Source organism: Delphinus delphis, chromosome 12 (assembly GCF_949987515.2).
Source record: "Delphinus delphis chromosome 12, mDelDel1.2, whole genome shotgun sequence".
NCBI classification, from domain to species: Eukaryota; Metazoa; Chordata; class Mammalia; order Artiodactyla; family Delphinidae; genus Delphinus; species Delphinus delphis.
The window spans coordinates 14,342,560-14,413,726 of record NC_082694.2 but is presented as its reverse complement, the minus strand read 5'-3'; the positions used below and the strand labels follow the sequence as shown (position 1 = coordinate 14,413,726).

The 71,167-nt window shown below is 45.6% G+C and overlaps 3 protein-coding genes across 4 annotated transcripts in view; 1 reads left to right on the top strand and 2 right to left on the bottom strand.

Moving 5' to 3' along the window:
* Positions 1–6,084, bottom strand: part of KRCC1 (lysine rich coiled-coil 1) — a 19,447-nt gene extending 13,363 nt beyond the window's left edge. For both annotated transcript variants that reach the window (XM_060027393.1, XM_060027392.1), the window contains exon 1: positions 5,930–6,084. The gene's annotated coding sequence lies outside the window, so the exon portion shown is untranslated. The remainder of the gene's footprint in view (positions 1–5,929) is intronic.
* Positions 6,085–15,474: 9,390 nt separating this feature from the next.
* Positions 15,475–52,862, top strand: SMYD1 (SET and MYND domain containing 1). The gene is made up of 9 exons (XM_060027712.1): positions 15,475–15,615; positions 29,967–30,143; positions 32,668–32,881; positions 35,486–35,616; positions 40,692–40,881; positions 47,551–47,643; positions 49,684–49,847; positions 50,982–51,150; positions 52,378–52,862. Exons 1-9 carry the CDS (start codon positions 15,479–15,481, stop codon positions 52,534–52,536), a joined length of 1,434 nt encoding a protein of 477 aa, XP_059883695.1. The 5' UTR covers positions 15,475–15,478; the 3' UTR covers positions 52,537–52,862.
* Positions 52,863–65,023: 12,161 nt separating this feature from the next.
* Positions 65,024–71,023, bottom strand: FABP1 (fatty acid binding protein 1). The gene is made up of 4 exons (XM_060027391.1): positions 70,870–71,023; positions 68,755–68,927; positions 67,199–67,291; positions 65,024–65,146 (listed from the first exon to the last, which is right to left on the bottom strand). Exons 1-4 carry the CDS (start codon positions 70,934–70,936, stop codon positions 65,096–65,098), a joined length of 384 nt encoding a protein of 127 aa, XP_059883374.1. The 5' UTR covers positions 70,937–71,023; the 3' UTR covers positions 65,024–65,095.
* Between the last annotated feature and the right edge of the window lie 144 nt (positions 71,024–71,167).

The window sequence follows — 71,167 nt, the reverse complement described above, 5'->3', positions numbered from 1 at the left end:
AAGAAATAGTTTGTCTCTTCTGAAACTAACCTGGAGTATTTTTTCAGTTGTACCTTCTAAAATTTTTGCAAAAAATCTAGCAAAATTCTGAAAACTTGACATTCCTATTTGTACACCACAAGCCTAGTTATAGACCAACACTCACAATGCCATTTACTTCCAGGAAAGATATCATAGTGGAAAGAGAAAGAAAATGGAATCTTTTATTTTGGAGAAATGAAACTATGCACGTTGTTATTCAATTGCTGTACAAGGTTTGGTCTTTTTTATTTCAATATTAGTAGCTAAAGCCATTGCAAAAGCTAAAGTAATAAAAACACTGCACGTGAACTACTGAGTTAAATATGAAACACATGAAGAGTATGAATTACTCGTAATTCAAAACTGTCTAAAAAATGCTTCATATCTTAATAAAATACTAAGAACCACTCCACTTTTCCTAATTCTAGACCTGTCAGAGAGAATTTGTTACATTCCAACCACCCTTTTAGAAATAGCAAAACCTGAATTTAACTTTTACATTGTATGAAATGTTTTTAATATGCCTCAATAGGTTTAATAGGTTGAACGAGCAAATCAACTCAATTTGAGTGAAAAATTTACTAAAATTTTTCACGCCCACAGCACATTATTTGATTTGTGTTGTGACATGGTATTAAAACATAGTACAGCATAAAGGTTTTAAAAATATTTATTAAATATCTTTAATCACTTAAGAAAAAAATGTTTGAGCAAAATTAGGAATGTTAATTTGCTGAGTTTTAGGTGTAATTAGGTTCCCTTTAATAAATTCTTCCTCTTTAATAAATATACCAAATTAATGGCATGTTCCTATACTTTTAAACTTAGTTCACTAAGAAGCATTAAAAGACAATTTTCCCCACTATTTGCATCTTCTTTCTCTCAGCAATGTTATGTAGCATTCACTGTACTTTGTTAAAGTTATCCAAAAGTATTTTGGTTTTTGATGCAATAGTAAATAGTATTTTTTAAAAAATCTCAATGTCTAATTGCTTGTTGCTAACATTTAGAAATACTATTGGATTTGTATATTGACCTTGTATTTTGTGTCCTTTATGATAAACTCACTTCTTATTCTAGTAGCATTTCCCAGAATTCCTTGGGGTTTTCTACATAGATGATCATAGCATCTGCAAATAAAGACAGTGTGATTTCTTCCTCTCCTATCTGTAAACGTTTTTCTTTTTCTTGTCTGACTATACTGGTTAGGGCCGCTAGTACAATACTGAAAAGAAGTGGTAAGGATGGATATCCTTGCCTTGTTCCTGGCTCTTGAGATTTGCAATCTTTTAATACCATTATAATCTTAGGAAAGACTAAGTAGAACACAGCACTAAGTTTTAGGAGACTAGGTAACTGATTCTGTTATCTTAACCAAAGTATGCTGGGACTTCCCTGGTGGTCCAGTGGTTAGGACTCTGAGCTTCCACTGCAGGGGGCACAGGTTCGATCCCTGGTTGGGGAACTAATAAGATTCTGCATGTCGAGTGGTGCGGCCAAAAACAAAAAAAACCCCAAAGGAACCATTAACCAAAGTATGCTGTTTTATTTCTTTTTGTTTTGACTTTGAGGGTCAAATCCCATTTAAGAAGTTTTGAGAGATGCAGCGTGTACCTGTTAGCATCATGAATATTCTTAACTGTGTTAGTTATTAACCTTGCCTTTTCAGGAAATGAGATTAGTATGTGACCTACGAGTTTGCCAAGCTCTAGCTATTTTACACTAATACTACAACCATAAAAGTAACTGAGGATTTACTATGGCATATTTCCAATGACAAAATACAAAGAAATTAACAAAATCATTAATTACAGGCACTAGTTACATGCTTAACATAAAATATGTCTTAACTTAAACTAAACCTTTGAACATCAATAATTATATGTAATCTATGGCTAGCTAGCTCAAGGCTCTTGCTTGTGAAATTAGTTTTACTTGGACCCATGGCAGACATCCTATGTCAGAATGCCACCAAATACATGCCAGTCCTCCTAAATGAATGGGTCTGTGAATGCTCTTGTCCTAACACACAGTACCTGGTCCATAGTAGGAGCTCTAACTGTTTCCTGAATAACTGTAAGAAGGGCTGTTAGCTAGATTTTCTGTCAGTTGACTCGAATCTCTGCTTACTGTCAAGAAAACAAAGGAACATTTTTGGCAATTGCTATGTAAATGGATTTATGATTCAATAAGAATTCAGAAATGTTCTTCATTCTTAAAATGAGTCTAATTTTTTTTCCTAAAAAGCAGATAAGCAAGAACTGTTTGCTGTGGTTTTGTTTTTACTGATTTCTTAGGAATATTATTACTCAGTAGAACATTTTTTTTTTTTTTTTTTTGTGGTACGCGGGCCCCTCACTGTTGTGGCCTCTCTCGCTGCGGAGCACAGGCTCCGGACGCGCAGGCCCAGCGGCCATGGCTCACGGGCCCAGTCGCTCCGCGGCATGTGGGATCCTCCGGGACGGGGGCACGAAGCCGTGTCCCCTGCATCGGCAGGTGGACTCTCAACCACTGCGCCACCAGGGAAGCCCCTCAGTAACATTTTTAACTATCAAAAATATCTGAGAAACTTGACTGAATGAATTACAAAGTGTCCTGGAAAATCTTTCCCTTGACCATAAATGCAATGCATATTTCTTTTCATATAAGTCTGGTCATGTGGTATTTCTTTGGGTTTTTGTGATTGAGTTTAATTTCTCAATTTCCTATTTATAATCTTACACCGTCTATATATTCCCTGATCGCTAATTTTTAATCCTTACTGAGCTTTGTTTATTATCAAGCCCAATACAGAGGAGCTCCTTATAAGAGTGTTACAGCTATAGGTGAAAATGGATCTGCAGTTTTAATAGTATCAGGATCTTGAAAGTGAGAGTGGAATTTTAATAACTGGAAGCATGCCAATTCTTTGATACCTTTTGGAGGAATCTCCTAATATAGTCTTTTAAGAAAAAAGAAGATACTGGCCAAGTACTAAGCAAATTTTTTTTTCTCTTCTTGTTCATGTACTATTATATTGGCAATTACGTTAGGCTTTTATAAATATCTAAACTAAAAATACCTTGGGTCCTACTCCTACTAGTGTTTTAAACAGCATATCAAATATTTACGTGTTAAGTAGCAGTTAACTGAAAAGTTAATAGGATATTTACTCAAAGCGACAAGAGGTAATTTTTAGATAACAAGTTGTATTTTGTTTTTCAAATCCTAGTGGTCTCAAGCATAACTCAACAGACTTCATTAGTCTTTGAATGTCATTTGATGGCCATTAGAGGTCAAAGTTTCACGTTTTATGAATTGCTGTTCTAGTACACAGCCAGGCCATGGAAAGAATACCAGTATGGAGCAGCAAAATCAGTTCACAGTTTTAGAGCTGTCAAGGAGCTCAGTTTAGTTAGTGCAGACTTCCTCAACCTCGACACTACTGACGTTTTCAGTAGGATAATCCTTTGTTGTTTGTGTTGCTGGCCTGTGCATTTTAGGTTGTTTGCGGCATCTCTGGCCTATACCAAGTAGATGCCAGTAGCACCTGTAATCACCAGGCCCTTTCTTGTCCAGTGGCAAAAACCAAGGGGAAAAAAAAAAAGGCTCCAAACACTGTTAAATGTCCTCTGAGGAGGGGGTGGGGCAAAAGCACCCCTGATTTGAGAACCACTCAGTTGGGCTAGTCCAACTCCCCTCCCCACAGATGACAAAACTCAAGTCCAGGAAGTTTGGGACTTAGGGTCATACAGCTAGTTAAGAAATTAGCATTAGAACTTAACAGTCAAGACTCCTATTCCAGTATTCTCATACCACCTTGAAGCAGTATAGAAAAGTAACTGCTAGCGTCGTGTGAACTGATTTAAAGTGTTTAGTAATTGCACATATTCAAAGTCATTGCAAAAAACCAAGTCTGGCAGAAAGCTGTATTTTTTTTTTTTTTTTCGTAAGAAACTGTTTCCAAATCTTCCTGTGATGTGGCCATGGGAGCTAAGATGAATTGTAGTCTTGACACATATAAACTGCTCAGGCTTACTTGTTAGTGAAAGGCAGGAAATCTGGTACGAAAGCAGAAAATTCAAGAGATTTTATTTTTTAATATCCTAACAATCATACTAACCCAGGCTGATTGAAGACACTAAATCTAGTCTTCCAAAGGTTGTCTTCACTAAGGGACTTAATGGAACATCATTTGGTTGCAATGAAATTCTAACTTCCATTTTTAGTGAATGGAATTTATATAAAGTTCTTACAAAATGTTTTAAGAAATTTATAATACTTTACTGTTTGCCATTCCTCCAAGTGAAAGGTATAAGATTACCGAATACCACACAAAAATAGAGTATATTGTGGAAGAGGATGAAAATAAAAATTATTTTAATGAAGTTACTATATTTACTGTTGTCCCTCAGGAAAAAAGAAATTAAATTATCCAACAATGTTCTGGCTTCCACCATCTTTCTCTCTGGAGACAAAAAGCAACATAAGGCAACACTGCAAATACTAGAAATTAATTATGAAGATGGCGTAACGTTTTACTAGATCTTCTGCAGTGGGATCAAGCTCCACCGTCTAAAATCCTTTCCAAAACTTCCTTAAAGCCTAAACTCAGGGTTTGGAACCAGCAGTTTGTTTGCAGGTATACAATAATTGTAGAAACTCAAACATCTCTTAGATTGAGATGATCAAGAAATAGCTTTATGTGTTAGGGAAAATGTGCTGGTGAAAACTCTAGGCAGATATACTCCTTCCAAACTTCTGCACAAAGGCTTGACCAAACTTTAACTTGGCCTCCAGCAGCCTGTGGCTACGGCCCTCGGATGAACCAGCCCCATTTTGAGCTCAGATCTGGAAAAAGTTGGGGCTGTCAAAAGACATTTACTGTTTGTTCTAGCCAACACCTGATGACAGGTCCCTGGCCGCTCTTTAGTACTTAACTAAAAAGGGATTACGATTGTGAACCCTTGCTCTGTCCCTCTGAGATGTATGTGTGTACCTCCTACAACTTAGGAGTGTCTTTCTCAAGGATCTGGAAGCCATTCCTTTGCAGTGTAATCATCAGGAAGGACAGGGCCTCTGTCTCCCAGTCCCTGTGGGAAAACAGAATCCTCACTTCCGTAACTGCCAGCGAACTGACACAGCTCGCCTGATGCAAGGACACTACCCAACCCTTTGTAATTCTGCACGTCCCTGCCTCTACTTGAGCTCCACCTTGCCCCATTCCTACATTTTCTCTTTAAACCCCCCCGGACACCTCTGCGCAAATCGGAATGGAGCTCAGCTCTTTTCCTACTGTCAGTAGTTGCTGAATAAAAGCTGTTTTCGCCGCCCCGATGTCCTGCTTTATTAGCTTTGACGCGGGCAGGTACATATTAAAACTCAGACCACTGTCAAGATAGGGCTGTAAATCTTAGAGGCTTGTTTTACACGGCGTAATCCTCAAAAACCCGGGCAAACTCTACAAAGTGATCCCTCAAAAGCCTCACCCCCTTCTCTCCTCTAGGGCCCGGCACCTTCAAGCTCGCGTGTTTACTTCCTACTCTCCCCGAACTCCGAACTCCACTTCTCCCCACGTGTGAGTGAGGTCGCTACTTTCCAGGATGTTGATTTCACCCTGCGCAGGTCTACGCCCTTCCACGTCTGGAGCCTTTTCTCTCCTCGTCTCTGTCCCCTCGATCTCTGAGTGTCCTCATCACCCCCTTCCCTCTCCCTGACGCTTCAGATCCACGGCCTCGGCCTGGTCGCCTCTCTCCCGCTCCAACCTCAGCTTCCCCGGCAGCGATCCGTGTGGGGGCCCCGGCGCCCGTTTCCGGGCGTGGCGGGTGGAGAGGGGAGCGTACTCTCCGGGCCCGCCCGGCCTCTCCCGGGCCGTGGGGTCGAGGGGCTGAACGCCTGGGCCGCCCCCGCTGCCGGGGCGGGAACTCACCTTCTCTGAGGCAGGGGCGGCCGTCTACAACTACTGTCCCCCTCCCCGCCAACACCGCCGGCCGGTGGGTAGGCCGAGGTGCAGTAGGCGGAGAGGCAGGGACAACCGCTGCCTCCGCAGCCGAGCTAGCGGGGTGGGGGCAAGAGGCGGAGACCTGACTTCCGGAGGGGAAGTCGCCGCCACCACCAGCGGCTAACTGGACGGCACCGCCCCCATGGCGGCGAGGCGCGCTACTGCGCTTGCCCAGCAGCCCCGCTCCCAGAAAGCCCCGTTTAGCCCCGCCTTCCTGTTTACCCCGCCCCCTTCGTCCGCTACTTCCGGGGCTCGGTTCTAACCGGGCTCGGTTCTAACCTGGCTCGCGCCTGCTGTTCTTCGGCTGCTCCGGGTCTCTCCGTTGGAAGGAAGGAAGCGCTCGTGGGGCCGCTGACCTTGGGAGAGTGAATTTCAAACCACTAAGAAAAACAGTCAGGAAATCTACGGATTCTACCTCCAAAATATCTGAAAAATATATGCTTTCCTGTTTTATCTGTTTTTCTTTTCTTTGTTAGAACCTTTAATACACAGAGTAGACTGAGCAAAATCCTTGGTTATAATACGTTGTCATCATTGCTCCATAAGTGACGTTTTTCTCTCTCCTTCTGGCTCCCTCAGTATATGCGTATACACACACACACATTCATCCTTTCGTTCCCTGTCTCCCAAAGAAATCATTACCATGGTTTGTAGTCATCATTTCCTTTCATATGTATATACGTATCTTTAAAATATACATATTTATTTATTTTGGCTGCGCAGGGTCTTAGTTGCAGCACGCGAGATCTTTTCGTTGGGGCATGCATGCGGATCTAGTTCCTCCACCAGAAATCGAACCCGGGTCCCCTGCCTTGGGAGCATGGAGTCTTACCCACTGGACGACCAGGGGAATCCCCGTATGTATATACCTGTATCATATATATGTGTGATGAAAAAAAGTTTAGATTGTTTCTGAATCTCATAAGATTTATGTCTTTCTCTAGAAGTATTCAGGAACTTGTTTCACTGGACACTTTGAGGTTCATCCAGGCTGCTGCATATAGGTGTTATTTATTCATCTAATTGCTGTACCAAATTCCACCCATTTTCCTGTTGATGGGCGTGTCCCTGGGTGCACTGTGCAAAAGTTTCTCTTGGGTATGCTCTCCTTTCCTGTCACACTACTGTTGACCAATTTCAGGTTCTTATCATCTTTTGTTAGTGCCATGGCAACAGCTGCCTAACTTATCCTTCCTCTCATTTCCCCCCTCCAATCTACTCTCCATACTGCCGAAGGGTTCCATCTGGACGTCATCCTGGCTCCCCGTATTCTGGTGGAGAAAGTCAAACATGACTGCTATTCCTGGACCTCTGTGCGCCTGCCTGATATCATTATCTTCCTACTGCTCTCACCTCCCCACCCTGCATTCACTTGACGATTCAGCAACATTAAACCTTTATTGATTCCCCTAAATGCCAAGCTACTGCATAACTCAGTTTATTGTATCTTCTACTTCTTCCTGAAACACCCTCTCCCTACTTCCTAAAGAACTCTTCCTCCCCTTAGGAGTAAATACTATCATGAATTCAGTATTTCTCATTCTCATGCCTTTTAAAAAAATTTTATTTATTTTTATTTATTTATTATTTTTGGCTGTGTTGGGTCTTCGCTGCTGCGCGCAGGCTTTCTCTAGTTGTGGCGAGCGGGGCTACTCTTCATCGCGGTGCGCGGGCTTCTCTTGCTGCGGAGCACAGGCTCTAGAGCGCTTGGGCTTCAGTAGATGTGGCATGTGGGCTCAGTAGTTGTGGCTCATGGACTCTAGAGCGCAGGCTCAGTAGTTGTGCCGCACGGGCTTAGTTGCTCTGCGGCATGTGGGATCTTCCCTGAGCAGGGCTTGAACCCGTGTCCCCTGCATTGGCAGGTGGATTCTTAACCACTGTGCCACCAGGGAAGCCCATGCCTTTCTTTATATGTGTATTTTTACTACATACGTATTTATCCCTAACTAACATGAAGTATTGCTTTACATGATTTAAAACTTTATATAAATGTTATTATGCCTGCTGTTTATTCCCCTACAGTTTGCTTTTTTCACTCACCATTGTTTTTTGTTTTTTGTTTTTGTGTTTTTTTGCGGTACGCGGGCCTCTCACTGTGTGGCCTCTCCCGTTGCGGAGCACAGGCTCCGGACGCGCAGGCTCAGCGGCCATGGCTCACGGGCCTAGCCGCTCAGTGGCATGTGGGTTCTTCCCGGACCGGGGCACGAACCCATGTCCCCTGCATCGGCAGGTGGACTCTCAACCACCAGGGAAGCCCCTCACCATTGTTTTTTGATGTTAACCTCTGCTGAGATGTGAGGTTCTAATTCATTCCCTTTCACATCTCTATAACATCCATTGAATGAATGCACATGAGCTATCCGTTCTCCTTTCATAAGACTATGAGCTTATTTCCCATTTTTGCTTTTACAGACAGTGCTGCTTTAACCTTCTTGGGCAGTCTCCTTGTGTACACACCTGAGAGTTTCTCTGGCGTTTATACTTAGGAGATGCTGCTGCTTTTTAACTAGGAGGGCTCAATAATACCCACCTCAAAGGGTGCTGTGAAAACCTATGAGGTGGTGCAAATAAAGCACAATCTCAAGCATTCAAACATGAATTCTTGCTGTTAGACTATCTCTCAAATGTATATGAAAAGCTGGGACATAAAGGGTGATAGTCTGGTGCCAGAATGATAAAGAAGTGTAATACATGTGCTTCTGTAGCTCCCAGAATACCTAGCTGATTGTAATTTTCTGCCCGTGTCATGCTGTTTCTTCACCTCCACATCTCTGCTCCTGCTGCTGTGTCCTTGGGCTTGAAATGGTCTCCTCCAGTTCTGGTTCTCCCCCTCCGCACTTATCCCTGTCTGCTACTTCTCTGAAGCCTTCCCTGATTCCTCAGGCTGCCTTAAGTACCCTTTCCCCTTTGCCTCCTACGTCTCTCTCACCATCTTTATATGCTTTTCCATAATCCTCTCTAAATGGTCAATGTCTTAGATACAGGGCCTATGTTTTAATCATCTTTGTATCGGGGCACTGAGTATAGTACCTGGTACATGCTCTGATAAATGCATGTGGAATGAGTGAATTTAGGAATTCTTGGGAGGAAAGCAGTTAGGAGCTAAGGATTTCTAAGAGCAAAGGAAGAACGATGGAAGCAACTGTGCTGCTTGAGTAAGAACACAGGGACCAGAGAGACTGTAAAGTTTTGTCAATGATGTAATTATACAGGATATAATGGACTATTCAGGAGGGAGCCTGCTCCTGTCATTCTGGAATGTGAGTGCTAGGTGTGCACAAGAACTTCTTTGATCCTGTGATTATGCAATGAATGACTAAATCAGCCAGTGAATACACTTGAAAGCAATGAGCAACCCCTGGCTTATTTAACACTGCTAGGTCTAAAGCAGGATTGGCAAACATCTTCTGTAAAAGGCCAGACAGTAAATATTTTTGACTTTGTGGGCCTTATGGTCTTTGTTGCAGATATTCAACTCTGCTGTGGCAGCGTGAAAGCAGCCATAGAAAATATGTAAACAAGTGAGTATGGCTGTTTTCTTATACGATTTAATTTGCCATCATTGAAATTTGAACTTCATGTAATTTTCATGTGTCACAAAATATTCTTTTGACTTTTCCCCCCAACCATTAAAGAAGGTACAAACCATTCTTAGTTCACAGGCCCAAAGGAAACTTGTTGACCCCTGGCCTAAATGAATCTTAGCTCTGGGTACGAAGGAAGGTCGAATCCAATGACAAAGGGCTGTTCTTCTACTGAAAAAGGCCTTAGAAAAAGATTTAAAATCTTGCAGCTCCCTTGATTTGCCACCAGATGGTGGTCCCTGCAGATGTGTGACTCAGACAGTGAGCCTTTCAACAGAAGGATGATTGGAGTTTTTCCAGGTTGCGGTAGATCAACCAGTGCGGTATTAACACAGGCACACAGACTGTCTCAATGATTCAAAACGGTTACTCGAGGTTTCATTTCTCCACCTTCACACTTATTTGCACATATTCCCTGAACTGCAGCATATCCAACTGACGGGAACACAATCATTCTCTTAAGACCTCTGAGATTGTTTGCTTGAAGATCCAGGACAATACAAATACAGAATATGGTTAAAGAGTTGAGGGCTGCAATGTGAAATCCGGGAACAGATTCTACCCAAGATGAAAGTTAACCAGTGGAGCTTATAGTAAGGGCTACTTGAAACCCATGTCTAGTCTTGCGATGTTACGCTACTAACTCTCTCCAAAACGGCCCTCAGTCCTGTCCTCTTCACAGCACCTCTTTCTACCCTTTTTTTTGGCAGCACAGCGCAGCCTGTGGGATCTTAGTTCCCTGACCAGGGATCGAACCCGTGCCCCTACAGTGGAAGCACGGATTCTTAACCACTGGACTGCCAGGGAAGTCTAACCTTCTGCCCTTAAGGTGCACGACTGGGGATCCAGCATTACCCTTGCTGCCAACAGTTGCTGCCAACAGTTGCCCCACACCCCCTTTAGGGTATGGGAGTACTCAGTAGCCATAGTAATGTCCTTGGCATGTGTGTGTGTGGCCTGAGTCGGGAGGGAAGTTCAGCTAAAATAGAGGTAAATGGGACCGTAATGGTCATTCTCGTCACCCCTTGTCTGGAATCTCCCAGCTCAGACCACTCTCCTGGACCAGGGGTCCTTTGACTTGAACAGTCTCATTTTTCTTCTTTTCTCACCACCCTTCTTTATCCAGACATGCCAAAGAAAGAGACCGGATGGTTATTAAAATCATTAACAATGGAACAATTTTCCATCTTTTTGGAGCAGAAAAGGGCTCAACAGAAACATGATTGTGGGGGTCTGTGAATCTCAAGTTTACGATCTTAACAGCTAAACCACATTGCCATATGGTTATGTCCACTCTGCCCTCCTAATTTGCTCTCTCAGGAAATGCAGAATGAATCTACTGCTTCTTCCTTACTGTGATGAATGACGTTGAAGAAAGGTTTCATGTCCTTCCTGAATCTTTTCTTCTCTGGCTAAACAGCCCCAGTAGAGCAATAAGAAAACCTTTCAAAACTCTAGATGTGCTTTTCCTGAGGACGAAGACCAGCAATTCTCAATGGAGGCAGTTCCACTAGTTAGGGGGCATCTTAGAAACGTGGGGGTAACTTCTGGTTGTCACGATGACTGAGGGCTGCTACTCACGTATTGTGGGCAGGGCTAGGACCAGCAAGAAAGGTTTGGATCCCAGTGGGGAAAAGAAAAGAACTGGAGGGGGGCAGATGAGCAAAATACATTTACATAGGATTTGTGTTAATATGTGATATAGCAGGGCCCTGTGCTCCCTTCCCTCTCACCAGCCTGATAACTAGAGCCGATATCCCCTGTCTCACTGGTCCTGGCCAGAGAGGCTGGATGTCCTGGGAAGCAAGGGACAGCCCTGTACGTTAAAGTTTCTCTGCCCATCCTATACAACTTCAAATACCCAGATGTGTATTTCACTTATGTAAAACTGTTACCAAACTCAGGTTCGACTGCTCGCCGCTCAAAAGCTAATAATTTGAGAGGCAAGTGTCAGTAGAAAGGAAGGATACTTTAATCAGAAAAGATGGCAATCTGGGGAAAAGTTGGACTCACGTCCAGAGGCCAACTTTGAAGATTCTGCTCAGCCGTGACAGTTTTTAAAGGAGAAAAAGGGGAAGAATCTCAGTGAATCATCGAGGCAGGAGGTTGGGTTCTGCATCATTCTCGGTTAGGTAGACTGGCTGACTCTTTCTTCAAATGTGATCTTGCCTGCATGATCTACCTGCAGGATTGCTTAAGGGGGCTGTTGGGGGTAGAGAGCTAGTCATTTGTTAGCTGTTTAATTCTTCATTTTTACCTCTTGTTATCTAGGGAAAATATCAACAGATTAGGCAAAGCATGGTGTATATTCAGGAGAACGTAAGTCAGGAGTTAGGTTAAATTGCCTGGTGATCTCATTCCTATAATTAGGTTCTTTCAAGGTTAGAGGGGAACAGAAATGGACAAACAGGAAAGGGGCAAAAGAGCTGCTTTCAAAATCTTGTTTATATTTATCTGAGTCTAGAACTCTTTTATGTAATCTTAGAGCAGTTTTTATAAAGTTTTAATGCATGGTAAATTTTCCAGGAAGGCAACTTCTTGTTAACTGAAGAAAGATTATACTTTCTTTCATTCAGAGCTTACTAGGAGTCACTCACCATTTCAGAAAATCGTGTCACAGACAACAATGCCTTGTGTGGTATTTGTGTTCCCCAAATCAATCTACATCTTTAGCTCTCACCATCGTAGTGATTCTACTTAGAGGTGCAAACATCTGACTACTTTATCATGTTTTCTAGTGTAGTTGTACTCAAGCATGTGTCTTGTGAGCACATTGACATATTTAATTTACAATGAATATATATACTTTTATTATAATTTAACTTTCATTTTTATTTCTCCCTTATTATGTTAGACCAGTGTCTTAGTCCATTTGAGCTGCAATAACAAAATAGCAAAGACTGGGTAGATTGTAAACAACAGAAATTTATTTCTCACATTCCTGGAAGCCTGAAGTCTTAGATCAGGGAGCCAGCACGTTTGGCTGGAGGTTCCCTTCCAGGTCACAGGATTCTCCTTGTGTCCTCACATGGCAGAAGAGAAGGGCCTAGGGCATCTCTCTGGAGGCTCTTCTATAAGGCGCTATGTAATCTCATTCATGAGGGTTCCACCTTCATGATTTAAGTACCCCCCCAAATGTTCCACCTATTAATACCATCACCTTTGGGGTTAAGGATTTCTACATATGAATTTGGTGGGGGACACAAACGTTCAGACTATAGGAGTTAGTAATTTATGTTTTTTAAGTTTAAGAACTGATAAATTCTGTATGAATTTTATTTCAGAGCAGCAAAAGGGATTTTTTTTTTTTTTTTTTTGCGGTACGCAGGCCTCTCACTGTTGTGGCCTCTCCCGTTGAGGAGCACAGGCTCCGGACGCACAGGCTCAGCGGCCATGGCTCACGGGCCCAGCCGCTCCACGGCATGTGGGATCTTCCCGGACTGGGGCATGAACCCCTGACCCCTGAATCAGCAGGCGGACTCTCAACCACTGGGCCACCAGGGAAGCCCAGCGAAAGGGATTTTATATAATACTTACTATAATGAGAAACTAAGTATAATACTTTATGTGTTAGTTTCCTATTGCTGCTGTAACAAATTACTTAGTGGCATAAAATAACAAATTTACTATCTTAAAGTTTGCCCGTTAGAAGCCAGAAATGGGATTCACTGGGCTCAAATCAAGGTGTCGTCAGGGCCATGCTTCCTTTGAGGGCTCTTCGGGGAGCAGCTGTACCCCTGCCTTTTCTAGTTTCTAGAGGGTGCCAGCATTTCTCTGCCCATAGCCCCTTCCTCCAATTTCAAAGCCAACAGTATAGCATCTTCAACTGTCTCTCTGACTCTGACCCTCTTGCTTCCACTGTTACATCTCCACCTGACTCTGACTCCCCTAACCTCCTCGTATAAGGATTCTTGTGATTCCATTGGGCCCTCTTGGACAATCCAATCCAGGGATAATCTCCCTCTCTCAAGATACTTAATCTAATCACATTTGCAAAGTCCCTTTTGCTATGTAAAGTAACATATTCACAGGTCTGGGGAGTAGGACCTGGACATCTTTGGGGAACCATTATTCTGTCTACCACACTTTAATAATATAATTCTTGTTGTTCTGATAAGGTTGAGACTCAGTTGAAGCTAAAGCACTGGGTTTGATGCTCCCTCTCTCCTTCTGACTTGTGGCAGGTAGAGTTCCTCCTTGACCCTGGCTTGGGCTGAACCTGTTCCAGGGGTATAAGTGTCTAGAGAAGAACGACACCATCCCTGCCAGGCTGAGCTGCTAGCTCCCAAGGGTGGACTCTGGCTGTTGCCAGGCAATGTGGATGCAGCCATTCTTTTGAAACTAACTAAAAGAACTCCTTTTTAATCATTTTTTTCCCCTGAGAGCATGTGATGTTTACTTTTGGGGGGCACCCAGTTTTAAAGGTCTTAACGTGTTTTGGTCTTTCGGATACATCAGAAGTCACTGAGTTATCCTCTGGTTCCAGGGGCTATGCGTTATGACCTAAAAATTGGGATACGTGGTCTGACAGAGGATTCTGCATCTGCTTCCAAGAGTCAAAGAAGTCTCAGGAGATGCAATTTGGTTAAAGACACATCAGAATTTCTAGCATATCTTGATGGTTTGGGGAAGATAACGTGACAGAATAAATAAAATAAATTTGCTATCATTTAATAAGTTCTGTACTAAGTACCAAGTGCTGTGCTATGTCCTTTGTATATATTATCTCATTTACCAGTGAGGTAGAAATTATCACTCTTGTTTTACAGGTACTATCTCAAAGTTGTTCTAGTAGGCTCAAAAGTCAAACACAGATCTATCTGACTCAGAAGCCAGTGCTTGTAGACTACTACACTCACAGAAACCCGGAGCACAGAAATCTGTACACAGATGCATCCCTGAAACTAAAAATATTACCTTGAAGGTAAGCCATAGCTCCAGATCTGCAAATGTCTTTCTTTTCAACATCAGTGAGAGCTGCCTGGAGATCGAGATGAGTAGCATTTAGTTCAATAGAGATTTTAGAATAATCCTTCCAATGTCCTCATTCCTGGGAAAGAACAAGGTATTGGTATTTTTCTGGCAGCGGACACCCATTTAAGGGAGATTTGATAGAATGATAGACATGAGGGTTTTCATTTTCAAGGCCTACCTCCTCTCATAATACAGCCTGAGTAATACATCATCAGGGAACGCTCAGACCTCCATGCCCCAGGTGGGGATGTTGTGGGAGCCCCAGGTAATACTGGAGAAGAGGGATGTCCCTTGGAGCCTAAATAGTACTGTTATATACACTGCAAAGGGGTCAATTTAGCATCTGCTGCTCTCTGCCAACAATCTACCCGTGGGGGAGGGAGTAGGGAAACAAGGGGCCCATCTGACTTGAGAAAGTCCAAGCCTGACAGCTGAAGGGTCCCAGAGCAGCAAGCATCACCTCGCCTCTTCTCTTGGACCATGTCAGCTGTCTGCTTTGGATTGACAGAGGCATCTGGCTTCTAAAAATACCCTACTGACCAAGGGCTGCCTATTCCAACTACAGCTGGGCATGACTGCAATCCAGGACTTCACGACTCCTTGCAAAGGAACTTTTCCAAAGTTTTCAGGCCCAATTTGAGAAGCACACCAGCCCATGGTCATTTTCGACTTTGTCAGTTTTGCTGGGCGGTGAATGGGGCCCTTCCCAGGTCACTGTCCTCTGGCCTGGCCCATCCCCGTCTCCAGGAAAAGAGGCAGAGGGGGGGTGAGGGCCCGGTGGCTGAGAGGGGGTAGGGAAGGGGAGGTGCCTGTCCATTTATAGTCTTGCTGTTGGGATGTTGAAGGTGCTGAAATAGCAGCGAGGACAAGGGACTTGGCTCAGTGTTAAATATCTGCCGAGCTGCCCGAAGCTTCTGAGATGACAATAGGGGGAATGGAGAACGTGGAGGTCTTCACTTCTGAGGGCAAAGGCAGAGGTCTGAAGGCCACTAAGGAGTTCTGGGCTGCTGACGTCATCTTTGCTGAGCGGGCTTATTCCGCAGTGGTCTTTGACAGGTACGGAATGTGGGTTGTCTTCTTTTCTCCCATTGGTTTGGCCGGTGCCGCATTCTCGAATACTTTGCTCTCAAAATCAGCAGGGAAAGGGATACAATCCATGTGACCATTGATAACGCAGGGCACTCGGACAGCTAAGTGTTTGCTGGCATGACTGTTTCTGCAAACAGTCATGGCCAATGGGGTTCGCTCTGGTGCCCGGGAGGGTTGCAAAGGTGAGCAAAAGCTTTGGGGCACGCTCTCAGAACACCAGCGAACTTGGCCGAGTGGGAGTGCTGTGTGTGGAGAGGGTGGAGGGACAGGGAGTGGAGAGGTGGGTGTGTTGCCCTAGGTAATGTTCTCGTATGGAAGCCTCCATGTTTTTAGTTTCTGAGGTGTAATAAATATATTAGAGGATTAAGTCATTGCTAAGACTTTAAAAAAGTAATTGTAAATACACAAGTAATCTGGAATCCACTTACCTTTAAAAATTAGAATATCTCCAATGAACTGGAATCCCCTTTCACCTTTCCCACCCCATGTCCCAGTCCCCTCTGTCTTTCCTCAGAGGTAACCCCTGTTATGATTTTAATGTGTTTCCTTCTAGAATGTTCTTGTACTATTACATATATCTCTGTCTATCTATCTATGTATCTATGTATCTATCTATCTATCTATGTACCTGCCTGCCTGTGTATATCCGTACTTATCAAGAAGTATGGCTGTCGTTTGTCTGTTTTTTCTTTTTAACAGAAATGGTGTCATACTTCTTTTTTCTTCTGGCTGCGCCATATAGCTTGGGGGACCTCAGGTCCCCGACCTGGGCTTGAACCCGGGCCGTGGCAGTGAAAGCCTGGAATGCTAACCACTAGGCCGTCAGAGAACTCCCAATGGTATCATACTTTGGATGTCATTCTGGAAATTGCTGTTTTCACTCAACGACATGTTTTGATATATATCCTTATGGGAATTATAAGTCTATAGCCACTTCTTTTAAATCCTCGAAGATCTGTGTTTTTCCTGCCACACGCAGATCTATCCATGTTGATGCATGTGCTGTATGGACTGCTGTGGATTTTAACTGCTGTGGACTGTCTACCCTATAAATACATGAACTTTTGAAAATCTGTTCCCCTATTGAGAGACATTTGGTGGTTTCCAATTTTTCATAAAAACAAACATTTCTGTGATCAAAATCCTTGACCGTGTCCACTTGTATTCATGAGTGATTATTCTCTAGGATAAATGGCTAGAAGAGGAATCACTGTGCCATAGGGTGTGCTGTTTTCCATTTTAATAGGATCTCCAAAGTGGCTCTATTAAATTACATCCCCATTTCCCCACAATCCTGTCCATACTTGACCACCAAACTTTTAAAGTAGTACTAAATCTTTCTTTATTAACAAAACAAAACAAAACCCTGCACTGTGATCAAATCATGACAGTATCCTCTGAGCCCCAGAACTGGGGTGACCTGCCTGACGTTGAAGTGGTCTGAATTAAGATGGCCTCTGATAATCTAGGCTTTGTGGTTGGCTCACTGTATGACCGTCCTGAGAATAGGCACGGCTTTTCAGAGATAATTTGAGTAGCATTCAAATTCTCATTTCTTCCAGTTTACCAAGACCTTCAGGGAAAAGGCAGTGAACAGAGTACACGGCTAGCTACAGCTGAAGAATTTAGGGGGGCTGAGATGACAGTAATACCTCTTCAAGGGGAGCGTGTCTTTATTTACTTGTGTGTGTGTGTTGGGGGCAGTTGAGGAGTCAGTTGGATTCAGAATTAAGACATAAAAAGCTAGAAACACAGGAACTCTGAACAATGATCTTGTTACTATTGCTGAGTTGCCACCTTGCCTTTTATGGAACACCTCTGTGGGTGTCTCCAATTCCCTAAAAGCCAATATAGCCAATCATGTTTCGTTTTCAAGAGCGTTTGGAATTGAGCAGGTTTTCTTTCCATTACAAGAGTAAAACTTAGGAAGAAAAAAAATGTATCTTCACGCGAAGCTAACATTAACACTGTTGTCTATTTCCTTCCAGCTTATTTTAAAACATAGGTTTCATCTGTACTATTAGCTGGGATCTTATAAACTATCATGGCTTTTCATTTAATGATTTAAGTACCTTCTGCGTTACTATACTCTCTTCATAAACATAGTATTTAACGGCTGCGTGCTTTTTGACCACTCCTTTATAACTGGACATTTAGGTTGTTTACCTGTTTTTCTTACTATAAAGAATTCATCATTCATTTGAAGTAATAACTCTAAAAAACTTTAGTGTATGTTGTGGATAAGATTCTAATAAAATCTTATATTATTGTTACAACACTAATAAAAATTAGGATGATTGGAGTAAACAATCTTTAAAATGATTAAAAACAATCTAAAAGACTATTTTAAAAAGTGATTTACCCAGCACACCTGAAATTAACACAACATTGTTCATCGACTATATTTCAATAAAAAAGAAAGATAGATATTCAAATTACTGTTTCACAATTTTAAAAAAAGTGATATACTCAAACTCATCACTGCACAGATGAGGGAACTGCTCGGGCGCACCTGAGACAGCCCAGAGAGGCGTCAGAGGAAAGCTTTGCTCATCCTGTCTTCACTCCAATTTTAGGCTCCTGTGGAGACTCAGCCGCTGTAGAGGAGAAAACTGACTGGAGAGGTAGGACCAGGTGACCCACAAAAGTCACTCTATAAAAGAGGCACCTTCTAATCCATGTTATTGCAAGCCGTGTTATTTCTGCCTTACCCTCCAAACACAAACGTGAAGAAAGATTTTATCTTTAGTTGAGTACTGCATTAAATGAAAATCTCTTCTTGCAAACGATACATGACATGTACATGTACGTATATATGTATGTTATGAAGCATTACAACAAATGAACCCCTGTGAACCACCATCCTACTTAACTAGAACATTCTAATACATGCATCTTCCCTATCTTTCCCTATCCTGTCTCGTACTTGTTGCAAAGGTAACTACAGCAGTATCCTGAATTTTGTGTTATTTATTCCCCTGCCTTTTGAATACTAGTTTTATCACATAGGTACATAGTCCTAAACAATATACACTTTAGTTTTTATAGTTTATTTTTCATCTTTTCTATATAGCTTTTTTTTTAAGATTTAATTTTATTGATTTTTGGCTGCTTTGGGTCTTCGTTGCTGCGTGCAGTCTTTCTCTAGTTGTGGCGAGCGGGGGCTATTCTTCGTTGCAGTGCGCGGGCTTCTCCTTGCAGTGGCTTCTCTTGTTGCGGAGCACGGGATCTAGGCACGCAGGCTTCCGTAGTTAGCATGCGGGCTCAGTAGTTGTGGCTTGCAGGCTCTAGAGCACAGGCTCGGTAGTCATGGCGCACGGGCTTAGTTGCTCCACGGCATGTGGGATCTTCCCTGACCAGGGACTGAACCCGTGTCCCCTGCATTGGCAGGCAGATTCCTATCCACTGTGCCACCAGGGAAGTCCCTATTTATCATCTTTTAAACCATGGTATAATGTTATATGTGGTTTTATGCCTCTTTCACTCAAATGTAGTTCTATTATTCATCCATATGGTTTTGTGTTACTAATAAAACGAATAAGCTCTGTGTGTGTAGGTATCACAATTTATTTTTCCATTCTCCTGCAAGTGGTTGCTATGGCCATTTTTGTTTGTATCTCTTGGTGAACAGATACGTGAGGTGAGCATCCTAGGAGTGGAATTACTGGTTCATAATATATGTGATATTCAGCTTTAAAATATAATGCTGCTGGGCTTCCCTGGTGGCACAGTGGTTGAGAGTCCGCCTGCCAATGCAGGGGACGTGGGTTCGTGCCCTGGTCCGGGAAGATCCCACATGCCGCAGAGTGGCTGGGCCCATGAGCCATGGCCGCTGAGCCTGCGCGTCCGGAGCCTGTGCTCCGCAACGGGAGAGGCCACAACAGTGAGAGGCCCGCGTACCGCAAAAAAAAAAATAAATAAATAAATAAAATATAATGCTGCACTGTGTCATGCTGACTTACAAGTTGAATTGCGTCTTTGCTAGAATAGACGGGGCTTAGCATTAAGAGCAACAATCCAGGACTTTATAATATAGTCCTTAGTCTGGTTAGGATCTCTTTAATTTTGCTTGTTGGAAAAACAGCTGGTCTGCTTAAACATAAAGGAGCAAGAATAAAAGAAAGATAATCCATTCAGACCTGGCAAATGTGTAGCACTTGGGCTACCATGATCCCTGGCAGACATGGCTAATCAATCAGGCAACTCCTTTCTTCTGAACTCCAATTTGTACTCCAGGGAGTACTCCAGGGAGCCACTGCTAATCAACCAAAACTGGTATTTAAAAGAAAGCCTATTTGCCGTCCCTTTTAGGTATTTTGGGTTGGGTGCTGGAAAGGGATGAAGGCGAAGTAAGTGGTAAGGTCAATTTACCAAGGAGTTGTTTTACATGGATTTGGTCTTTCAAAATGGATGAGACCCCAGGGGTGGTGAAGGGGCTGTTCAAGGTTTCTCTCTGTCCCTCTAGCTCTGTACTTTGAGGGTTCCCAGTTCCAGGGAGGACAGAGAATAGGAGCTCCATGATTCCTTAGCCTGACTGATCTTGCTTATTTCTGCATGAGGTGGGGCTAATATGGAAATTCATTATGCTCTCTTGTATAGATTTTTTAAAAACTTATTTTAGAAAATATAGGAGAACCAAAGTAAGAAAATAAAAATTCTCTGCAACCTTAGCATTTACAGAAAACTACTGTTAACCTTCTGGTACATATCATTACAACTTTTTTTTCTTTAAAAATTGAGGTATAATTGGCTTCTTACAATTCTTTTATGCAAATATGATGCATATAAAATATTTTCTTGATCCCAGCGATTTGTAGGTGGAGGGTAGTGGTGGGAGAAACACTGTATTAAATGTATACCTTGATCATAAAATGCTTCCCTAAATTCAAGATATTAAAATATTTGGGGGAGGTTATTTTACAATGAAAGGAATGTGACACAATATACTATTTTATCAATTCTAGAATACACGTTTCATTTTAACACCTCTGAAATCATGATGTATCCTAAAATCTATGGCTCATTATGATTTAATTGGGAGCATTTTGATGCTGTTGTTTCTTAATGGTAAAAAAAAAGTAGTGCATTTAATAATTGATGATATCTTAGATTCAATGTAATTAACATATACATTTTTTCTTTACACGAAAGTGGAAGTATTGTGCAACTTGTCTTCTTTACTTGGATTTCTTTTCTTTTTTAATATTTATTTATGTGTTTGGCAGCACTGGGTCTTAGTAGTGGCAGGCGGTGTCTTTAGTTGTGGCATTCAAACTCTTAGTTGTGTCATGTGGGATCTAGTTCCCTGACCAGGGGTTGATGCCAGGCCCCCTGCATTGGGAGTGTGCAATCTTAGCCACTGCACCACTAGGGAAGTCCCCAGCTCATTGGATTTCAATTCTTTTATAGTCCTCAATTAGTTTTGACTTTCTTTAATTTTTCATGTCTTTTATATTTAAAACTATCCATTTTTCTCATTTTACATGTATCTTTTAAAATGATGTCTAAGCTTTAAGTTTCTTTTTTTTCTTTTAGTTTACTTTTATTCCAGTTACTTATTGTCATTGCATCTTTCATTTTCCTTTTTTAGCTTATTTAGTTCATTTTACATCAAATGGAATGAGAAGATAAATGGTTTTAGTCTTAAGTGTGACTCAGGCCTCAGCAAGGAGATTGGATCCTTGTCTTTTCTGTGCTTGGTCTTGGAAGGACCCTTCCAGCCCTCTGAAGTACAACCTCCATCTTTTCCAAACTGTAAAATCAATCAGTTGGTTAACCCAGTTGACCCACAGACTAAGGTCCATGGGGCACAATTTATTACAATATGAATAAAGTCACATCATCACCATCACCTTCAAACAATACCCACAACCAAAAGATACATGCTCAGCCTGGAATAGATTCCAAAGAATTCACCAGGGACATGAACTTGAAGCATGTTTTACAGTAACATTGAAAAACTTCTCCTAATAGCCATCTACCGATACCAAACTGTTATTTGCAAGAAAGAGGGTTCTGAACTTTTTCTTTTTTAATTGACAGAAGAGTAAGAAATGGGCACCTCAAGCAGAAGATACAGGGTCATATTTCAGGTCAAAATGGGAGAGATAAAAAGTCCTAGCCAGAGCTCAAGCCATTTAAGAAGGTCTTAGATATCCTTACCTTTAGAGACACCAACTCACAACATGTCAAAGTGTAGTTTTGCTTACCACTTCTGAATGGACTTTCATAACGCTGCTTTTGAAATTGTTATTAAATTCCAGTTTGCATTTTTGTTTTTGTTTTAAAAAAAATTGGAACTATTAAAAGGTGTTATCAGTCCCAATCCTTTTCCTGGGGCACCTGCAAGCTTTTAGGCCTTTGACACTGAGCTTCTATTGCCTGATAGGTAGAACAGGGCTGTAGGCACAGTCTGGAGATGGAAAGTGCTATTTTCAAGGTTGTATATTTCCTGGTGACAACCTGGCAGAGATGATGTACACGAAGAGTCGGGCCATAGAGGGGAATTGAGTCATATGACCCTGAGGATCTCTTCCAGCCTGAGATTTCTGGGTTGCACCATTTCTTCAGTACATGCAAAGGACTCCAGTTCAGGAAGAGAAGGGTGCTAAGCTAATATAGGAATAAAGCTTGTTCTGATTATTATTTTATTTTAGCATCAAATACAAGATATGGCATAGGAAATGTGCTTGTGGGCATCTCTAGAAGCCAAAAATACGATTTGATTATTCTTTTTTTAACAGTTCCAGATGTCTTGAATTTAGAGTATATCTAGCCTACTGGTTCGTAACCTGAGTCCACGGATCCTTAGCTAAGGAAACACCTATAATTGGAGGATCAAAGTTTATGTGGATGTGCATGCATGCTTTTTATTTCTGGGGAGAAAGTTATCTCTTTCAAAACGATCCTCAACCCAGAAGAAGGTCAAGACCTATTGAATTCATACAATCGTCTCTTACAGATGAGGAAACTGAGGCTTTCGCCAGGTCACAGGCGTGAGTCATAGGGCAGGTATGAATCTCCCAGGATCTCGTCTGTCATCATTTCTCACTGCCTCCCATGCCCTGACACAAAAGTGGGCCCAGCATTGCCTACTTAATTTTCTTTTGTTCTTGTCAGTCCAATGAATATTATTTAGCCTTAATAAAAGAAAGAATACACACCCATCAATTTCAGAAGAATAAACATCTGGTTCTGGGGCTTGAGAATGGTTAGATCCAAAAACTCATAGGTAAGAAATAGAACTATACATGTGATTATACAGGAAAAAGTGTTTATAATAACAAACCAATGTATTAGTTTCCTACTGTTGGTGTAAAAATTACTACAAATTTAGTGGCTTAAACAACACAAATTTATTATTGTACAATTCTGGAGGTCAGAGATCTGAAATGGGTCCACAGGACTACGTTTCCTAGACTTTTCTAGCTTCTACAGAATGCCTGCACCCCTGGGTTTTATCTTCAAAGTAGCTACGTAGCACCTTCTCCTCCTCTGACCTCCTGTCTCCTTCGTATTAGGACGCTTGTGATTACGTTAGGCCACCCAGATGATTCAGGATTACCTCCGCATCTCAAGGTCCTTAATCTTAATTATATCTGCAAAGTCCCTTTTGCCATGTAAGGTAATTCGCAGTTTCCAGGATTAGGACATTGACATTTTTGGGGGGCTATTTTACAGCGTATCACAACCAATCATATGAATTTCCTATTAATCCAATTTATCACAAAAGATGTTAAGAAGTGGCAAGGATAGTGGATTTTTTTTTTTAAGTTCTTGACTAGGTCCTAAATGATTCTGTTTAAAGAGTTGAAAGTGCCCAAGAGAATATGAGAATATCTATCTATCTATCTATCTGAGTAGGGAAAAATAAAGATGAGAACATGAGAAAAAGAAAGGTATTTTAAAAGAAATTACTGTCAGCCGGGCTTGTTTGAAAATCAAACCGACTATGAGCTTCTTCAGGTCCCGTGGAGAGAGTTGGGCTTTCAGCCCATGTAATTCTATGTGGGCCCATGGGAACACCAGAATTAACCATGGCATATGCACAAACACAAGTGTAGCCTTTAATCTGGTAACAGCTGGTGGGTAGGTGGTGGGGGATAAATGATGCTATAAATGGAAATAATTTAATAAAGGGATTAGAGAAATTCCTGAACAGATAGTTCAGAAAATGAGTAACTGTGAAAGTATTCAGGTTACAGCCTTAAACATTGGCACTTGATTTTAAGGGTAACCACAGTAGATTTAGAAATATGCTTTTAATTTGGTGCTTTAATTTAGCTGTGGAGGTCAGATGTGTTGAAATGTCATATGACCCGTTGTGAGCTGTGTTGCTAAATTTTGTTAACTAATCCTTAAATGCAGAAGTTTGGGGATAATAGCCTTTTAAACATAGATTAGGTCAAATGCCATGTTGTCCCCATAACAATGTCACCTTCACTCATTTGCCTCTAAAGATGTGTTCTGAGCCTGGGAAGAGGGGTTTGGTCTCAGGTAGAATGTGGGAGATGCGTCCAGGTCTGAGTGGGGCGTGTGAACCTTGTCCTGGGAGTCGCGGCAGAGAAAATTTGAGAAGTGCTATTTTAATGAAAGAGATGTTAAAAATAAATAGGTAATCCCTAGGTCTGACCTAGGGATGCAGTACCACCTAACTTCTTCTGCTAAGGTAACTAATCATGCAGATGTGAACCCAGTGATACCCCTTAAGTGTTGATGCGGGCCGTTTAAAAAGGACATTAGGTAGATGCCATAGGGAAAAGAAAGTGAGTGTACCAACTCTGGCCGTGTTTCTCCTTTTTGCAGAAGCCTCCAGTGGCTTCCTTCTGCTGCAGAATAAGGACTTGCTACTGAGAGTTGCATTCCAGGTCCCCCACAGTCCGGTCATTTTTCCAACATCTTTTCCCCATACGGTGCATCCTATGATCTGGTCAAACATCTCCTCCTCTCTCCTATATGTGCCTACCCCGACTCCTCCCCCTATGGAAGCCTTTGATTCGTGCCAGTGCCTCTCCATGGTGGAAGAATTTGACCTTCTGAGTACAACTCAACTCATCTTTACAGGGTCAGAACAGTGCGTCGCCCCCTCCTCGGTGATCACCTTACCAGATTCCTCCCTCCCTCACCTTGAACCCTGCAGCAGGTTCCCAGCACTCCTGGATGGCATGCCTCACCTTGCTTATATATGTTTATGCCCCAGCACAGCCTTGGGACTGCTTGAAGGCAAAGTTTGTATCTTCTTTGTCTTTAAGGCCCTCTGTCACCTAGCTCAATGCACAGCACATAATAGAAGCTCAAGAAATATTTTTTAATAAACTTAAAAATTTTTAATTTACTTTTTAAAATTGAAGTATAGTTAAAAAAGAATATAAATAAAAGCAAAAAATTTTAAAAATTGAAGTATAGTTGATTTACTATATTAGTTTCAGGTGTACAACATATTGATTCAATATTTTTATAGATTATACTCCATTTAAAGTTATTACAAAATAATCTATATTTCCCTGTGTTGTACCCTTATGGCTTCTTTCTTTCTTTTTTTTTTTTTTTTTTCTGTGGTACGCAGGCCTCACTGTTGTGGCCTCTCCCGTTGCGGAGCACAGGCTCCCGATGCGCAGGCTCAGCGGCCACGGCCCACGGGCCCAGCCGCTCCGCGGCATGTGGGGTCCTCCCGGACCGGGGCACGAACCCGCGCCCCCTGCATCGGCAGGCAGACTCTCAACCACTGCGCCACCAGGGAAGCCCGGTTTATTTCTTTATAGCTTATTTATTTTATACATAGTAGTGTGTACCTCTTAATCCCATACCCCTATCCTGCCCCTCCTACTTTCCCTCTCCCCACTGGTAACCACTAGCTTGTTCTCTATATCTATGAATTTGTTTCTGTATTGTTATACTCATCCATCTATTTTATTTTTTAGATTCCACATATAAGTGATAACAAACAGTATTTGTCTTTCTCTCTCTGACTTACGTCACTAAACATAGTACCCTCTAGGTCTATCCACATTGTTGCAAATGATGCCCAATAAATACTTGTAAAAGAAGAAAGAGGGGAAGGAACAAGGAAGAAAGACAGAATTGAAAATATTGTAAAGTTCTCTGGGTACTTGAGGGATGTGATGTTCTTTAAGACATGTGCCCTCCCCCTCGATTTTTGAGGGGAGACCACTTTGCAGGATGAGAGTTTTTAAGCAGCCCAGGAAGCCAGCACTGCTGGTCCAGTTCTCTCTGGTTGTGCTCTTGGAGGACTCATCCACCTTGCAGACACCTTCTATTTGCATTTATCTGTCCAGTAACTGGTTATTTCCATACAAGGAGCTGAGCAACAGCTGCCTTTCCATCCCACTTGACTCTGACAGATGACATAGCCCAGGGCTGCAGAGCAAAAAGTGAGCGGGGACCACTGGCTGGGGCAGGGCACACTCAGGGCTGCAAGCAAAGCAGGTAGGCTCGGTGGCTTCCTCTGCCTTCTGTGCTGGGAGCAGTGTCAGCCCTCAGGGACCCCTATGAGAATACTGTCCCTGTGAGGATAGCGATGACCTGTACTCTAAAGGGTTGTTGTGAAGGTTTAACACAAGAGAACTGCTAAAAAACATCTCTTTCAATTGCAAAGCATTGTGTGAATGGGACTCTTGTGGGGACTGGGAAAATGAGACTAAGGAGGAGAAATGAGGCTTGGTGAAGGTCACTAGCTAAGCTGGCTGGAAGAAGCACTCTTTCTCCTGTAATCTAAAAAGTGGTTTTAAGTGGGAGAGAGGATAAATTGGGAATTTAGGATTAACAGACACACACTACTATATATAAAACAGATGAACAACAAGGACCTACTATATAGCACAGGGAACTATATTCAATATCTTGTAATAACCTATAATGGTAAGGAATCTGAAAAAGAATATATATTATATATATGTATGTATAACTGAATCACTTTGCTCTATACCTGAAACGTTGTAAATCAACTATACTTCAATAAAATAAATAAATTAAAAAGTGGTCTTAGAACTTTAATTGAGGTATAGTTGATGCATGATATTATATGTTACAGGTGTACGATATAATGAGTCACAATTTTCTAAGGTTATACTCCATTTTTAGTTATGATAAAATATTGGCTATATTCCCTGGGTTGTACAATATATCCTTGTAGCTTATTTTATACCTAATAGTTTGTATCTCTTACTCCCCTACCCTTATATTGCCCCTTCCCCCTTCCCTCTCCACACTGGTAACCACTAGTTTGTCCTCTATATCTGTGATCTGCTTCTTTTTTGTTATATTCACTAGTTGGTTGTGTTTTTTATTTATTTATTTATTTATTTATTTATTTATTTATTTATTTATTTATTTATTGCGGTACGTGGGCCTCTCACTGTTGTGGCCTCTCCCGTTGCGGAGCACAGGCTCCGGACGCGCAGGCTCAGCGGCCATGGCTCACGGGCCCAGCCGCTCCGCGGCACGTGGGATCCTCCCGGATCGGGGCACGAACCCGCATCCCCCATGTCGGCAGACGGACTCTCAACCACTGCGCCACCAGGGAAGCCCGGTTGTGTTTTTTTAGATTCCACACATAAGTGATATCATATAGTATTTGCCTTTCTCTGTCTTATTTCACTTATCACTTCCCTCTAAGACATCACGTCTTTTAGATGCTCTCATGGTGGGGAAGTAAAGAAGGGGTGGTATTTCTATCATGGAAGTACCCTTGGCCCCCTACCTATAGGTTCTCTTCCAGTTGGGAAGTCGTCCTCTGTGGCGGCTGCCTGGGAATTAGTGGGTGCTGGAGGAGAGCAGGTGCTCAGAGATCACCTGGCCCAAACTCTGACACCTACTGAGGACTTGTTCTGTGCCAGGCTCTTAGCTGCTACTTTACACGTTGTTTCATTTAATCCTCGAATCACTCTGAGAGTGGGAGAAGTTTGGAACTTCTTTGTAATTTTCTTCTTGCTTGAGTTTTTTAGGATACCAAGTATGTTTCATTAAAAAATAATAGTTGGACTTCCCTGGTGGTGCAGTGGTTGAGTCGACCTGCCAGTGCAGGGGATGTGGGTTCGATCCCCGGTCCGGGAAGATCCCACATGCGGCAGAGCAACTAAGCCCGTGCGCCACAACTACTGAGCCTGTGCTCTAGAGCCCGTGAGCTCACGTGCTTAGAGCCCATGCTCCACAACAAGAGAAGCCACCGCAGCGAGAAGCCCACACACCGCAACAGAGTAGCCCCCGCTCGCCGCAACAAGAGAAAGCCTGGGTGCAGCAACGAAGATCCAACGCAGCCAAAAATAAATAAATAATTTTAAAAATTTTAAAAAGGTAATAGTCATTTGTCTAAATGATATCAAGATCTAAGTGTTGCTATTCTCATTTTCACATAAGAAAACGAAGGCTCAGAGAGGTTAGGGTACTTGCTTGAGGTCACACAGTCAGTAGATACTGGAATCAGGGTCTGAACTCAACTCTGTCCTACTCCAGGTCTGACTTTCTGCAATACCCATCCCACCACCAACAAAAAGAGATGGAGACCAGAAAGACAAGCTTTTTTTTTTTTTTTAAACTTCCCCTTCCTGCCTACCTGATACTTCCATACATACTGCCCCCCTCCCGCCCCCCACGAAAGGGAGGAATTTAGGTTATCTCTCATATCTACATTCATGCTACTTAAAGCTGCAGCATCAGTATCACCTGGGAGCTTGTTAGAAATGCAGAATCTCAGGCCCCACCCCAGACCTGCTGAATTAGAACCACATGATCTCTGAAGATGTGCACACACACTAAAGTTTGAGGAACCCCTCTCTGCATCAGACCCACCCTCTTCCTTCTTCCTAGTTCCAGCCTCGTGGCCAAGCCTTAATGGTAGGTGGGGTGATGGAGAGAAAGGTCAGCCTCATCTCAAGGAGGTCTAAATTAGGAGATAGCTCATAATACTTCCTGGATTTCACCAGCTTTTAAAAATTGACTCTAAGTCCTAAAAAAATTGTGGAATGAGATTTAAACAGGTGTGTGAGCCTGTAGAAAATAATTTGGTGGTTAACCTTTGGAACCCACTGTGTGTTCACTAGGAGAAAAATCATTTCAGATTGATCACGTTTTCTTTTCATGAAAAGTAATTAAACGTTTATTACAGCAAAGTGATTGTAAAGACTCTCATGAGACAATATGAAGGTGAGATATTATTGAACTGATAGTTGCATTGAGTCAAGCCTCATAAGGGATTATATGCATGACTGTAAAGGTCTCTCCATCACCCAGACTGGGGTGAAATCTATACTGCAGCATCTTGGGGCTCTGTCCCCAGCCTTCTCCTGGTCAAAGCAGCAGTAGCGGCATAATTATGATGCGCTGCGGATTCTGTGCAACTGTAAGTATGTCAGGGTAATTCTACTCTTCCTCTCTCGTTGGGAAAGCTTAAGGGAATGCAAGGGAGAGAGGAAGACATTATTATGGGAATAACCTTGCATCTACTGTAAGTTATAAATAAGCACTAACCTTTTATGCCCTTGAGTACTTCATGACTAGTAACAAATTACTAGCATCACACCTCACAGCAGATGGGGACACAGCAGTTTGTGGAGTTGGCCACCCATCACTTCCACTCTCTCTCTGAGCCAGGAGAATACATCAGATAACATCTGTGACATCAGTAACCTTGTCCATCTTTACTCCTGCACAACACGCAGAACTATGACATACATCATAACGTGTAGACTTCATTTTGTGTAAAACATGCCATGTTTCATGTCCCATCATATCGTAAGTAGTTACAATATCTTTATTCTTTGGGGAAAGGGACATTCCATTTCAACAATGAGAAGGATATGTCGCACAGTATGCCCTCTCCCGGGCCACGGTGCCAATGACAAGTGACTTTTGGCAAGAGGATTGGGAGGAATTTCCAGCCACTCCCTTGACTTAGAGGAGACTTCCTTGGTCCCTCCGTTGTGATCCAGGAATACCCTGAGGCCCCCCTATTATAGTGGGTGCTCATGCTGCATGGTGATCCCAAGTTCAAGTGTTCATCCAGCAACTTGTGGTATTCCCGGTGGCTAACGCATAAAGGTTGTAACTCTACGACCTCTTGCTGAATTAAATTGAAGGGCTTATATGAAGAGCACAGTAGAGTTCCCTACATTGGTTTCACTGAAAAATATCTGCCAGAAGCGTAGCTACAGCTAGAGGGGATCTTTGGAAACCCAAGCCCCTTATTTTGAAAAATGAGAATCTGAAGCTTAGAAAGACAAGGACAGCCAGCACCCGAACCCCAGTCCCCCAAAAGCCAGTGTGGTGTCCCCCAATCACAGGTTTTCTCCCTCCATTTCCAGCCTTGTGAACGTTGTGTGCCACACTTGCTTCAAGAGGCAGGAGAAGCTCCACCGCTGTGGGCAGTGCAAGTTTGCCCATTACTGTGACCGCACCTGCCAGAAGGATGCTTGGCAGAACCACAAGAACGAGTGTTCGGCCATCAAGAGATACGGGAAGGTGCCCAATGAGAACATCAGGTCAGAGCTGGGCCCCGGGGTGGAGACTGGGATTCCCAAATGTCAGGCGGGGGATGGCGGCAGGGACAGCATGCCCAGGTCCAAGCAAGCTGGGATGAGTGCAAATCAGGAAAGAGTCCCAAAGAGACAGGATATGGTCCCTTCTTCCGTGCTCTCCCTTGGTCTGGGAAGCCCATCTATGAGGGGATCTCCACTGGTGGAGCTGGTTGCAGACTTGTTCCGTGCGGCTCCCCAGTGTTTAATTTTTTTAAAAAATTTTATTTTATTTGTTTATTTAGTTTTGGCCGTGTTGGATCTTCGTTGCTGTGTGTGGGCTTTCTCTAGTCGCGGCGAGCGGGGGCTACTCTTGGCTGCGGTGCACGGGCTTCTCATTGCAGTGGCTTCTCTCATTCTCTCATGTGGAGAACAGGCTCTAGGCTCACGGGCTTCAGTAGTTGTGGCTCGTGGGCTTAGCAGTTGTGGCTCGTGGACTCTAGAGCGCAGGCTCAGTAGTTGTGGCGCACGGGCTTAGTTGCTCCTCAGCATGTGGGATCTTCCCGGACCAGTGTTCGAACCCGTGTCCCCTGCATTGGCAGGCAGATTCTCAACCACTGCACTACCAGGGAAGCCCCCCAATGTTTACTTTTTAAAAATTGATCTGCCTGTGTCAAAAAATTAATGAGTGGCAGAGAGTCACCAAAGTGTCCCTTGGTCACAGGCTTTATCTTGTGGGCATGGGCTGCCTAATGGTTAACAAGTGGGCCTTCTCTGCCCTCAGAGTGAAGTAAGGCCCTCTGTCTCATACTCAAAGTTCTGTACTTTCTATGCTGTATAGCACGGGGAGATCAGCTTTGTGACGACCTAAAGGGGTGGAATGGGGAGGGTGGGAGGGAAGCCCAAGAGGGAGGGGATATAGGTATACATATAGCTGGTTCACTTTGTTGTACAGCAGAAACTAACACAACATTGTAAAGCAATTATAATCTAACAAAGATGTAAAAAAAAAAAAAAACTCCCCCCAAAACAAAGTTCTGTGCTTTCTAGGGCCCTCCCTCTTGTCCCACGTTAACCACCCCCCTTCTCCTCCAGAGCCCTTTGCTCCTTCCAGACGAGGCCTTTCTTGCCCCTGCTCCCTGCATATGCACGTTTGGGGCTGCCTCAGGGCCTTTGCTTATACTGTTTCCCCTCTTAGATTGTCTTCTCTGCCTTCTCTCTATCTAATCATTAAGAATGTGAATAAGTTCACACATGATGTCGACATCCACTACCTCACTTTGTCTCCTAAACACCTCTGTGTTGGAGGAGGGCATTGAGAGGAGGACACGACCTGCAAGCTGGACCCAGGTCTTTATCCCCTCCCCTGTCCTTGGAGTGTGCTCGCTTGCCTTCCCCGCCTCCCAGAAGCTGCCCAAGAATGTGGCATTGAGATAGCAAAACCCAGTGAAGGCCTCTTTATAAACTCTAAAATTTGGCTGGCAGGGGCCAAGATCTTTTGTGTGTGTGTGTGTGTGTGTGTGTGTGTGTGTGTGTGTGTGGTACGCGGGCCTCTCACTGTTGTGGCCTCTCCCGTTGCGGAGCACAGGCTCCGGACGTGCAGGCTCAGCGGCCATGGCTCACGGGCCCAGCCGCTCCGTGGCATGTGGGATCTTCCCGGACCGGGGCATGAACCCATGTCCCCTGCATCGTCAGGCGAACTCTCAACCACTGCGCCACCAGGGAAGCCCCCAAGATCTTTTTATCTGTGGCCGCCCAAGACAAGCCTCCTAAGTAAGTCCCCTGCTGATTCAAACTGACACCCACCAATCTGGAGTGGTCTGCCTCTCTTCCTGCCCTCTGTGGATGGGGGCCAGTTTGTGAACCAACACTCTGCAGGTTAGCACGGCAGGGGCTACATATTATCCTCACTTTACTTGCCACTGGAGAGGTTCAGGGAGGTCAAGTGATTTGCCCAGGGTCACACAGTAAGAAGTGGAGTCGTCAGACTCCTTCTCCAGTGCTCATCTTAGCCGCACAGTCAGGAGAGACCCAGGCTGCCGCACCTCCCTGTGTCCCCAGGCCCCTTCCATGATTACCCAGACCCACGTGACCTGGCTTCTGCCCACCTCTCCACCTTTATGTGATTTCCTCTCCTTGCTCCCTAGCTCCAGCACCTTGCTGTTTCTAATCGTGCCAAGCTCTTTCCCTGTTCCTTTGTACTCGCTGCTCTTTCCCCATCTGCACAGGGCGGGCTCTTGTTCACTCCGCTGGCAGCCAGGGGGTGCCTTGTCGAGCCTCCCCCCATCACCTTGGTTTCCCCTTCCCCAACCGCTCCCTATCAGGTCACCCTGTTTGATTTGGGGCATAGCACTTAACAGTACTTTAGATTATCTTTTCAACTTAGGTCTCCCCCACTCTGAGAAGCTTCATGCTACAAGAAATTCCATCCGTCTAGTTCAAAACGGTGTCTTGGGCCCAACCCTGTGCCGGGCGTGTACTAGACTCTCAGCAAGCGTTTGTCGAATGAATGAGCGCAGCGAGGCCTCTCTAACCCCGCCCCTCTGCGCAGGCTGGCGGCGCGCGTCATGTGGCGGGTGGAGAGAGAGGGCGGCGGGCTTACGGAGGGCTGCCTGGTCCCCGTGGACGACCTGCAGAGCCACGTGGAACACTTCGAGGAGGAGGCGCTGAAAGAGCTGCGGGGGGACGTGGACACTTTCCTGCAGTACTGGCCGCCCCAGAGCCAGCAGTTCAGCATGCAGTACATCTCGCGGATCTTCGGCGTGGTAAGATTTCTCCCAAAGTGGCCTTGGGGCTGGGCTGGCGCCCGGGATTGTCCGACGAAGGACCTTCCAGATGCTGCCAGGTCCGTGTGGAAGGGGGGGCCAAGAGAAGTGCTGGACGGGGGAAAGAGACCTCACATGACGAAGTTTCACCCAGTTCTCTTTCCGGTCTTCGTTTACTCTGAGGTCATGCCTGCGTGGCTGAAGTCAGCACCCCAAGCGTAAACTACTCATTAGCTCTGAGCGGTAGATTTTGATGGTGATTTACCTTCTCGTTCCTCTGCACTTCCTATATTTTCTCTTCTCCGCATTGAAAACGAAGACCCAGTCACTATCCCTTCTTGCCCACCAGTCACTTTGGAAGTAAGGCTCTTCCTTTTCCCACATCTGATGTGCTGATCGTGGGCAACCAGGGAGAGGAGAGTAGGGGCTTTCTGGAGGGCACTGCCTTGAGCAACCTATCCAGGCCTCTTGAAGCCATGAGGGTCCGGGAGGATGGGGTGGGAGCCCAGGGGGTCAGCAGTCTCAGGCCGTGGGCTATGGGGGCATGTCTCCCATCCGGCAGGCCCGGCCCCTTGTGGGGTGCTGGTGAGTGGGCTGAGGAAGGGGTTATTGTGATAACAGTAGCATGATCACACGCAGCATCTCTCACCATGTGCCAGTGCTTCTGTAATAGTGAGAGTTCTCCAGAGAAACAGAACCACAAGGACGTACTGTGTGTGTCCATGTATGTGCGTATATATATATATGGTATATTATACTCTATGCTTTATATTACGGATAGCATATATATATTATATATGGAGAGAGAGAGAGAGAGAGAGGGAAGGAGATTTATTTTAATGAACTGGCTCTTGTGATGGTGGGAGCTGCTGGTAGGCCATCAGGCTGAAGACCCAAAGAAGAATTGCGGTTCAAGTTCAAAGGCAGTCCACTGGCAGGACTCCTTCTTCCTCAGGGGCAGTCAGTCTCTGTTCTGTGAAGGCCTTCAACTGATTGTATGAGGCCCATCTCCGTTGTGCAGGGTAATCTGCTTTACTCAAAGTCTACCAATTCAAATGTTTATCTCATCCAAAAAACACCTTCACAGAAACATACAGAATAATGTTTAACCAAATATCTGGTCACCACAGCCCAGCCAAGTTGACAGAAAGATAACCATCATAGCCTTCCAGATATTATTTTGTGCAAAACAAGATGAAGTCCGTGGTTTTAACATTCCTATTTTATAGAACAGAAAGCCTAGGGCCAGAGAGGTTACAGGACTGCCAAAGGTCACACAGTGAGCTGGTGTCCAAGGAAGGTCTAGAAGCAGTCTGTCTGATGCCAGAGTTCCTACTCTCACATGTGGAGTTTCTGTGCTCCACAGCCTTGGTGTGAATGGGTGTCATAGACTATCTTGAGTATCTCTAAGGTGGTCTGGGGACTACAGCCAAGGATGCTGTAATCACCAAGGTGTACAGTGGAAAGGACCCATAAAGATCATCTAGTCTAACTTATTCAACCTACAGATGGGAAAATAAGAGCTCAGAGAAGAAGGAAATTTGCCCAAGGTAACACAGCTTATTAGTGGTACTGACGGGCTTAACTTCATGTACTTGCTGAATGACCAATGAGATTGATGGAGAAAGTGACTGTCCTCTAGTATCAATAACAAATAGCTATGTGCTATACAGATCAGTATATATCTATAAATGTATATTGTGTTATAAATATTATGGATAGCATGTATTTATATATATGATTTTTACATTTGGCAGAAACTTGTGTGCAGATATTAATGTATCCTAGGTAATATTTATTCTTATACATTTTTTATACCCTGAGAGCAGACATTTGGAATCTATTTCTATAAAAAAATAACTTTTTTTAAGGAAAAAGAAAGAAATCAGGTGCCGTATAAGCAGTAACCAATTTGATATGCCTGGCATTCAGAGATAAATGTTGCACTCATCAGATTTTAAAATTGTGGACAGGGAGTACAAGGTATCCACCAGACACAAAATCATCAAAAACAGATGTTAATTTTATTTTATGAATAGTTATAGGAGCTGAGAGTAGTCAAAGGTAGCAGAGGAGACACACACACACAAAGCAGAGAAGGGCACAGAGAGAGAAACCAAGATAGACGCTGGGGAAGACTCGTGAGACCCAGATACAGGAAAAAGGAGAAACTTCTCAGAACCAACATTTCCATCTTGGGCCTTTTTATTTTTATATTTTATTTTATTTTTTGACTGTGCCATACGGCTTGTGGGACCTTAATTGCCCGACCAGGGATTGAACCTGGGGCCCCAGCAGTGAGAGCACTGAGTCCTAACCACTGAACCACCAGGGAATTCCCATTTTGGGCCTTTTTAGAATACAGCTACCCAAAACTTTCAAGGTGGTGGTGCATTTTAGCAAATAGGAGACTCTCCCACGGTGCTAATCTTGAGGGTCATTTGGAGTCACACAGAGAACAGGAGACTGACTGTCTCGTTTCCAGACTCTCTAAGCATTTCCAGGATGAGACCAGGTTTTCTATTTTTTAAAAAACTTTCAACAGCTGGAGGGTGTTCTGCGCCAAGTCTATGTTAGCTGACTCTCCTCTTTTCCCCTGGGTAGATTAACTGCAATGGTTTCACGCTCAGTGACCAGAGAGGCCTGCAGGCAGTGGGTGTGGGCATCTTCCCCAACCTGGGCCTGGTGAACCATGACTGTTGGCCCAACTGCACGGTCATATTTAACAACGGCAAGTGAGTATGTCTTCAACTTGGGTTGGTATGTTGGGGATGGGGAGACCTTACGGTATTGTCTCTACCCTTGATTTAAACCAAAAGTAACCTGTTGAACCTGAGCTAGCATGGATTCCAAATGGACAGAAAATAGAAATTTTATTCTAGAATAATTGTGAATGGGAGAAACATAATGAGGAAGATGGCAAAGAATTCCACATGAGGAATTTTGGAGTCTCTGTATGTTTCTTGAGGTTGCCTAGATATGTTAGATAAACCTCTAACTGCTACATAATTTAGAACTTGAAGCCTGAGATTTTTCTATCTAGAGGTCATTGCAGAACCTCATCAACTGAGAAGGCGCTTGGCAGGAACAGTCAAGTTCCCAGCAGAAATCAGAAGGCACACGCAGGGGTTACCCTAAGAGAAGTTAGTAAGAGCACAATTGACGGAAGTGTGGGTAGAGTCGAAGAAATTGACAAAGAATGCTGAAATGTCCAGGGTCTAGTGACAGAATGAAACCATTACCACCTTTTGACCTGGAGGGGCAATGGAGGAAGTACGGTTCTTGCAGCTGGTGAGAGCTGTAGCCATAGGAGGGGGCCCTTTCTCCCTGCCCACCCCCGCCACTCCAACAGCTTGGCTGTACCTGTAGAGAAACCAGCCACTGCTAGAACCGTGGTGTGGCAGAGGGAGAGCCAAGAGACTAAATACCCCAACCTCTTTCTCCTCCCATCTTCTGATCTCCTCCCATGGGCCAAACCCCAACCAGAAGCCAGAGGGCCAAGGAACCTGGGTGATGAAGCCCTCAGAGGTCAGCCCTGCCCCCCTGGAAGGCACAGGTCGGGACAGGAGGGCAGAGAATGGAATTTGGGGTGGGGCGCAAATGGAGAAGAGTCAGCAAACAGGATGAGCCCCTCGTTGTCCATGGCTTAGGCTGGGGGGTTTTGGGGGAATGAGGCCTAAACAATATTTCTTTTGCTCTTAGAGATGAGCTCTTATGACAGGTGCCAGTTGACTCTAAGCCATCAACAATGAGCAGGCTTCCCCCCAAAGATAATGGTTTCTGGTTCTCAGCCAAGACTCAAGCTTAAGTTCCAATAGAGCGAGGGCTCTGATTTCCCTTTTCCTTCCTATTTCTGGAAGCAAGGGCATGCATGACAGTAGCACTTGAGAAAGTCACTCAAGACAGGACAGTTCATTTTGCACCCAGATGATTATCTTTCCCCAGCATTTGTATTTCCCTTTGTAAGCCTCTTGGGGTCACTGGCCTGGACCTCATGGAATCCTCCCCAGAGGAGCTGGTGTCTGGAGTTACCCTGGTTGGCAGAGAAGATCAGATTCACATGTGGGGCTGGTCTTTCTGGACACCACTCCCCTAAGTGGTGGTGACCCAGAGCTCTTCTTGTCACCACATGTAGCAGCCACAAGAACCCGGGGGCCCTTTCTTCAGATCATCACCAGTGCCCGCTCTCGCTTCCACGCGTCCACTAATTTCGAGCAGCCACATTGTACCCGAGCTTCTTGGATGTTGTGCAAGAGGCGACTGCAGTCACTGTCTAGCTGCCTGCCATAGTGGAAAGAACACTGGACGCGGTGCTAGGAGCCCAATTCTAACCCCAGTAATTTCTGCATACTTCCTGTGTGATGGGTCTCCAGACACAGTTCAAACTGTTCCCGAAATAGACATTCAAAGAGGCCACCCTTATTTGTCCAAGATGCTTGTTAGTGGGACAATAATAGCCTCCCATGTGTTTTCTTAGCACTCTACTTTTATTTTATTCTTTTGGAAAAGAATGCCTGAAGGACGGTTTATTTTGAGCCAGGGTTTGAATCATCCAAAGATCTCCTGATGCTGCTTCTTGGTGGCCACACAGCTGGGGACTCTAAGTTGAAGCCCTTATTGGTGTACCACTCAGAAAACCCCAAAGCTCTGAAGGGGTACTCCAAGCCCAATTTGCCCACGATTCGGCACTCAAACAGGACTGGGTAACCTGGAGCATCTTTCATGAATGGTTCCCATACTTTTTGTGCCCTGCCATTGAAAAATACTGTAGCACTCTACTTTTCGATGCGTTGTCTCATGACGGTCTCATTACCAGGTTACAGAGGAGAATACCGAGGCCCAGGGAAGTGAAGCAACTTGTCCAGGGCCGAATCCCTTTGAACCCAGAACTTCTCATTCCAAATCCAGTGCACTTTCCACTATAGCAGGCTGCCTCTTGTCAAGGGAGCCCAGCTAGGAGCGGCTGGGATGGAGATGGTTGTGATGACCAAAGCTTTGATGGCATAACCTGGAGTGTTGTGCGCCCTTGCTAGCCATACGGGATAAGCCAATGGTAATGATTTCCATTTGGGTGTCTGTTTTGTTTTTCAGTCATGAGGCAGTGAAATCCATGTTTCACACCCAGATGAGGTGGGTCAGTCTTTGGAAACATCCCTGCTGCTCTGACCCATCTCCCTCACTTGCCTGGTTTGCTGGGGCTGCCCCTTCACGAGACCCCTTGGCTGTCTGTCCGTAATGTCCTTCTGCTCCCCAGAATCTTGTCTTTGCTGGATGCTACGTGTTTAATGCATTTATATTAATCATTTTGTTCCTCACCCACCCACTACCTGCTGTGCCTATGTTTCCCTCTCTTACTCCTCATTTCTCTCTCTCCTCCAACCTCAAAGCGTGAAGGTCCTTTCCAGTCCACATCATCTTAGCAAAAACCCACACTCTCCCTTTAAACCCTGCTTATCGTGAAATGAGCACTGTTGATATTACTGACCTACTAAAGGACTCTGTGTTTTTTTTTTTTTTTTTGCGGTACGCGGGCCTCTCACCGCTGTGGCCTCTCCCGTTGCGGAGCACAGGCTCCAGACGCGCAGGCTCAGCGGCCATGGCTCATGGGCCCAGCTGCTCCGCGGCATGTGGGATCTTCCCGGATCGGGACACGAACCCGTGTCCCCTGCATCGGCAGGCAGACTCTCAACCACTGCACCACCAGGGAAGCCCAAGGACTCTGTGTTTGTTTATAACCTCCAACTTCTCACTCAGACTGGTTCTGAAAATGGTACCCATAACTGTGATGTTTTTGATAAATATTTATTCATAGTATTCTCTTTATTGCTTCTGGTCAACTATGAATTAGTGGTTTAGGTTAGATTTTACTTGGGACTTTTCTTAATGACAACTCCACAGCCCCAGTGGGCCTTTTTCTCAAGGTGGGCTTGAAAGTACTTGAAATGATCTTCGGATTAACAACAAAATGCTGTGTGGAAGTTTGGGCCTTGGGAGGGCAGGGGTAGGAGTGGTCGGTGCACCTGAGTCTGTGTTGATGTGCGTTGCGAGGGACTTCGGACGATTCACATCATCTCCTGGGTGTTTGGTTCTACATTTGTAGGGCAAAGGTCAAGGTGAGAGCGTGTCTAGGGACCTTCCTAATTCTAAGTCTCTGTGGCCCTGGACTCTGCTCCTGACCTCTACAAGAAATACTTAAGTTGCCTACTTGTGGCTCAATTAGCTGAACTGTAGAACTGCAGAGCATTAGAGATGGAAGAGGTCTGGGATCCAAAACAGAATAGTGGTCACTATTCCTCCCCTGATTCCCAGTGCCAGGTTAGGTAGAGTGGGGCATATAAGTGTGCATTTCTTATACCTAAGTGACTTGACATTAATTTGGTTTTGAAAACTCTCTCATATCATTGAAATAATTTGAGATACTCTGAGACCTTGTGGGAATTGGATTAACCTTGGTGCGAAGCAAAGCTACTGGCCAACTCAACTGGTCACTGATTCACTGTTGAACGAGGACATGTCAATATAGTGAGCTGCCTCTGTGAAAGGGCTAGTGGGAGCAGAATTGCTTACTTATCCTGTATTATCACATATATTGGGCAAGGCAGTGTACCCCATTTTGAGAGAAGGTTCTTTAACCTTAAGTGGTCACCTCAGGGGCCTGGACATGCAAGTCACTGCTGTTCCTCGCTTGGCTGTCACCTCCGAGCACGTGGAAGGGGCTCCCTCTGACTGGGACCTTTCTCTGGTGCTGGAATCTTCTGCCTTTCACGTGGCATCTGAATCAGCCTCTCTGGGAGGTAAAGGAAATGACCATGGACTTCTCTGTAGATGCTTTCCCAGCCCTCTGCATCCTGCCCCTCACTCTCTGGGTGATGGGTTCCCTCTGGGCAGGGAGGCCCCCTGATGTTGGGGGGATACAGGGGCATAGCTTAGGATCCAGCTTGCCGGGCTCACCACTCTTTCTGTAGTTTCTGGACTCCTGGGTGGAAGATGCATGGCTGAGAGGCCCACAGGCTGGTCTCAGCTAGTTTGGCTTAGCTGGGTGTCAGTTGTGCAGTGGGATTTTGTCTTCAGTACATTCTGTATCTATCACATGGTGAGGTGTGTAGTGCTGTAAGTAATTGGAGGGTCAGGTCTAGGCTGGAAGGGGGTTACAATGTCATCTTCTCTCACTAACCACCTTCAACCCCAAAGCCATGTCCCCCAGTAAACACAAAAGTGAACAATGCAGTGGGCTAATAAAGAGCTAGCCTTTATTTGCCTCAGAGATCTCTAGGCATAAGTCTCCTCACATAAATTAGGTCTGAACCATTGGACCAAAGGTTAAGGTAAGAGGGGGCTTATAATTAGACACAGAACGGGCCAAGCTTCTGGGTAACTGAATGTGCGTGTTTCTGAGAGAAGCAGTCTCCAAACTAACCAGAAATGACTGTCAAGGCTTCTCTTGTTTGGAGTTTTTGCCTTATTATTTCTCCATTCCTTTGTTACAGACAATCAGTAGCTAAATGCACTGGGAGACCTGCAGGCGTGGAAGCTTTGTATGCTTTTATGATGGAGCCCAGACCTCTACTGGGAGTCTATTTGAGCTGATTCCAGAGCAATTAGCTGAATGGAGCAGATTTGATTGTTATAATGAGTAGAGTAGAACTCTCCAGAAAACTGTCCTTTACACCACATCTCCCCCTTTGGGGGGGAATGGAGTTTTCTCAGTGTTAGTGGAGGTCGTTGTCTTTGAGACTCAACTTCTTGAAACCTTGAAGAGCGTACATCCCACCCCGGATCTGATGGACTCTTCTCCTTTACCCTGCTCCAGAATTGAACTCCGGGCCCTGGGCAAGATCTCAGAAGGAGAGGAGCTGACCGTGTCCTATATCGACTTCCTTAACGTCAGCGAAGAACGCAAGAAGCAGCTGAAGAAGCAGTACTACTTTGACTGTACGTGTGAGCACTGCCAGAAAGGGCTGAAGGACGACCTCTTCCTGGGTGTGAAAGACGACCCGAAGGTACAGGCAGCCCCATCACTGGGGTGCTTCTGGGCATCTTCCCCAGGAGCCAGGCGAGGGCAGATTCCACAGCTAACCAAGGCGCCTCTGCCCTGGTGGACAGAGCGGGTGGTGGACAGAGCACGCAGATGGGTCCCAGCTAGCGTCCTGGTACCACTGCTTGCCAGGTGTCTGACTTTGGGGAAGTTACTCTGTTTTCTCATTTGTAAGATAGGAATGATGGCACCTGCTACAGGGGTTGTTATGAGGATTAAGCAAGATGATATATGTAAAAGGAGAGGCATAGAGAGTAGACACTGAAGGAGAGGCATAGAGAGTAGACACTGAAGGAGTGGCATAGAGAGTAGACGCTGAAGGAGAGGCATAGAGAGTAGACACTGAAGGAGAGGCATAGAGAGTAGACGCTAAAGGAGACGCATAGACAGTAGACACTCAGTAAATTTAAGTTCCTCTTCTTGCCCCTTTGCAGGTTAAGTGATGCTGAGAATTCCATATAGAGAGACCAGATGGGCAAAGAGATTTGTTGTCGGGTTATCACAAAGATATTCCTAGTCCCATGGAAATGGGCAATGGGGAGATGGGGCAATGTTTGGATTGCTTAATATGCTTAATTCCTGAGTAACTGTTGCCTAATTGATGGTGAGACCACTCAGCACTGGAAGTCTTACCAAGGGAGATGTCCCCCAGCGCCCCCTTCACAATAAGCAGGCCTTCGTAGAGGCTCCTGAAGAAGACCTCAAGACCTCAGATAATCAACTATACTTCAATTAAAAAAAAAATAAAAGAGAGCGAGAGACTTAGGAACGAAGGCACCTGGTCCAGGAATGCAAATATGCGAAGAGCATGACCTGCCGGGGGACCTGAGTCCTCGGCTGCATCTCCCTTCACAGACTGCGGTGCTCTGGCCCTGCACCAAATCCCCTGTGGGGAGGGCAGCTTTCCCCCCACCCGTGAGGCCTGCCAGGGAGAGCCTTTGGAATTGCCTACGGTCAGGTCTGAAAAATCACACGTAGGTTTTTAACCGGGAGCCATTCTCCTCGGGGAGGCTAACCCAGCACTTCTATATAATTCACAGTTCACCAGAGCATTTAAGATACAAATATACTTCTGAATTAACGTATGCATCCTAAGTGTGGGCAGGAACTTGTCTCTGGTTAGAGCAAAGGCTACAAGCAAAACTGACTTCTAGGTTCAGATGGTGGGGCCTCTCTCAATGACTTCATTACCCAGTGGTGTCAGTGCTACTGTCCAGATAGCTCTGTTCCCCCACTTGATGCACCTCTCTTTCATTTTCTGGCTATTCGAGGCTTCTTTTGCCACTAACTTATTTTTACTCTCAATATATAATATTTTTTACCCTTTGGCCAAGCAGTTCTAAGAATTTACCCTGCAGATATACTTGCGTATGTGCACAGGGATATATGTGTAAAGAGATAGTACATTATGGCATTGTTGGGAACAGCAAAATATTGGAAAAAAGCTAAATAACCACCAATAGGGAAATATTTAAGTTAAGAAAATAAACTAATGAGTTAGATCTTTGTGTACAGACATGGAATGAGCTCTCTTTCTTTTTTTTTTTATTTATTATTTTTAAAAATTGAAGTATAGCTGATTTACAGTGTTGTGTTAGTTGCTGGTGTACAGCAAAGTGACTCAGTTATACATACATATATATATTCTTCTTCATATTCTTTTCCATGATGATTTATTACAGGATTTTGAATATAGTTCCCTGTTCTATACAGTAGGACCTTGTTGTTTATCATTCTACATGTAATAATTTGCATCTGCTAGTCTCAAACTCCCAATACTTCCCTCCCCATCCCCCTCCCCCTTGGCAACCACAAGTCTCTATGTCTGTGAGTCTGTTTCTGTTTCATAGATAAGTTCATTTGTGTCACATTTTAGATTCCACATATAAGTGGTATCATATGGTATTTGTTTTTCTCTTTCTGACTTACTTTGCTTAGTGTGATAATCTCTAGGTCCATCCATGTAGCTGCAAATCGCATTATTTCATTCTTTTTTATGGCCGAGTAATATTCCATTGTACCACATCTTCTTTATCCATTCATCTGTCGATGGACATTTAGGTTGTTTCCATGTCTTGGTAATTGTAAATAGTTGAGCTCTATTTCTTAAGGGAAAAGAGTTAAGGGGCTGGACATTGACGTATGAATTCGTTTCCTAGGGCTGCCATAACACAGTACCCCAAACTGGGTGGCTTACAATAGAAATGTATTGTTTCTCAGGTCTGGAGGCTAAAATCTGAAATCAAGGTCTTGGCAGGGCTGGTTCCTTTTGAGGGCTGTGAAAGAAGGGTCTGTTCTAGGCCTCTTTCTTTGGCTTGTAGCTGACCCTGAGCCTTTTCACATGGTCTTCTCCTCATGTGTCTCTTTCTCTTCACCTGACATTGTTTTTTTAAGAACACCAGTGCTGTTGGATTAAGGGCCCATCCTACTTGAGTATGACCTCATCTTAACAAATTACATCTGCAATGACCCCATTTCTAAATAAGGTCAGATTCTGAGGTACTGGGGGTTAAGACTGCAACATAGGAATTTAATTTGGGGGGGATGAAATTCAACCCATAACACTGTGTATGCTACCATTTCTGAAAATTAAATTTATTAAATTATTTCAATTAAAAGGGACACATGCCCTGACACAGATTCACTCACCCCACCGGGGTGTGCAAGCAGAGTCAGTCTCCAAACAGACAGAAGTAGGAGGAGGAATCTGTAACCAGTGGATCAACGATGCCTAGTGTGGAGAAGTTGAGAGTCATCCCTCCCAGGCAGGATACAAAGCAGGAATGTGTTCCTTATAGGAACAACCCCATTTTCACAGAATCAAAGGTTCTGTTTTCCAGGAAATGTGTACTGACACTTATGTGTGGGGCACTGAACACAGTACCACAGGAGCTACAGAAAAGAATAAGCTACTGTGTCCACCCTCACCCTGACCTTCCAGAACCTGCAGGATAATATGTGTCTTATCAGCAAGCCAGCCAGCCTTCCCTCCTGGTGCCTGGCCCTGAGTATTTTTTTCATAACTTGCTTCCACCACTACCTAATTTTTCAAAGAGGCCAGACCCTCTTTTCTCCCTTCAGAAATTAAGTGAAACAACTGTGTAGTCATTTCTCTAAATTTTTCAATATTTACCTGGCAACTCCAATAGTTAAATAGGTGATGTGTGGCTGTTAGCTCCTGTCCCTTCACTTTAGATACGCTCACCAGCTGGTGACTGTATGCCCACGTCTTTCAGTCTGAATTAGCAGAGCTGACATCTCTCTTGATATAAAAACATCGATGATTTCTGCTTGAACCGACCTTGATTCAAAGCGAAAACTGTCTATTATTTTTATATCACATTGGGTTTCTCTGTTAAAATAAAGAAATAACTCAAAATTAAAATGACTCAACCAAAACAAGTAAGCAGAAAAAAAAATTGAGTATAACTTTTTAAAGGCAAGTGCATCTGAAGGCATAATAAAAAGCCATTATATTGCAGTGGAAAGAATACTGGAGAATTAGGAGGCCTGTGTTCTAGTTCTGGCTGTGACCCTGAATGTCTGAGCTTGGGCACGTCTCTTCCTTGTGGGTCTCAGTTTCCTCATCTGTAAAGTGGAGCATTGGACTAACTTATTAACAGTTCCTTCAAGCTTTTCTATCTACGATGTCATCACAGTTGCTCTTCTTTCTTCATTTAAATAATGCTTTATCCCAGCCTGACAAGCTCCTTTCTATACACCAGCCTTTGTGACTCATCTTCAAACCTTAAATTGGCATCAAAATTGTTTCTGACTCCTATGTATATATTATAAATAACTAAATAAATATAATAAAAACATACACATATAGACCTGCATAAAAATAAAAACCAAATTTTTTAAAAATGAGAACATAACACCAATTTCCCCCGATTGTAGCTTTGGACCCTCCTTGTTTAGGCTGTTTGGTTCTCTCTCTCTCTCTCTCTCTCTCTCCAGCCTTCAGCTATGGTTTTTACAATAGGAATGTTCCAGTTTCTCAAGGTTGGGGAGCTAATGTCCCTCTTTCCTTCCCCTCCTCTTTTGATTCCTCCTCTGGCTTCTACCCCTCTCCTCCGGTTCCTTTCTCTTCCTCCCTGTTTTCTATTAGTTGTGGTGTGCTCCTCGAGAGGGGAGCCTCTCTCTGTGGGCTTCCTTACATCCTATCTGCAGATCAGGTTTTCCTGCCTTTACTCCGAAAAGGGAGCCAAGTGGAACCGCCCATTTCCCTTCTCCGAATAGCTTTATCTCATGTTGCATGTGTCAGTTAACAACCTTTCAGCCAGGTTGTTTTGAGAACATTGGCAGTTGCCTCCTTGAAAAAATTTAATTCCCTTCCAGAGCTTAAAGTAACACTCTTCCTTACAACATCAAACTGAGCAAGGCTTTCATTAACACCTAACAGCTTGGTATTCCCTGAATTTACCCTGCAAGATATTGATTACCCCAGAAGATTCACTAAGTATTTTGAGGTTTAAAGACAATGGAACGTACAGTGGGTTGGAGACTAGTGTGATTTTATGAGCCAACACTTGGGCAACAAACTATAGGTGAAACTAAAGATGTACGTTTGATGGATGGGTGACACACCTCCGAACCACCAGTCACAGAACTCTACACAACCAGGCAAGATATGGACTCCTCTCACTAATGTGCTTGATTCCAACGGGCTAAGGAAAGCAGACGCACGCTGAAATGACTGGTCTTGGGACCAAGGCATGGTCTGCTAACTAGCAGAATGCTGAGTAGCGCTCGGGCGGGAAGCCAACATTCGGGTCGTCAGGCAGGAAGGCAGCCAGAAGCCAGGCATCTCAGCCAAATCAAAGGTCAAGGTGAAAGTTAAGTCAGGAGTGAGACCTGCCAGAAGAACTCAGAGCATTGATGGATGCATCAGATGCTGGAGCCGGGCTGTGAGACAAGTACAGAAACAAATACAGAAGAATTGCAGGGAGGCCCAGATAACAGAAGAATACGGAAAGGAAGGTAGTCAGAATTTTAGGGATGATCAAGAACTCTGCAGAAGCCAAAGCAGGTGAAGTGGGGAGAAGCATAAATATAATCCCACTTCCTTAAGTGATCTCGACCCTGAGGCAAGCTGTCCTGGGTTCGGGTTCTCCTATTGCAAGATGGACACTGTGGAACTGGCTCAAGACAGCTGGGAGCCTGAGGGAAGACCCTTGATCTGCACATATTAGGGGGCTGTATTTTTAAGGGAACAGATGCCCAGTCTCCTGTAACTTTTTGGTAGTTTAGTGACGGTGACCTCACAAAATAATGTGGGCAGCAGATATAAACACAGCTGTTGATCCCGATTCTTTGTGGTGAAAAAATTGGACGACCAGAGAACTGATTAAATTGTTCTAGTTTCGTCCAGTGGAAAACTCTAGTTACTAAAAAGGCGATATAGGTATTTTTATATTTATATGCGAAAATATCCACAATCTACTGAGTGAAAAAAAAGCAGGCAATAGACAGAAATATGTTATTATTCGAGTTAGAAAAAGATTGATGCTATTGACATATACACCCTCATGCATGTGTGTACATGCAGGACTGCAATTCAGCCAGAACACACAGTCATACAGACATACTCTTTGTTGATGTGTCTGTGCCTTTGATAGGTCGGTGCCTTTCCTGTACCAGTTGTTACATAGTTTAAATATTTTTCCTCTGTATACTCACTGGAAAATACTCCTCAACGTGCTGTGTCCATCTTCGTGTGGGTTCTGGGCATTTCTACTGTTTTCTCCATACTTTTTCATAATGTTTTAATTTTTTACAGTTTGCATATGTTAATTTTACAGTCAGAATAAATAATAAAGGTATTTTTATTTTGGAAAAAAGTTATATTAGATTTGCCCAAGCAAAAAAAAAAAATCTTTTTTTCAGAAAAAAACTTCTCTTTCTTTAGTATTTTTTTTTTTTTTTTTGCTGTTGAGTTTTTTGGGGGTTTTTTTTGCCACGTGGTACGCGGGATCTTAGTTCCCTGACCAGGGATCGAACCTGTGCCCCCTGCAGTGGAAACGAGGAGTCTTAACCACTGAACCGCCAGGGAAGTCCCCCCAGAAAAGAGCTTCTGATATGGATAAACACAGCAAGCAAACTTTTCCTTTGGTCTTTGAGAAATTTGGCACTTTTTCTTCAAAATTATCATGCCTTCATGGGAACTGGCTTCTTAATTATGGTACCTCAAATATCAAAACCTCATTTTTTTTTTTTTTACAAGATCACTAGACTGCTTAGGCTAACATAGGGAGCCTGGTAGGTCTAGATTTCACGGCTGACAAGTTCTCTCATGGATATCCTTTTGGTCTAGACAAGGAAATAGGGACTGGATGCAGAGACACTTGGAAGGGTTGACAGCCCATAGCTACAGGGCCCTCTTTAATGAGCTCCAATGGCAAACTGGAGTATGATATTTTTTGGTCAAGTCCCCGGCCTCTGTCCTCAACCACTGGACCACCAGGGAAGTCCTGAGCTCTAGGGACCTTGAGTGGCATTTACAGAACTGAAGCATTCAATGAAGAAGGCATTCATCTTGTACTACAGTGAATGTGAAAGGTGGCAGCTGTTCAAAGATGCAGTGGGTTGCCTCACAAGGGGGTCTCCAACTGAATGTCCCTCCCTTTCCCAGCCCTCTCAGGAGGTGGTGAAGGAGATGACACAGTTCTCCAAGGACACGCTCGAAAACATTGACAAGGCTCGCTCCGAGGGTTTGTACCACGAGGTAAGAATTCATTTTTCTTTTTCTGCGGTACGCGGGCCTCTCACTGTTGTGGCCTCTCCCGTTACGGAGCACAGGCTCTGGATGCGCAGGCTCAGCGGCCATGGCTCACGGGCCCAGCCGCTCCACGGCATGCGGGATCTTCCCGGTCCGGGGCACGAACCCGTGTCCCCTGCATCGGCAACTCACTGAAACTGGGTTTGAGGAGAGCACAGGCAGCCTGACAAACGTCCTGGGGCCGGGGGTGTCTGTGATATCGGGGATGGAGGAATGGAAATGGCAGTGGGTGTCTTGCTTTCTCGCGTCCTGGCTACAGTGTCCAGATCTACTAACTGTGCATTCAACCCTGGCTCTAGAAACACCAGGCGTTCTCAACTGGCTGTACACAAGAATCATTGAAAAAATCCTGATGCTCAGGACAATTCCTCCAGCATCTCTAGGAGTGGGACCCAGACATCAAGATTTGTAAAGCTCCCGAGTGATTTCAACAGGCACCTAGAGTTGAGACCCACGGCCAACACTGACCTGCAGAGCACGTGCCTGCGCTGAATTCACAAAGGCAGCTTGTTGGAAGTACAGATTCCCGTGTCTCACCCCTAAGGTGTGATCCGTCTAGTCTGCAACAGAACACAGGGACCATGAAGCAGGATTTTTCCCCCCAAGCTCTTTAGACAATTTGGTAGCTAGGTTTGGATGGCACGAGGGCATGGCAAGGTGGGAGATTAATTTCTGTTCGTTTCTATCTGCTTTTCTCTGATCTTCATTCGCCTCCTTTCCTCACTCATTCTTTGCCCACTTTTGAGCCCTTACTGGGGTGACCAACACACGACATGCTCCTTGCCTCCCGGGAGTTCTGTCAGGTTGCGAGGAGAGAGTCCCATGAACAAAGTGTTGCTGTACAGTCCGGAAAATCTATGGCAGAGGCTCGCGGTAGGAGCTGGAGCTCCGGATTCCATTCCTCTGTCGTCTTCTTCGTTTGTCCTCTTCTCTGCTCACGCTTGGTAGGGTCGGGTGCAGGGCTGGACGCTGCTCATGGGCTTACAAGGATTGTCTTCAGGAAGGATTGCCAGCTCACAGTTTGCCACGCCCCTACCTGGCTGCCTCATGGGCCTCTGGGAGAGTCTCAGAGAAAACTGGTTTCCACGCATTTGAAATGGAAAGAATTGTGTGACATTTCTCCCGTGAGAGTGGCAAGGGAAGGAGGGGAGAACTGTGAACCACTAAAATCTAGAGACCATCTGACTGTGTAGGGTGTAACTGAAGATACGTCTACACATGAGTCAGTTGGAAAAGCCTGACTGTAAAGCCGCTTGTGGTCGGGCCCGTCTTCTTCCTCACCAGGACCCATGTGGCCTCCTCCTGATGGGTCGCCTGGCCTCTCTCTCTGCCAATCCCTCCCGTACACTTGGAGCAGGGCATGACTGTCCAACCTCACTGTGCATAAGGGCCACCCAGGGGCAGATGTGAAGGATGCCACGGTCCCTCCCCCGGGTATTCAGTTTCAATTGGTCTGGGGTAGGACTCAGACATCGGGATTTAAAAAAGCTCTCCAGATGACTCCAGAGCACAGCCAGGATGCAGAATCATGGGAATGATGGTTAAGATAAAGCTCCACTGCTTGATTTGAATACTTGCTCCATTGCTCACTTTCTGTGTAACTTTGGCAAAGCACTCGCCGCTCTGTGCTTCAGTTTCCTCGTCTGGGAGAATGGGAATATTAGTAGTGCCTATCTCATTGCGTTGTTGTGAGAAGAAGTACATATATATGTATGAACATGGCTTTCATAACTCCCTGCTGACTTCTGTGATAACTCCTCATTCTGCCGTGTCAGCTGTGTCTCCCACTGTTACCCTTGCCATCCCTACATCTTAGCCAAACAGGGCCATTTTGCTATTCAGATCACAAACTTGTGCTTTCCCTTCTCTGCCGGTGGTTTCCTCAAGCTTCGAAGAGTGAGTGTCCAATGCCATCGTGATGCTCCCGTATGTGAGTCAAGCATGTGCTCTGGTGCAGGGGTAACAGACAGGGCCTGTGTCTCCTAGGTTGTGAAATTATGCCGGGAGTGCCTGCAGAAGCAGGAGCCAGTGTTTGCCGACACCAACATCTACACGCTGCGGCTGTTGAGCACCGTCTCTGAGGTCCTCTCCTACCTGCAGGCCTTTGAGGAGGCCTCACACTACGCCAGGAGGATGGTGGATGGCTATATGTAGGTGACGATCCTGGGTCTCAGGTAGTCTCCTGGAAACGTGTCTATTCCAGGGATGGCAAAGAGATGGCATGCCTGTCGCTACCTCTCCCTCCTGCGCCCACAGCAGACATCAGTAATTGATACCTGTCCTCTTTATAACTGAGTCTTTGTATCGTGGAGTTCTGAGCAATAATGTCCAAATAATCAGATTTGCTACCTGAGATGAAATCTATTTGTCATCCCTGGTCTTTCCCAAATCCTCCAGCTTGTCTATCATTTGGGAGGCATCTTCTGCTTGTGGTTTCCTTAAGGCTAAATCTGGCTTGATTTTAAGTGCTTAGAAAAGTTTCTCCCCCCTAACAATCAACAGAGGCAATCTTGTCAGCTTTAGATTTTATTTTTTTTTAAAAAAAAGAGGGACTTCCTTGGTGGTCCAGTGGTTGAGACTCCTCGTTTCCACTGCAGGGGGCATGGGTTCCATCCCTGGTTTGGGAACTAAGATCCCACATGCTGCACAGCAAAGTGCAAAAAAAAAAAGAGGTGTCAGCCATTCTTGCTTATCAATTGTAAAAGGCAGCTCCTTTGCCTTCCCTCTGCTAATGTCCTCTCTTGCCTTATGTGTCCACATGGGCATGTGGATTTGTATTTCCGGCCAAATGAATATGTTGGCATAAGAAAGTTGCATTTTTTTGAGTGGATGTTACTCATAAACAAAATCTGGGAAACCTGTACACCATGCGAAAGGAAGTCCTGTTAAGAGAGTGCCAAGGAGGTGAAGATACAACCTTGTCCCAAGAAGGACATTCGAATTATTTTTTTTCCCCTGAACTTCCTAGCCCTTTCAAAGGAGGGCTGAAGGCTCCCAGCTCCTTGTACTCAAGTTTCAAGTACAATCCTGGCCCCGTTTCCCCATTAGGACTTGGCTCAGTAGCTAGGTCGGAGTCTCAGCTCTTGCAGCCTCGCCGCGTGGGGTGTTTGGCATCTCAGTGCATCTCTGTGTGCCCTAGTCTCCCCTGATGGTTGACGCCTCACAGTGCTGGTGGGAGAGTATATGGACTTCATCAGTGAGGTCACTTTATAAGTTGTCAAATGTTGTGCAGATAAAAGGTAGGTTGGGAATATGTGTCATCATTACTTGCTCTGCCCCTGCAGGAAGCTGTATCACCCCAACAATGCCCAGCTGGGCATGGCCATCATGCGGGCAGGGCTGACCAACTGGCACGCTGGCAACATTGAGGTGGGGCACGGCATGATCTGCAAAGCCTACGCCATTCTCCTGGTGACACACGGACCCTCCCACCCCATCACCAAGGACTTAGAGGCAAGTGGCTTCTTGGGGCGAGTCTGGGCTCTCTGAAGATGGAAGCTGAGGGCTAGACTCCGCTTTTGGAAAGACCCTAGATTGCCTGCTAGACCAGAAGGGAATTCAGAAATGCTTAGTCCGCTCCCCTTGTTTTACATCTGAGAAAACTGAGGCCCAGAGAAGGGGAGTAACCTGTCCTTGGTCACAAAGCGAGTGGACGGCAACATTGAGGCTTGAACCCTGGGATGCTCCAGGCCTGGACTGAGAAAACCTAATGGTGTGCATATGTGTGCACGTACATTAGAAAACATGCCACGTGGAGTAGCGTCAGGGAGCACAGGCTCTGGGACCAGACTGCTGGGATCCAATTCCAGTTGGACCACTTTCCAGCTTTGTGGCTACAAATATTGAGTGTGTGGGCCTCAGTCTTCTCATCAGAAAAATGGAGAAAAAAGGGTACGATTGTGGCAAAGGTTCAATGAATTGATGTGTGAAAAGCACTCAACAGTGTCTGGTGAGTGGCATGCTCTTCATAGCTGCTGGCTGGCTTTGTGCTTCGAGGGCTGATTTATTTGAAAGTGACGGGGTTCAGAGGACTGTCCTCAGGCAGTAGTACAGGGAAAGAGGACAGACTTTGGTGTCATAGAATGTATGTCAGTACATTAAGCTTGTCAAATACAAGTGTTTGTCATTGTATTCACTGCTCTAACCTCAGCCCCTCAACGAAGCCTGGCCCTTGATAAATATTTCTTGAATTAACATATGGGAGAATGAGGGTTTTTCTGTGTGTCACATAGAAATAGTAATCTTCCCGGCCGTTGTAAAGTACGAGGGAATCTCACCCATTTCGTGTATGAGGAAACTGAGGGCTGAAGGGATTAAGTCCCTTGCCTGATGTCCCACAGTGTTGATGGGACTTAAGTTCAGGAACCAGGGTTCAAATCCAGGTCCCCACCTAGCAGTTCCTAAGAACAAACATTCTCCGCTGAGAGCATTCCCTCAAGCTACTCTCTCAGGTGTCTGACTCCCTCTTCCTAACAAATGGAGTCCACGGCCAGGACATTAGACTCGCAGTGTATGAGTGTGTGTGTGTGTGTGTGTCCTCTGGGGAGGTACAGTTGAATCTCAGTGGCTGGGAGCCACTTACCCCATAGTCTGTCATTTCCAAAAGGGCCAAGGTAGGTCAGAAACCAACACATCCTGGGGGTTTGTCCTCACTGTTTTCGGTGTATCCGCGTCCCACAGGCCATGCGGATGCAGACGGAGATGGAGCTGCGCATGTTCCGACAGAACGAGTTCATGTACCACAAGATGCGTGAGGCTGCCCTGAACAACCAGCCCATGCAGGTCATGGCTGAACCCAGCAATGAGCCGGCGCCGGCTTTGTTCCACAAGAAGCAATGAGGACCTGCCTGGTGGGAGAGGGGCGCCGTGGCTGGGGAACTGGGGAGACATTCTGGAGGTGGTGGGTTTCTGGGGAGACCCTTGATGAGGAAATCAGCGTAACGCTCAGCCTTGTTGCCGCGGGAATGTCCTACTCTTTTTTCCCAGTGTCATTTCGGTTCATTTCAACTCAGTTCGATTCAATTTAACCCTATCCCAGACCAGTCCAACTCCTCCTACAAATATTTATTGGGATAAATATTTATAGGGATAAAGAAGCTCCAAAGGTAGCTGGAGAGGCAAAATGTAAACAATTAAAGCACAGTGTGATGATAAATGCAATGGTAAACTCTATGGAGAGAGGGGTACAGTGGAGGGCATGTGTCTGGTGTGTGTGTGTGTGTGTGTGTGTGTGTGTGTGTGTGTAGTGGTGAGGGTGTCATGGAGGAGATGACATCTGAGCTAAGGGTGGCAGATACCTGGAGTCTCAGGTGGCCGCTCACCTATCTGTGCAGGTGTCTCTGGAATATTCGGGATTTGCTGACTGGGATGGGTGATGTTCAGTTTCCTCAGGCGAGTGTGGAGTTATGAAGAAGAGACTGTCTTTGGGCCTTTCAGGTCCTACTCAGAGAACTGAAACTTCTTCAGAAGGGCACGTATGCAGAAGGAGGGCTTTGCCCAAACCACTTGGGGCCTCAGTTTAAAGTCTGGGTTCCCAGCATTATTCTGAAACTACTTCTAGAACACAGAGAGGGAGTGTTTCCTTTCCACACCCTCCCTGCCAAGCCCTGTGATTCCCGGGATGTGGGGCTACTTGGATAATAGCTGAGATTTTTCTGACCATTGGCCTCCTAGGACTGGAGAAGTCTCTTCAGGGTGAAGTTGAGGGAGAAACTTGGAAACCCACATACCTGATGATCATGGGTCCAGCGGAATTGGCCTTTGCGTCTTTTATTTTGTCATGTGTGCCTGGGTGGCCTTTACCAGCTTAGAGTTCATCACTGGCCCCCAGTAAATCTCTATTTTTTAGTAACGAATAATTATGACTTCCCTTGCTTGATTTCTTTCATTGTCCATTCCCTGGGTCCTCTGCTTTCCTTACCAGAAGGAATGTCTAGTCTGGACTCTGCACACTTAGGTGAGGACCTCTCTGGGAGTGTGACCAACTTGCCCTCATCTCCTGGGAGGCTGCTCTGGTTTCCACCCAAGAGTGTGGGTCTTGGGAATCAACCAACCTAGTTGTCCCATTGGCCTGTTATCTTCTGGGATCCCAAACTTCTCACGAATGTTTTGGGGGATCCTGGACAAAAGCCCTCCCATTTGAGAGTGTCACCAAGTCTTCTCTACTCTCTGGGGCCACCCTTGACCCCAGAGCTCTAGCTAACCTCTTGAGGCCAGGTGATCCCATCAGGCTCCATATTTGTCATCTGTGCCTAAAGTGTCAGTTCCTCCACCCCCACCCTTTCGTCCTCAGAATGATCCACTGCCTCCCTTGTAACCTGACCAACAGCTCTGCCAATGTGCCAAAAACTTTGTCCAAAAACTCTGCAAAGGTGCCGCCTCTGGGCGGAATACTGGCACCTGGCACCTGGCTCTTCATTGAGGACACCTGCTGCTTCAGAACTTTCACAGGGAGACTGACAGTTCTTCTAAGCTCACGTAAGGATGGCACCAGCCCTCTGCCAGGGACCTAACTGTGCCAGTTCAAATGGTCTGTCTTCTATCCTCATATGAAACCTTCCCCCAAACCTCTTCCCTTCCTTGTCACTGTCACCTGCCACACCGCTGGCCATTCCCCCACATTCAAGGTCTTCTTTTCCGTCCCCTCTTCCTCAGATTCGGTGTCTTCGAAGTCCACTTTCACAGACCATCGAAACCACTTGTTTTACAGATTCTTCATTTACTCAATTCCAGGTGTCTTTCCACTTCCCCCATTAAAAACCCTCTCTTAGTTACACCCTGGACACTATCATCCCCCATAATTCCTCCATTTTTTGGCCGCCCTCTGTGGCATGCGGGATCCTAGCTCCCCGACCGGGGATCGAACCTGTGCCCCCGTGCAGTGGAAGGGCGGAGTCTTAACCGCCAGACTGCCAGGGAATTCCCAATTTCTTCATTTTTGATGTCTGACTCTCTGGTCATTGCTTCCCATCTGTTCACTTCTCTTTTTCCTCCACCCCTGATTGCTAGATGGCATCGTATTTTCTCCAGTGTGTCCCCCTCCTCCTGTCTTCACATCCTTCCAGATAACCAGGGCGTCAGCCTCTTTTTCTTTTTGCCCATCCCCCCTTCCTACTCGGCAGAGTCCAGACCTGGATGAATTCAGCTGTCTTGTTGTTCCTCTGTTGCACCTGGAGGTCTGAGCACAGCCAGGAAAATGGTACCTCTCAGCTCTGGCGCATCCACGGCCTCTTCTCCAACCTCCGCTGGCCTTGGGGTGCAGCCCAGGCGTGCTCCCTGTGCTTCTCCCTTTGCCCAGTGGTTATTTCAGGTCCTCACTCCTGTCCTCGAGCGAGTCCTCTGCTTTCAGCAGAACCTCATCTCCTGCTTCACCCAGAGGCCAGGAGATGGGGTTCCTCAATTTCCTCTTCCCGCGTTCACACATGTTGTGTCTGTGCTCATCCTTCCCGCTTCCGTCTCACACCAGTGGACTGAGAGCCCCTCTCCTCCAAAGCCAAACGCTCCACCTGTGCTTTGGACCCCATCCCCTCCTAGGTCCTTGGGGCCTTGCTTCCCGTTTATTCCTTCTCACCCTGGATTCTTCACATTTCTCTGTCTACTGGCTTCTTCAAAGCAGTTAATAGATGTGCTGGGGAAACTCTGATCATAATCTTCAAGGCTGAGTTGTTTTTTTTGGGTTTTTTTGCGGTACGCGGGTGTCTCACTGTTGTGGCCTCTCCTGTGGAGGAGCACAGGCTCCGGACGCGCAGGCTCAGCGGCCATGGCCCACGGGCCCAGCCGCTCCGCGGCATGTGGGATCTTCCCGGACCGGGGCACGAACCCGTGTCCCCTGCATCAGCAGGCGGACTCCCAACCACTGCGCCACCAGGGAAGCCCAAGGCTGAGTATTTTTACAAAAGGCTTTGTCTCTCACAGTTATTATCTGCCTTCCTTTACTTTCCATTTCTTCCTGAACCCACTGAGCCTGGCTCTCTGAGTCCATGAATGTGGCCCTTCCCACGGTTCACTCTTGGGGGAACTTTTCAGCCCTCGTGTGATTTGGCTTCTCTGCCTCAGTTGGCATCACAGCCCATGATTTCTGGGCACCACATCCTTTGCGATGATCCTCTAATGAGGTTTCTCCCCTGGCCCCGTTTCTCTCCTGCCCCTGGCATTTCCTGGAGCTGGTTTTGTTCATTCGGGTCACTCTCAGTTTGTCCTCATCTCTCTCTGCACACCCTCCCCCATGAGCTCGGCCAGGCCCTTCGTTTAATCACTGCCGTGAGGCTGATGTCCTTAAACCTGTATCCCTTGACCTTGGTCCGCATACCCTCAGCCCCGCATACCCTCTTGAACATTCTGCAGGCCCATCAAACTTGGCGTGTCCAAAAGGAAGCTCTTTCTCTTTCCCTTCTCTCCACCCCGACACCTGTTCCTGCTCAACGCTGCCCTCCTTCCACCCCTGAGGAGAACATTGACTTCTAGTCACTTCCTGAGTATCTATCGCATCTGAGACGTTAGTCAGGTCCCTTCAGTCACGGGTCCCCAGGTGGCCCATGTTCTTCTGTGCCTCTCTGAGTTTTGAAACATTCTCTCTAAAATACCCGAAACCTGCCAACTTGTATTCATCGTTCAACACCCACTTTGGAAATCACCCCTTCTGTGAAGTCTTCCCTGAAAGCCTCAGAGTCAGCTGGCTGCCTGTCGGAGTCTGTCCTATTATCCTTGAGTCTCCCATCATCACACTCCCCTCATGGCCCTATAATTGCCTTTTCACTTGTCTGCCTCCAGCGTCAGATCGTGAGGCTCCGGAGGGCGGGAGCTTTGTTCCTTTATTCATCTTTCTATCCCCAGAACCTAGCACAGGTCCTGGGACCTAGTAGGTGGTCAGTTAATGTGTATTGAATGAATGAATGAATAAGTGAATGAATTCGCTTAGATCAGAGCAGAAGAGACATGAAACTGTGTATCTCGAGTTTTTATGTTATTGCAGTCCACAGAGGCCATTAAATTTTCTGTATTTCCAAGCAAATGAGTGTGGCTTCTTTCCTTCTGACAGTCTATTCATAGAACCCTCTGTCATGATGGAAATGTGTTCTATCTGTGGCCAATACAGTAGCCACTAGCATCATGTGACAATGGAGAACTTGAAATGTTTCTAATATGAATGAAAAACTGAAATTTTAATTATTTCATTTCAATTATAATAGCTAATGTGGTTAGTGGTTACTGTATTAGACAGTGCAGTTTTAGAGAATACTTCAGTGTAGTTCTCAAGATGATGGACACTGACACAAATTAAGTTCAGATCAGCTCTCCTGATATTAGCTAGATGACCTTGGACTGGTTATCTCATCTATGCCTCAGTTTTCTTATTTCTGCTTATCACATAGTGTTGCTATAAGAATTACATTTTTGGGCTTCCCTGGTGTTACAGTGGTTAAGAATCCACCTGCCAGTTCAGGCAACACGGGTTTAAGCCCTTGTCCAGGAAGATCCCACATGCCGCGGAGCAACTAAGCCTGTGTGCCACAGCTACTGATCCTGTGCTCTAGAGCCCGCGAGCCACAACTACTGAGCTCACGTGCCACAACTACTGAAGCCTGCGTGCCTAGAGCCTGTGCTCTGCAACAAGAGAAGCCACTGCAGTGAGAAGCCCACGCACCACAATGAAGAGTAGCCCCTGCTCACCGCAACTAGAGAAAGCCCACATGCAGCAACAAAAACCCAACGCAGCCAACAATAAAAAATTAATTAATTAATTTTTAATAAAGAATTACGTTTTTAAAATGTAAGGCTCTTAGAACAGTGCCTGGCCCATCGTAATTGGTCCATGAGCATTCCAACCATGCTTCTATCAGGGTGTCCCTTCTCCTACTAAGAAAGTGGAGGTGAAGGGTAGAGACAAGCAGTGGTATGCTGGACCAGCTCGAGACAGCCAACCGCATACACTTCGTCCCACCTCTGCATCTATCAGCATCATGTTGATAGCCCGCCATTAGCCACAGTGGGAATATTTACATCATGGTAATCAGTTTAACTCTAGAAGAACACATTAATTTGTAGTGTTGTCAATCTATAAATATGGGGTTTGCTACATAACTGTAGCAGAACAGATACTTAGAAAGACCATTAAAGAAATCTTTACTTCAGCTGGGGTGAGCTCTGCATTCTGAAACCTCTATCCCGCAGGGCCTCACAAACAAGTCTAAGACTCTGATTACTACCCCTCAGACTAATCCACTTGTTCACTGCCTCACCAGTGTATGGACAGACACGTGTCTTAAAGGCCAGATATAACCACTGCTTGGGAAGATTGCTCAGGGCTTACTTCTCAAGGATGCAGAAGGGAATCTGTATGGAGGCCCTTGGGGAAGAATCTGTTTCTTGTCTTTTCCAGATTCTAAAAGCTTCTTCTAGAATGCCCACACTCCTTGGTTTGTGGCCCCCAGTCAACAACACACCACTCCTTCTCTGACCCTCCTGCCTTCCTATTTACTGACAAGAATACTTGTGATTCCATTGGGTCCACTGGGATAATCCAGGATAATCTTCCCTTTTCAAGGTCTTCGCCTTAATCGCATCCGCAAAATCCCTTTTGCCACGTGTCACTGGTCTGGGGGGTAGCATGGGGACATCTCTGGAGGCCATCATTCTGCCTAGCACAGCAGTCTTGTCATCAAGCCCTCAGACCAGTCATGCAGACACAGCAGCAAGTCTCTGAGCAGAAGGCTTGGGACTCGCATCCTGATCTCCAGGCACCAGGAGAATGAATCTTCCTTCCCATCCATCACATTGACAGCCATGTCCAACTTACCTTCTTTCCCTTCCTCATTCACCCAGCTTGAACCTATGATGGTGCAGCATTTCCCGACCCACAATGGTTTGCTGGTAAACATTCAGCAACTAAGTTAAGAAGAACCCGATTGGTAACGTTTGCTGATTTTTCTCAGTGTAACTATTCTTACCATGGCCAGTGCCAAGCTCCCAAGCTGTATGTTGAGTCAGGAGCTGGTCCTAGCTGCCTCCAGTACCCCATGCGACCCATGCCAGGCAGTCGGCCCCTTGCTGGGGCCCTTCTGAACTGGAGAAGGAGTCCCTGCCCTTCTCTGGGAATAAAAGCTCTCGGTCTGTGACCCTAGAGATGCTGGTAGTCAGACTCACTGCTGCCTGGAAAGTTCTGGGAGAACACAGCTGGCATCGAGGGAGAAAAATGAGTTGACAAGGAGAGAGAGAAGTATTGATGACGTTCTTGTAAGGCTTTGGATCCACTCCTGCTTGACAGTTACATGAGTCAGTGAACTACCCCGTCCCACCTTTAATTTTGGCCTAAGCCAGTTTATGTGGGTTTCTTTTTCTTTTTTAAATTTTAATTAATTTATTTATTGGCTGCGTTGGGTCTTCACTGCTGCGCGCAGGCTTTCTCTACTTGCGGTGAGAGGGAGCTCTTCGTTGCGGTGCGCGGGCTTCTCATTGCGGTGGCTTCTCTTGTTGTGGAGCTCGGCCTCTAGGTGCGCGGGCTTCAGTAGTTGTGGCACGTGGGCTCAGTAGTTGTGGCTCACAGGCTTTAGAGCGCAGGCTTACTAGTTGTGGCTCACGGGCTTAGTTGCTCCACGGCATGTGGGATCTTCCCGGACCAGGGCTTGAACCTGTGTCCTCTGCTTTGGCAAGCGGATTCTTAACCACTGTGCCACCAGGGAAGTCCTAAGTGGGCTCCTTTGATTCGCAGCTAAAGGAATTCCCATTGTGCTAGTTTGTCTCCATCTTCCCTTCCCTACGTTCCTTCTCCACCCTTCTCTGCCCGGCTCTGCGCCCAGGAGGGCTGACTTCTGCTTTCTTGTTCAGGCACTGGGAGGAGATGGGATGGTAGAAGGAGAGAGAGGTGGGTGTTATTCCCCACCATGTTCCCTCTTCCCTGGCCCCTCCCTGCCTAACCAGCGCCTGTTGGGTGGTTCTTGAAGGGTCCCAGCTCTCACTGAGCTCCAGTAATGCTGTCCTCCAGGTTGCCACTTCAGGCCCATGGGTGGTAATGGTTTTCTGTGGTTGCGGGTCCCTGGGTGCCTCACCTACCCCGTAAGCTCCCCTTATTCAAACCACACCTTTGTATCTGGTGCTTTCATTAAATTCTCATCAAGAAAACCCTTTTGCGTGAGGCTTATTTCCTGCTGATACATCCCTGACATGTATCTTTCTTTTTAAAAAAATTCAAGTATAGTCGATGTACAATATTACATAAGTACAGGTGTACAATATAGGGATTCACTAGATAGGGAGTAAGTTTTAAAAGTTATACTCCATTTATAGTAATTGCAAAATTCTGACTGTATTCTCCATGTTGTGCAGCATATCCTAGTAGCCTATTTTATACATAATAGTTTGTACCTTTGACTTCCCCATTTCTATATTGTCCCTCCCCTCTGCCTCGTCCCACTGGTAATCACGAGTTTCTTCTCTCTGTGAGTCTGCTTCTTTTCTGTTATACTCACTAGCTTGTTGTGTTTTGTAGATTCCACACAGAAGTGATGTCATACAGTATTTCCCTGACATATATCTTTCCAATTTACTTCTCACACCTAGTCACTAGATCCCATTGACTCTAATTCCTAAATGTTCGTGAACCTTTCCACCCTGCTCCATCCTCACAGGCACTGCCTTGGCTCAGGTCCCCAACCTCTCTGGCCTGGACCATCGCCGCTGTGTCTTCATGGTCTGTCTGTATTCAGCCGTGACCCTCTCTTTGATCCTCGACACCGTGGCCAGAATGATTTTTCTACAGTGCCTTTAGTATCATGTTCCTCTTGCAGCTGAAAACCCTTCAATGATTCCCTACGGTCTCCAGGGTCAAGTCTAAACTCCTTACGAGAATATTCATGACAGAGACTCTGTGTCCTTCTCAGCCTCATCTCTTGCTGAACCTCCATTTATACCACACCTCCCTGCCAAGCAAACACACTCAGATGCTTTGAGAGTCGGCTGAAACGTCACTTCCGCTGAGACGTTTTCTGAGGCAGACAGGCTCTGGTGGTTGTACACGTCAGCATCACGGCACGGATCATACTGTCGCCGTGTGGATTATGGGTTGGTCTCCCTGCTAGACATCACGTCTCCCAGGAATTACTGTCTCCTCAGAGCTTAGCATTGGCCAGCCCTGATCTGGCTGAATGAGTCTAGGTTGTGGAAAAGATACATGTAATTCCACATCTCTGTGTTTTACTGGTAAGAAATACTAGAAAATCATAGGATGGTCAAGATGCCTCTAGTATATATAGAAAAAATGGTCTGAAGATTGAGTATGAGCTGTTATATTCAACCCCCCAACCCCCCCCCCACAAAAAAATCACTTTCTTTATTCTAATGACAATCAGTTGAAACAACAACAACAGAAATGTCTACTTTTGTGTGGATATAGACACCAAAACTGACTCTTTACAAATCAATCCGCTGTCACAGGGGAAGAGCCGTCTCTGGTAGTGGGATGCCCACAGGACAGGCGGAGGGAAGAGGGAGGGGTCAGAAGAGACTAGGGGTCCAATTAAAAATAGCTGATACCATCAACAGCCGTTTATTCAATTTATTTAAAGCAGGCTTCGGGCCCAGATTTCTCTAGGCACCTGTACGAAATCCAAATTCAGCATTTAAAATGAATTCTCCTTTTCAGGCAAAAACATACAAACAACACCCTCCTAAATCCAGAGCTGTTCCCAGTTAGGAGGAGATTTTGGGAAGTTTGTCAGATCCCTAGAGGCTTTGCTGAGGAGAAGACCTCATTTCTACTACTTTCTGCCTCCTGTGTATTAAGAGTCAAAGAACGTCAGATGCACCATTTATCAGCTGGGTGGTCCTAAGCAAACCTTGTTTCTTCTCTGTGCTTCATCTGCTCACAGAGGTTAATTTCTCTGGGCAGTAACAGAGCTTCTGCTACTAAAAGTCTAAATGTCAAACCCAACCGCAGTTCCCTAGGAATCCAAGTGGCAATGATGACATGTTTTATTTGCATGGTACTGGCATCATTTCATGGGATCCTTACAAAAGCTATGAGAGAAGGTGTTGTATTGCCCATTTTACAGATGAGAAAACTGAGGTCCAAAATCATGGATTAGTTAACTAGAACCGTGCCTTCAAGCCCACTATTTTTACTTGAAATCATCTGCTTTTTAAAAAGTCATTTTAAAAAAGTAGTTCCACAAAATTAGTTCCTTGTAAGAGATTCAAACAATAATGCAAAAAGCTCTCTTGACCTCCCACCCAATTCCTGTTCCTGCCACAGAAGTCATGGCTATTATCTGGTGTTCCAGCCATCCATGGTCATAGACATATCTGTATATCTATATAAATAGATAATTTTGTTTCATATTTTAATAAAATTTACATGATATGGTACTGTTGATATTGTTCTGAAACTTACTTTTTTTTTTTTTTTAATGCTCGGTCTTAGAGATAGTCCTATAACAGTACATATAGATCTACTCGTCCACTTAATCTACCAAAGGTTATTTCAGAGTGTGGCCATAGCGCAGTTTATCTAGTCCTTTTTTTACTGGTGGACATTTGTTTCCAGTTTGGGGCTGCTGCATTTTTTATATGCTTCTTTGTGCCTGTGTTTAAACACAACTCTAGGGCGATGTACAACAGTGGCATTGCTAGGTGCTAGGAAATTCGCATTGAAAATATTAACGGATACTGCTAAGTGGTGCTCCAAATGGGCTGTACCAGTTTACGTCTCCACCAACTGATGGGAGAGCCATTCATCACATCCTTGCAAACACTGGATGTGGTCAATCTTTTTACGTTTTACTAGTTTGATTTGTAAAATGATATCTCATCTTACATCCCTCCTCTGTGATTAACAGTGAGACTAAGGATATTTCATATTGTGAATTCCCTGTATATGTCCTCAACCCACTTTTCCATTGACTTGTTGGTCTTATTGATTTGGGGGAGGTTTTTATATTCTGTCTATTAACCTCTGTTATGTAAGCCACAAATATATTCTCCCACATTATTGCTTCTTTTTGGAAACTGTGTTTACAGTGTCTTTCTTTCATATCAAATTTAAAATTTGTAAGGTGGTAAAATGAATTAATCTTTCCCTTCATGGATGTTGTACCTCGTTTAAGATGGTCTTCTATACTTCAAGTTACTTGTCTATCATCATATCTATTTCTAATATTTCATATTTATTCATTTAGCTCTTTAGTTCATCTGGAATTTATTTTGTGAATGGCATATTGTAGTCTCCTATTAGTTGTATTTCCCCCTGTATCTTCCAACTCTGAGTTCTTACTGAAACTCTGAAGCACTTTCCTTAAGTCTGCCCTAGTTCCTGAAATAATTGTCTCCCATTTTTTCCCCCAAGATCCTGCTCCATATGGAAGAAGGAGGGCTAACATATGAGGAAAACTATAGAGCAAGGAAGGAAGAACTTCATCCAATAGACTGGTGCAGATAAAAAGCCAGAGAGGGAAAGAGTACTTTCAGCTGTGCAGTTTAGGAAGCCTTCTTGGAGGAGGTGGCACTTAAATTATGAGAGGAATGAGAGGTTGTTTAACTCGATTGCAGTGTATATTATAGGAAGGGTGTAAAGCTAGATAAGGTGGGACAGGACATAATGGAGCAAAGTTCGGCAACCTATGGTCCATGAGTCAGATCCAGCTGCCACAGCGTGCAGGAATCTTAGTTCCCTGACCAGGGATTGAACCCACGCCCCTGCAGTGAAAGCGCGGAGTCTTAACCACTGGACCTCCAGGGAAGTCCCCACCTGTTTCTATATGGTGTGGGAGCTAAGAATGGTTTTCCATGTTTAAATGGTTGAAAAAAATCAAAAGAAGAACAATATTTTATGACATAGGCAAATGATGTGAAATTTAAATTTCAGTGTTCATAAATAAAGTTTCATGGGAACACAGCCATGCCCACCTGTTTGGGTATTGTTCTGTGGCTGCTTCAGTGCTACAACAGCAGAATTAGGGAGCTGTGGCAGAGCCTGGGTGGTCCACAAAACTGAAAATATTTTCTTTCTGGCTTTTTACAGAAGAAGTTTACTGATCCCTGTTACGGAGCCTTGAATGCAGGTTGAGGAGTTTGACTCTTATGTGTAGGGCAATGCATTATGATCAGTGCTGTTTTTAGGGAAGATGACAATTTGTGGGGTGGAGATTCGCAGGTGAGAGAGAGGCAGGGAGATGCCATAGTGGCCTGTGAAACAATGCAAGTAACGAGTAACGGGGTTTCAACCCCAAAAGAGGGAAGGTGGGAAAGGTGACAGATTCATTCATTCATTAAAGCATCTTTGTTGAGAGCTTTCTGTGGTCTGGGCACCGTTCTGAGAGCTGAAAGATATAAGGTAGAGATGCTCGAGCTTGGTAGCTCTTTGGGTATGGGAAATGAGCTCTGTGTTCATTTGCTAAGGATGCTGTAACCAAGTACTACCGACTGGGCGGCTCAAACAACAGACATTTATTATCTCAGAGTTTTGGAGGCCAGAAGTGTAAGATCAAGGTGACCAAAGCTACGCTCCTTCTGCAAGAAGTAGGGAAGGATCTGGTCCAGGTCTCTCTCCTAGCTTCTGCTAGTTCCTCGGCTTGTGGTTGCCTAACTCGTCTCCACATGGCAGACTCCCTGTGGGTGTATGTGTTCAAAAATTTCTCCTTTTTATAAGGACACCAGCCATATTGGATTAGGGACCCACCTTACTCCAGTATGAGCTCATTTTAACTTAACTGATGACATCTGCAACGACCATGTCTGAATAAGGTCACAGTCTGAGGTAGTGAGGGCTAGGACTTCGACATGTGAGTTTTGGAGAGATGCAACTCAACCCATCACAGCTACCAGAGCCTGGTACAAGGTGCCGTTTGGAGAAATCCCTCTTCTCCCATATTCTGCTTCTGCCCGCAGCATGGAGGGAATTTCTACCTGAGATTCCTCTGTCTGCTTCTGGAAGCTTCTCACTCAGCCCTCCTCTAGGAAGGAGAATTGTCCCTAGGTGGGCCAGTGCCCGATCTTTTTGTTCATGTCCCCTGGTGGGTGGGGCTGCTGTGAGCATAGCCTCCCTTCGCCTGCCCAGTGTTTCTGCTGTCTCTGTCCCCATGGGGATGACCCAGCACACAGCCCGTCTCGTTCCAGCTCCTTGCCATGTGGCTGACTGGGACAGCTCATTCCAGGGCTGCTCTACAGATCCAGCCACATCATGTGTCCCTTACAGGGTCACCTGAGCAGGCAGCCTGGGGTCTGCTTTCAGGCTGAGAATCAGACCTGACTCTGTAGGATGGAATGTGCAGGTGATCAAGATTTACAAAAATAGAGGTGATCGGCGTTCAATAACCACATCAATGAAAAGAGGAAAACACACTTTTTAAAAACAAAGTTCACTTTATTACATTAATTGTATATACTAAAAGGATGTGAAATGCAGACTTGTCTAAATTTTCTTGCTGATTCTCTTGAAGACGATGTCCCCCAGTGTCATGGTCTGAAAGCCAGAAAAGACATCGTGAAACACTCATCTGATGTTGAATTGTAAGTGATAGTTAAGCCCCCACTATGCTAACATATGTAGTAATCCAAAGACTCCTCTGTTTTCTATAGGACCGGAGGAAGGGTTGGCAATCTTTTCTAAAATCCCATTGGTCACTTTACTTCCTCACGTGCAGAGTTGTCCTGCCTTTTACTGAATTCCTTTCTACATCAATGACTGTTACAGCAAGACCATCCAAACCAGTCCAATCTGATCCAATTTCTCAAAGTTTCATTGAGCACCTACTACGGACCAAACATGTGTTGAGCACTGAGGACAAGTGTATGGGGAAACACCTGGGCATCCAGCCTGGGACTTAGTAGGTAGTGCATAATTTCCCTCCCAAAGCTGTGGAGCCTATAAAAACATTAGATTCATTGGATCCGTAAGTGTTTGAGTTTTTGAGCGTTGCTCCTTTCTCCCCCAGCCCTTCCCTCCTGCTGATTCTCTTGAACAAGACTATGGCAATGATGTGGGGTGATGTCATCAGGGTGAAAAGGCAGCCCTTTAGTTTCAACAGCAATGAAATGGAATGGAAAGATCTAGGTTTGAACCCTAGTTCTACAACTCATTAGCTGGATGACCTTGGACAGGTCAACCTGTCTATTAAGTCCCCCATCCTGCCTCCTCACAGGAGATGAGAGGAATAGGGGCAATGGATCATATCAAAGACACTGGCCAGGACTGAGTCCAGGACAGCTTATCTCCCACTGCCCTGCAGGTGCCTCTCTCTGCTGTGAATGTGCTGGAGACCGCAAATTTCATGGTTGACCCTCACTCTCTCCCTCGTTGAGGGATTTCTCCCCTTGAGCAGTGTTCTGCCTCTGTTACTCCCCAAAATACAACCTGGGGGCAAGGAAGAGCCGGGGGGACACTGTACTATAACTGCAGGAGAAACACTGTACTATTCACTCCCATATCGGGGAGAGGACGTGGCCAACAGCCAGACACCAAGGGTGAAGTGGCACACACAAACTGGAGTGTCAGGTCCATAAGCTGCCATGAAATTGCCGAGAATATGATTCTCCTTATAAATGCCCAAAGGGCAAAGGCATTTACTGAGTTCCCTGGGCTTGCAAGGCAGATGGAGGACTCTGTGTTCATTGGTTAGTGACGCAGAAGGGAAGGGTTATGGCCAACAATTACTGCAACGTCATAAAATAGAAAAAGCAATGAAACAGCCCAACTTTCTGCCAAACAAAGCCTTCCTTGAGCGTGGGTGCTGCGTCCATGGGAAGGTTTCTCCATGAATCAGAGGACCACAGGTAGGAATGAATGGATTTCTGTCCTCCAGCCCGTGAGCGAGACTTGTGTCCACATCCCAGCAGAGTCTAAGAAGTGTGACCTGTGCTGGTGGCTTTGCACGACCCTGTGTCTCCTACCAGGCTCCTCTCCTACCCCATCCTATTTGGGTGTTGGGGGAGGAAGGGGAGAGGAGGCAGGGGATGGCAGTGAGGAAGGAAGGAAGTGGGGGAGGTAGGAGTGGTCGACCCTGACCAGGAAAGTGGTGGTGGAAGGACAGCCTGAAGGAACTGGGAGAGGCAGGGAAGCACCAGCTGGAGCCAACACCAGCACATGGGGGGCTTTTGGTGAATTAGAAAAGCGTGCCCCTTCCTTAAGACACCATACTTCTCTATTGGAAAACTGCCCTAACACACTGCACTGGTTTTATTAGAACAAGATGACTTACTAGCATGCATTGCAAGCCAGTAAGAAATGTACAAAGCTCCCCCGTCTACAGTAGGAGCTGGCTTCTCCTAGGGTGGTGCAGTGTATCGCCGTGGACTGCTGCCCTGTGAGACAGATCCAGCTCAGAGGAACCCTAGCTCTGCCATTTCCTGGCGGTATGATTGCCTCAGTTTCCCCATTAAGAAAGTTCAGTGTTGGTGGGAAGATTCGAGATAATGTGTGAAAGCTTCCTGGGCGCAGCGGGTGCTCAGTAAGTGGTAGCAGAGATTGACCCCTGGCTGCAAGCACGAGGAACCACAGGTCAGAGCGTCAACTTACGCTGATGGCTGTGTCACCGTTGAATTCAGTCACGGACTTGATGCCTTTGAGAGTTGTCACCAGTTTATTCTCACCTTCCAGCTGAACCACCGCCTGCATGGAACAAAAGGAACGGCCTGGGAGGAAGGGTCTGCGAGGGAGTAAACCTCTCGCTCATGAGGTTGGCTCCCCCGCATAGGTCTCTGCTTGCAGCAACCAAACCCTGTTCTCTGGCTCTGAACAGAAGGGAGGTGCGTGTAAGAACTGAAGAAAACGGCAGGGCTTCTTTTGCCAGACTTTTCATCTATGGGATGTGATCTAGGAGTCAGCATAAGACCCCTAAGCTGTCTCAAATCAAACACAAATAAAATCGATTCAAGTCGCAATTCTCCAAGCCAATGGAGGGAGGGAGTAGCAAAATTCAAAATCCTGGCCAGCTGGAAGAACACATATTTTTGCTTTGTATTATTTTATATTATTCCTTCTAGCACCTTTATCTTTCCTCTTGCGGTCTCCTTTTCATATGCATCCAGGAAGAGGTAACAGAAACCCAGCACGGAGCAGAAGACACTGGCCAACGTTAAAATTTGCCTCCAAAACGGACAATTGTAAAAGGCCTGTGGTAAAACCCATGACAGCCTGCCCCTTACCGTGGGCCGTATAAGAGAATTTCCCTCCTAAAATGTATCGCACATTTCCTGACCTGTAATGTTATATCTAGAGAAGCAGAAATCAAGAGCCAGCAGAAGAGGTAAAAAAAAGACCAACAGTTGTGCGGAGACAGATGCACAAAGTTGTCTGGGGTCAGGGGATGTTGGGGGAGAGGAGTGAAGATGGCCACTCAGTGGTACTGGTGGTGCTGGGGTGTGTGGGGTTTCGGACGGAGGAACAGAGGCCCTTTGTGGGGGGCGCCCCCCTGCCTGGATCTCCCTGCCACCGCCTGCCCACCATCACACATCCCACACCCAGCTCTCATCGCACACCTCAGCCACAGCCCAGCGGAAGTGACACCGCCCCGCCCGCTGCCTTTGTTCTGGGAAGGGTGACTGTGCACATGTCACAGATGAGGTAGCAAAGTCTAGGGGCTCATTGACCAACCCACAAGGCTTGGTCTGAAGGCCTGCTTTGGTTCTTTGGTGTCACAGGCACCTCCTTCAGGCAGTCTCTCCCCACGACCACCAGCTCCAGGCTCAGCAAAGCCATTTCCTTTGGCTCACGGATGAACTCAGGGCTCTGTTAGGGGTTTTGCACAGACTGCCACTTGCCCATTGCTGGGCCTGGGAGATTCTGAGTCTAAGACTCCCACTCTGGGCCTGGTTCCCCATACCCTCTATATGGGAGAGCTCGGACCCTTGGGCCAGAACTCCTCCAGAGGGTCGCAGGAAACTGGCAGCTTCCCTAAGAGCTTCTTCCTTAAAAGCTGTCTTTGTCTCTCTGCCTCTCACCCTGGCAGTGGGTTCAGAGATAGGGTATCAGCAGTGGGAATTGTGAGGTGGGAGCCTTGAGGGAGGAAGCCTGGGACCAGGCTCCAGGGAAAGTTCTGGAAGCAGAGGGTTGCTTGAGGGGGCACCTCCTACCTTGACCTTCTCCCCAGTCAGGAATTCCATCTCACACTCCTCCCCCAAGGTGAACTCGTTCTGGATCACTTTGGAGCCAGTGATGATGGTGAACTTGAAGTGGTTTCCGTTATGCACGACTTCTGACACCCCCTTGATGTCCTTCCCCTTCTGGATGAGTTCATCAGGCATACCTGGTGGAAAGCACTGGAAGTTCAGAGGTGGGCAGAGGTGGGAGCTGCAAGGTCACAAGAGAAACCCCGTGATGTGGAGGGGGAGGGGAGATGCCGTGTTTTCCCGGAGGCCCCAGCACTTTCTGGAGTCCTGTGAGCAGTGTGGATTTTGACCTCTGAAAGGGAAGGTCAGTGGCCTGACCTGGCCTGATCTCATGTACCTACTATCTTGCCAGTTGGTTTATAAAAAAAACACACCCCTCTGCCCGGGGAAGCTTTTCTCGGCCGAGCACCTGCTTCTTACTTGCTCTCCCTCTTCGTTCCTCCTACTTTAAAGCCTTCAGACTTTGCTCTTTTGAGTGTAAAGGATTTTGTCCTCCACATTCAGGGGACCATCCAGCTTGTCTCCCAAGCCAGGTCCCCCCCGAGAGTGGAAGGGGAGCTCTGAATAATTATGCCAGAACGGCAGGCACACACCCAGACTGTGCCTGGCAAACCTATGTCCCCCTATCCTTACCTCCACCTCTGCCACTGAGGCTCCTGAGGAAGATGGACAAGGTGTCCCTTGCCCGGGGACAGAGCTTTACGAATTTCAGAGCATGTCTATGTTCTTACATGAATTGAGCTTCATGAAAACCAGGTGCATGGACAGCGGTGGGGAGGGTCCTGTTGCCCAAGTGAGGGATGCAGGACACAGAGAGGTGTTACGACGTGCCCTACAGGAGAAGGTCCTAGCTCTCAGCTTCCCCGAATCTCCTCCTCTCTTTGCCTCTGCTGTCTTCCCCACCCTCTCCTCTCAGCATCCTTCCTTGTCCCCCTGCCCCTTTGCTCCCTCCCCCTGGAGGACACTCCCCTCCCCCAGCCCCACAGGGGACACCTGCTCATCTCCGAAGGCTCGCCTTCGCTCCTCCCAAGGCTTCCCTTGATGCCCTCCCAGGACCACCACATCCTCCTGTAAGTGACCCGGTGGGGTGGGGCGAAGGGATTTTAAATGTGTCTCCGGGAACTAGAGCCGGCTTCAAATCCCAGCTCAGTTTGGGATTACTGCCTATGTGACCCCGGTTGGGATTACTTCCCCTTTCAAGGCCTCAATTGCCTCAATTATAAAATGGGAAAAATAATAGTATCCAACTCAGAGTCTTCTGGTGAGGCATTCACGGGATGTTGCCTGTTCAGGGCTTAGCACAGGGCCTGATGCTGAGTCAGCACTCAGGACACGTTAGCGCATGCTTGACTGCATTTATTTCTTCTCTTTTTCTCTAAATTGTGACCTTGGAAACGTGGCTCATTGCTATCTGTCTCCGTGGTATCTGCCCAGCACGGTACTCATCTCAGCATGCGGTTGGCCTTGAATCAAAGTTTGTTAGAAGAATGAATAAATGGGGCTTCCCTGGTGGCGTAGCGGTTAAGAATCTGCCTGCCAGTGCAGGGGACACGGGTTCGAGCCCTGGTCTGGGAGGATCCCACATGCTGCAGAGCAACGAGGCCCGTGAGCCACAACTACTGAGCCTGCGCGTCTGGAGCCTGTGCTCCGCAACGGGAGAGGCCACAACAGTGAGAGGCCCGCACACTGCGATGAAGAGTGGCCCCCACTTGCCGCAACTGGAGAAAGCCCTCGCACAGAAACGAAGACCCAACACAGCCAAAAATAAATAAATAAATATTTTTTTTAAAAAGAATGAATAAATGAATGAACGAGTGAATGAACAGGGTCACACCATGAGGTACCAGTAGAGGCGGCTTCAATCCAGATCAGACCCTAGTTCAGTGCTATTTCCACTTGCCTAAGGCGTGGCCTTGTGCAGGGAGGACTAGCATGCACTTCAAAAGTAACAGAACAGGACCCCTGGTCTGTGTAAAGCTTGGACCGCTCCTCGCATCCAGACCTCAGGACCCCAAAGCGCCACCACGTGTAGGACCAGACCGTCATGGCCATGGCCCCCAGCCTTGGCCCAGCACTCACCGACTGCCTTCATGAAGGTCTCAAAGTTTTCCTGGCTCTGCACTTGGTACTTGCCGGAGAAGTTCATGGTGGCGACGAAGCTCCCTTCACAGCTGAGTCAACAGCTCTGCTGGCAGGGCTGCCAGCGTGGGCTGATTTATAGGGGGCTCCTTCCCCTTCAAATGTAGGTCATAGGTCAGCCGCTGTCGACTCCTGTATGGCCAGGTTCAAACATTAACTCCTGAGAGCAATGGTCAACGATTAAAAAAAACCAGGTTGGGCGCAGCAGTGATTTGCTCCAATTCAGCAAACCTTGATG

Excerpts from the sequence above, each read along its gene's own strand:
- SMYD1 (XM_060027712.1), top strand. The coding sequence starts at position 15,479 with ATGACAATAGGGGGAATGGAGAACGTGGAGGTCTTCACTTCTGAGGGC. Across the intron at positions 30,144-32,667 it reads GTGCCCAATGAGAACATCAG|GCTGGCGGCGCGCGTCATGT; the intron begins GTCAGAGCTGGG and ends CCCTCTGCGCAG. Across the intron at positions 49,848-50,981 it reads AGGATGGTGGATGGCTATAT|GAAGCTGTATCACCCCAACA; the intron begins GTAGGTGACGAT and ends CTGCCCCTGCAG.
- FABP1 (XM_060027391.1), bottom strand. The coding sequence starts at position 70,936 with ATGAACTTCTCCGGCAAGTACCAAGTGCAGAGCCAGGAAAACTTTGAG. Across the intron at positions 68,928-70,869 it reads GACCTTCATGAAGGCAGTCG|GTATGCCTGATGAACTCATC; the intron begins GTGAGTGCTGGG and ends GCTTTCCACCAG. Across the intron at positions 65,147-67,198 it reads ACGGTGACACAGCCATCAGC|ACCATGACACTGGGGGACAT; the intron begins GTAAGTTGACGC and ends TCTGGCTTTCAG.